Source organism: Cheilinus undulatus, linkage group 14 (assembly GCF_018320785.1).
Source record: "Cheilinus undulatus linkage group 14, ASM1832078v1, whole genome shotgun sequence".
NCBI lineage: Eukaryota > Metazoa > Chordata > Actinopteri > Labriformes > Labridae > Cheilinus > Cheilinus undulatus.
Window position 1 is genome coordinate 48,294,050 of NC_054878.1, and position 60,948 is coordinate 48,354,997.

General features: G+C 41.5%; 1 protein-coding gene across 1 annotated transcript; it reads left to right on the forward strand.

Moving 5' to 3' along the window:
• Positions 1–30,989: 30,989 nt before the first annotated feature.
• nt5e (5'-nucleotidase, ecto (CD73)) lies at positions 30,990–55,931 on the forward strand. Its single transcript, XM_041805708.1, has 9 exons — positions 30,990–31,472; positions 48,371–48,593; positions 48,896–49,084; positions 51,023–51,220; positions 51,385–51,539; positions 52,239–52,347; positions 53,747–53,896; positions 54,969–55,169; positions 55,249–55,931. Exons 1-9 carry the CDS (start codon positions 31,122–31,124, stop codon positions 55,422–55,424), a joined length of 1,752 nt encoding a protein of 583 aa, XP_041661642.1. The 5' UTR covers positions 30,990–31,121; the 3' UTR covers positions 55,425–55,931.
• The last annotated feature ends 5,017 nt before the right edge of the window (positions 55,932–60,948 follow it).

Here is a 60,948-nt window from a genome sequence, read left to right on the forward strand (position 1 = left end):
CAGTTCATACCAGTTAATACCTGTTTACACCAGTTAACACCAGTTCATACCAGTTAATACCTGTTTACACCAGTTAACACCAGTTCATACCAGTTAACACCTGTTTACACCAGTTAACACCAGTTCATACCAGTTAACACCTGTTTACACCAGTTAACACTAGTTAATACCAGTTAGTACCAGTTAACACCAGTTCATACCAGTTAACACCTGTTTACACCAGTTAACACCAGTTCATACCAGTTAATACCTGTTTACACCAGTTAACACCAGTTCATACCAGTTAGTACCAGTTAACACCAGTTCATACCAGTTAGTACCAGTTAACACCAGTTCATACCAGTTAATACCTGTTTACACCAGTTAACACCAGTTCATACCAGTTAGTACCAGTTAACACCAGTTCATACCAGTTAATACCTGTTTACACCAGTTAACACCAGTTCATACCAGTTAGTACCAGTTAACACCAGTTCATACCAGTTAATACCTGTTTACACCAGTTAACACCAGTTCATACCAGTTAGTACCAGTTCATACCAGTTAATACCTGTTTACACCAGTTAACACCAGTTCATACCAGTTAATACCTGTTTACACCAGTTAACACCAGTTCATACCAGTTAATACCTGTTTACACCAGTTAACACCAGTTCATACCAGTTAGTACCACTTAACACCAGTTCATACCAGTTAATACCTGTTTACACCAGTTAACACCAGTTCATACCAGTTAATACCTGTTTACACCAGTTAACACCAGTTCATACCAGTTAGTACCAGTTAACACCAGTTCATACCAGTTAGTACCAGTTAACACCAGTTCATACCAGTTAATACCTGTTTACACCAGTTAACACCAGTTCATACCAGTTAATACCTGTTTACACCAGTTAACACCAGTTCATACCAGTTAACACCTGTTTACACCAGTTAACACCAGTTCATACCAGTTAACACCTGTTTACACCAGTTAACACTAGTTAATACCAGTTAGTACCAGTTAACACCAGTTCATACCAGTTAACACCTGTTTACACCAGTTAACACCAGTTCATACCAGTTAACACCTGTTTACACCAGTTAACACTAGTTAATACCAGTTAGTACCAGTTAACACCAGTTCATACCAGTTAACACCTGTTTACACCAGTTAACACCAGTTCATACCAGTTAATACCTGTTTACACCAGTTAACACCAGTTCATACCAGTTAACACCTGTTTACACCAGTTAACACCAGTTCATACCAGTTAACACCTGTTTACACCAGTTAACACCAGTTCATACCAGTTAATACCTGTTTACACCAGTTAACACCAGTTCATACCAGTTAGTACCAGTTAACACCAGTTCATACCAGTTAGTACCAGTTAACACCAGTTCATACCAGTTAACACCTGTTTACACCAGTTAACACCAGTTCATACCAGTTAACACCTGTTTACACCAGTTAACACCAGTTCATACCAGTTAATACCTGTTTACACCAGTTAACACCAGTTCATACCAGTTAACACCTGTTTACACCAGTTAACACCAGTTCATACCAGTTAACACCTGTTTACACCAGTTAACACCAGTTCATACCAGTTAATACCTGTTTACACCAGTTAACACCAGTTCATACCAGTTAGTACCAGTTAACACCAGTTCATACCAGTTAGTACCAGTTAACACCAGTTCATACCAGTTAATACCTGTTTACACCAGTTAACACCAGTTCATACCAGTTAGTACCAGTTAACACCAGTTCATACCAGTTAATACCTGTTTACACCAGTTAACACCAGTTCATACCAGTTAGTACCAGTTAACACCAGTTCATACCAGTTAATACCTGTTTACACCAGTTAACACCAGTTCATACCAGTTAGTACCAGTTCATACCAGTTAATACCTGTTTACACCAGTTAACACCAGTTCATACCAGTTAATACCTGTTTACACCAGTTAACACCAGTTCATACCAGTTAATACCTGTTTACACCAGTTAACACCAGTTCATACCAGTTAGTACCACTTAACACCAGTTCATACCAGTTAATACCTGTTTACACCAGTTAACACCAGTTCATACCAGTTAGTACCAGTTAACACCAGTTCATACCAGTTAGTACCAGTTAACACCAGTTCATACCAGTTAGTACCAGTTAACACCAGTTCATACCAGTTAATACCTGTTTACACCAGTTAACACCAGTTCATACCAGTTAACACCTGTTTACACCAGTTAACACCAGTTCATACCAGTTAGTACCAGTTAACACCAGTTCATACCAGTTAACACCTGTTTACACCAGTTAACACCAGTTCATACCAGTTAGTACCAGTTAACACCAGTTCATACCAGTTAACACCTGTTTACACCAGTTAACACCAGTTCATACCAGTTAGTACCAGTTAACACCAGTTCATACCAGTTAGTACCAGTTAACACCAGTTCATACCAGTTAATACCTGTTTACACCAGTTAACACCAGTTCATACCAGTTAGTACCAGTTAACACCAGTTCATACCAGTTCATACCAGTTAGTACCAGTTAACACCAGTTCATACCAGTTAATACCTGTTTACACCAGTTAACACCAGTTCATACCAGTTAATACCTGTTTACACCAGTTAACACCAGTTCATACCAGTTAGTACCAGTTAACACCAGTTCATACCAGTTAATACCTGTTTACACCAGTTAACACCAGTTCATACCAGTTAGTACCAGTTCATACCAGTTAATACCTGTTTACACCAGTTAACACCAGTTCATACCAGTTAATACCTGTTTACACCAGTTAACACCAGTTCATACCAGTTAGTACCACTTAACACCAGTTCATACCAGTTAATACCTGTTTACACCAGTTAACACCAGTTCATACCAGTTAATACCTGTTTACACCAGTTAACACCAGTTCATACCAGTTAGTACCAGTTAACACCAGTTCATACCAGTTAGTACCAGTTAACACCAGTTCATACCAGTTAGTACCACTTAACACCAGTTCATACCAGTTAATACCTGTTTACACCAGTTAACACCAGTTCATACCAGTTAATACCTGTTTACACCAGTTCATACCAGTTCATACCAGTTAGTACCAGTTAACACCAGTTCATACCAGTTAATACCTGTTTACACCAGTTAACACCAGTTCATACCAGTTAATACCTGTTTACACCAGTTAACATGCTCATCAGTTGAAAGCCCCATACTTAGCCCATTAGCCCACTATACTTGGATGTTACCCAGTTCAGCAGAGTCCACGTCAGGTGTTGAGGAACCTGATGGCCTGTAGGTACTGGAGCTAGACATTTATGGAGTCAGAGCACTCAGGGCTGTAAGCCTGCTAACCATGCTAACCATGCTAACCATGGGACAACATCTGAGACCTGAGTCCAGAAGAACATAGTCTTAGAGACAGGTAAGATACTGGACCCTCCAGGTCCTAGTCCTCTGGTAGAAGACCCGAGCTTGAAGGAGACACAAGATGGCACCAAACATCAAGTGTCTGATAAAAGAGTCATTTTATGTTTAATGAGATTTTCCTGCTAATACCACTCACAGTAAATAACTGACCCACACATCAGACTCTAGGCAGTGACTTTCTCCTTCACTACTGTCACTGGAAACTCAAACCTGAGATTTTTAGAGGCTGTGTATTAATTATCACAGTGGTTAAATATTGTTTTTGTTTACTCACCAAGAGATTGATGGACTTGTTGACTTTCAGCTCTCCATGAATCTGTGTGTGAGAGTTTGTGTAACACTGTCTGTGTGACTGTGCAGCAGTGTGTGTCTAATAGTCTCCCTGCATGTTAATGCTGTCATGAATATGTATGACGGTGACATTTATCACTGGGACTGTACGTCTGTTAGGAGTCAGCCAGGCTCTGAACACGTCTCTGTTTTTACACTGAAACTTAGGTTTTTATTTCCAAGCTGCCAACAGAGAACCAAGCTGGAGTTTTTACTAGAGACAGTAAAAGCTGCACCTTTATCTAAAAAGATGTCTGTAGTATAATCCCAACATTCTGTCACATAACAGATCATCTCAGTCCATTTCCAAGCCCTAAAACTCCACCTCAGTTCCTCCTACAGACTTCACTTTGGCCTTAAATTTAGAAATTATTCAGCTAATTATGCTAGGTTTCTTTTTTTTTTTTTTTTTTGTTATATTTTACAGATTTCTAATAATTACTGTTGAAGTTTGATGATGATTTTTGCCTTGTAGACTTTTACTGTGTGTGTATGTGATAGAATGTTGGGGAGATGTCTCCTGGAGATCAGCATAGCAACAACAGGAAGAGCTGATTGGTCCACCCTCTACCTGTTTCCTATTGGTTCGTTCATCAAAAAGAACAGGCAGAGAAAGTTTCGTACGCCAGCACAGAGAAAAATTGGAGGGTGGTAGTTCCATGTGGTCGATTTCATGAAACAAAGACGTGGCAGATGTGAAGCCTGATGTGGTAGTTTTGGAGGAAACTCTCAAACAAAGAACGTTTAAAACCAAGAGACGGGGCAAACAAATCAGGGGCGTGGCTAACTCCCCACATGACATCATGAGGGGAAAATCTGAGAACAGCTTGTTTCTGCACACATTTTCTGTAAAGGGGGTGTTGGTACTTGAGGGGATTATGTACAGCCCAGTTGCACATAATTTTGTTAGAAAAGCCTGAAAAGTGATTGTTGCATCAAATTTCCCTTTAATGTAATTCTCGGTTGGCCTCCTGCGTGCTAAAACAGTCAGTGAGTGTGCGGGTGTGTCTTTGTGTTTAGCTCCTTAATTACACCTCAAACCGAGCAGTGGGGCTGCTGTGAGCCTTCCCGCTCACCGTACAATAAGCTTAGCAATCACTGCTGAGCTAGCGAGGGGTAACCAGGGAGCTAATTAGCCCTGCATGTGGCTTCCTCCGGCATGTCGAGAAAGTTTACTTATTGATTGTAGGAAAAGAGACGCTGTAAATATTTGGTTAAAGGATTCAGCGATGTGATCTGTTTAAGGAGGATGTGTCCTAAAGTTTGACGTGAGATGTTTTAATCTATTTGATATTCGAGTCATGAACGCTGTCTGTCCTCAGAGACTCTTCAGACTTCACAGCGGGGAAGAAATGGCTGAAAAGTTTGAGGAAACAAACAGCTCTCACCTCAGTAATGACAGAGCAGGAGTCTCATTTTCAGCAAATGGGACGCTTGTGTAAGCAATTCTCACTCTGAGGACAAGAATGGAGGAAGTGTTGATTTGTGCACAAAATTAAGAGGATGCAATTCTTTTTATTGCACGTCAATAAGAAGTACAGTAGGGACCCAAATCTCAAAATACCTGTGCTGGAAATAACACTGAGAATCAGAGCATCACGTTGAAATGAGGGGAATGTCTGCAAAGAGAAAGTCTGGGATCTCATTTAGAAAACATTGAAGAGAAGTCACACTAAAAATGTACATATGCCAAGAAGACTAAATTGGAGTGCACTAAAAGTGATTCAGATTGATGAAAATGTTTGCACACAGACATCGATGTGATGTTCTTTTAAGAATGCATGTCCATGTAGAAATGTGCACACGCACGGCAGATCAGCCTCCAACTCTGCTCCTTCCATGTCCACATTCACCCAGAAACAGTCGAAACAGACTGAAAATGCATCGAAGGGAGCGGTCTGTATGTGGGCCGTGTCTCCTGGCTGTCAAATCCTCGTCTTCCTTGATAAGTTTGACCTCAATAAATCTTCCTACTAGTGACTTGATTCAGTGTATAGAGCAGTGGTGTCAAACTCAAGGCCCGGGGGCCAAATCCGGCCCACGGAACAGTGAAATCCGGCCCGCAGGATGATCTCATATTTCTGTTCTAACTGGTCCATCAGTCTGAGGTCTGCAGATTTCCTCAAGTATAAAAATGTGAACTTATCCTTGATGATTTAAGATATCCTTGTTAAGTCACAAAATCTGGAAAAGTGAGGAGTAAAAATACTTTTTAAAAGTCAGGAATGTGGGAAAAGAAATTAATTTGTGTTTTAATTTCACATTTTCAATTTTGTATCTCACATTTGGGACTCAAATTTAGGGTTTTGACTTTTAATTTCATACTTTGAGCATTTCAACTCATAATTTTGACTTCTCATATTTGCCCTGTACATGGCAATGTCTGTGTCTGAGTATGTCTGTCGGTAAGTAACTGAGTGAGTGATGCTTAAGCCATATACTACAGAGTTGTGTTTGCTTGGACTGAATGCTGGCAGTGATGGCTGCCTCCACTGTGTTAACTAGGCTCTAGTTAACATCATGTATGGCTCATACAGACAGAGTTGCTCTACAGGCGGGGTTTAATTGTGCTGAAAGCCCTCTAATGGCTGCCCCACACTGCTCTAAATACTCAGATATAGCTTTAGCCTCTCTTCAACCAGAACTGGGCCATATTTCTGTATGACGAAGAATAAAACAACCCTATAAGCTTTTCATGTTGGGAAAGATGTTCTTTTTTTTGTTTTTTACTCCTCTGCTAAGCTGCTTTGGCATGGCAATGTGATAGTTACGGGAGACGGCTTAGTTGTTTTATACAGCGAATGAGTTTTTGTGTCCCAGCTAAGGACTAGCAGGCCTGTTCTTTCCTGGGACTGAGCCGCAGCGGCTCTTCTGTCTGAACCAGACATCGTGTCTAAATCCAAACAAGCGCAGAAAGCAACACTGAAAGCTTTCTGTGACAGAAAAAAATGTTTTCCACTTCCAGTCTGTTTCAGCATGTTTTTCCGATCATTTGAGATTTGAGATTGAGATTTTTTTTTTTTTTTAAAAATGGGACAATATGCATTAATGGACATTTACATGTAAATACATGGGATTATAGCCTGATGGCTAATTTCCATCCCCAGTCCCATTAGCAGGTTCATGTGAACACAGAGAACAAAAATAGACATCAGTAATAGGAATAAAACACCAGGAACTTGCCAGGAACTTTTCAAAATAAAAAAACTCCATTCAAACAAAGGGAATTTCTTACAGCATACCCCCTGTGAAGTATTGTGGTAGCAGCATCATGCTGGGGGAATGCTTCTTAGGCCTTGTCCACATGGAGCCGCAGCGGCTCTTCTGTCTGAACCAGACATCGTGTCTAAATCCAAACAAGCGCAGAAAGCAACACTGAAAGCTCTCTGGTAGGGACGACAACTTTATATTTCCACTTCTTTTGTCCCATTAACACGGGATAGTTTCAGGAAATGTCTGAAACCGCTGAAAGCGACTGAAAACGCTCTAGTGTATATGCCAAGCCTGTAAGTGGCGCTGCAATGCTGCCATTGACAGGAGAGATCTAAGAACATCTGGGTGTGCTGTCCTCGGTGGTGGTAAAGGAGCATCAGATTTTGCTGTAAACGCCATAATAAGCTCAGCAGCTTCTGCAGCACGAACACAATCCTGTAATCCACCATTGTTGTTTTGGTTTGACCTGTGCATGCAGCTTAAGTGGGCTGTGCTATGTATGACATAATCACTTCTAGAAAGATGTGGTTGGCTGTCCTCACAGATGCGAAACGGTAGGCGTTTGCAGATTTGTTCACTCTGGGATCGGATACAAAACGTAGCGTTTATGACGTCCCAAAACGCTGTTTCCATGTGGATGAAACGCTGAGACAATGAAAAAAAACTTTTGCTTATACTCCTGAGTTTGTCCTCATGTGGGCGGGGCTTCAGAAGGCATGTATGGTAGAGGGTAAACTGAAAATGAATAAACCCATCATTTTATCCTCAGGTAGATGAGGTGAGTCTACCTCGGGTGTTTATGACAATAAGGCTAATAATCAAATCAAGACCACACTGCTGAGCTCCATGAACCTTAAAACTCCCCTCCTCCTTAGTTCCTTTAGAAAAATACCAACAAAACTGATCCAGCAGACAAAAACTATGCATAATCCTCCTCCTTTTAGAATAAAAACTAAGATGGATATCATTAATTCAACAGATTTAAGATAATTGAACCCAAACGTTCATTAGTCAGATCTGATTGGTTTATATTAACTCCATGTTAACGCGTTTGTTCCTCCTGCAGAGTCACTGGAATAAAAACCTCACTAGTTTTTCACAAGTCGGAGCTGCTCAGATCACTCTGACATTGAACCGAGTTTTTATTATTATTAAAAAGAAGTAGTTTTACAGCAGGGCTGTTTTTGGTGCCTCCTCCACAAAGCTGTTGCTAGGCAACCAGATAAACACAGGCTCTGTTCAGAGACGTTCAAACCGAGCAGCTTCAAACAAAAATCTCCCCTTCTGCTTCCTTCTCTTCCTGTTTTTATCTGGTCTGAAAATAAATGTGACGCTGCAGGACTGGAGACGGACTGAGAACTGGGTTTCTGGTTTTACAGTCTGATTTACATGAACAATGTCGACTTTATTCAGATTAACTGGAGAGAAATTCAATTATCCAGATGAGTTAGAATCAGAGTGCCTGTTCTTCACAACAACTGACAACCGATCGATCGCTCACAGAGGTACTGTTAGAATTATGCAACCTGATCAATACTCAACTGAGGATTCTTTTATTTATGATTCTGAGAAAATAGAAAAATTAGCTTTCTGTGGAGGGAGACACAATTCAAACATGAACATACGTGGGGGAATCTTGAGCTCGGTTCCTTTTCAGACCAAAGAAAAAGAGCTCAGATCCTCCAGTGGTTCTAAAGATGATCATGACAGATTTTCCTGTGGTGTGAGGTGGGCTTGGAGCGTTTTCACCCTCTCTGTAGATTATCAGAGCTGCTACAATTTTAAATATTAAACAATATTAAACACTCAATATTTGCAGTCAGAAATCCTGTTTTGTGGGCAGAACACCAAGGACAGCCTAGCAGGGTTGTCATGTTTGATGTAATGATAGCCAATCAGGAAGCAGGCTGGCCAAACTGAAGGAGGAAGCACAACAAAAACAGCCATAGCAATAATGATAAAGATGACTCTTAAAATAAAGATGTCAGAAATAGGGGGAAACTTGTTGGTTTGTGGCAGAAACACGAGTGTTCATACATGTTCTGTTAAAAGAAACCACATTCCAGCTGAAAAGGAGAGGGGCTAGACTGAAATCACTACAACAGTGGATGTAGCTGAGAGCTAACAGCTAGCCACATTTAGCTAGTTTGCTCTGAGTATCATATGTGAGAGAGAGAGAAGTCTGGCTGCAGACCACAGCTCTCAGACACCCCTCCTGCAGACCACAGCTCTCAGACGCCCCCTCCTGCAGACAAAAGCTCTCAGACACCCCTCCTGCAGACCACAGCTCTCAGACAACCCCTCCTGCAGACCACAGCTCTCAGACGCCCCCTCCTGCAGACCACAGCTCTCAGACACCCCTCCTGCAGACCACAGCTCTCAGACGCCCCCTCCTGCAGACAAAAGCTCTCAGACACCCCTCCTGCAGACCACAGCTCTCAGACACCCCTCCTGCAGACCACAGCTCTCAGACACCCCTCCTGCAGACCACAGCTCTCAGACACCCCTCCTGCAGACCACAGCTCTCAGACGCCCCCTCCTGCAGACAAAAGCTCTCAGACACCCCTCCTGCAGACCACAGCTCTCAGACGCCCCCTCCTGCAGACAAAAGCTCTCAGACACCCCTCCTGCAGACCACAGCTCTCAGACGCCCCCTCCTGCAGACAAAAGCTCTCAGACACCCCTCCTGCAGACCACAGCTCTCAGACACCCCCTCCTGCAGACCACAGCTCACAGATGCCCCCTCCTGCAGACAAAAGCTCTCAGACACCCCTCCTGCAGACCACAGCTCTCAGACACCCTTCCTGCAGACCTCCACTCTCAGACACCCCTTCCTGCAGACCTCCACTCTCAGACACCCCTCCTGCAGACCACAGCTCTCAGGCACCCTTCCTGCAGGCCCTAGCTCTCAGTACTTCCTACAGCAGTATGCAGTTTGGGACACACTATTTGTTAGCCAATAGAGCTATGTTAGCTTATGTTGCTTTTGCTAGCTATGTCGGCTCCATAGGTAACATCACAGTTTAGCTTACAGTGCTAAGTTAGCTATAGTTTCCCTCCTGATTTGACCAACCTAGCACATCCATAAACACACTAACGCTGAGAGCTTTACCCCCCTCCTCCTTCAGGCTGATTGTTGCTTTCAGAGCTACTAAAGCTCATTTTTACCATCGCTCATTAAATATTCAGAGCTAAACATGCTTCAGTCTGACTGATGGTTATATAAGGAGACAAAAAAACTTCCCCTGGTGTTATTTACTCAGAGAAATCTGCCTCAGATGGAGCGCTTGGATGTGCAGGATTGATGCAACACTTCAACATGAAAAGCTCCAGCTCAGATTGAGATGTCATAAGAAAAATAAATAAAATTTAACTTCTGCAGAAGACATGATGCTCATGTACGAGTCGGAACAACAAGCTAGACGGGGAGCATGTGTTCAGGGACTTTTTAAAGTAGGTCAAGGTTGTCTTCACTTATTAAACTAAAACAAAATTTAAGAATATGATGACTGGGATCAAGAATAGGACCCTTAAATATACTTATTATCAGACAGTTTTGGACCTGGATGTATCAGACATGAAACATGTCTTCACTTATTCCCCTGCCAGCAGGATCTCAGTCCTAACTATGGGATCCTCTGATAGTCCAGTCCTCATTCCTGTAGACAAGACTAACTGGACTGGACTAGACATACCTTCTGTACTTGACTCTTAATGCAAATAAAACTGACTTCAATTACAGAGCCCACTTTCTAAGTCTTCATTCAGAAGGAATTGGTCTACAACCTCACTTCCATAAAAGCTGGGGCGCTGTGTAAAATGTAAATGGCAGCAACACATCTCAACAAAGTAGGGACAGGGGCAACAAAAGGCTAGAAAAGTAAGCATTACTGCTGCTGGAGGAGCATTTTACAGCTGATAAGTAAACTGTCACCTGATCAGTAATATGACTGAGTATAAAAGGAGAATTTTAGAGAGGCAGAGTCTCTCAGAAGTAAGAAGGAAGGAAGTAAAAGTGTCAAGATTTTATATCCCACTATCTACAGGAGAAAATCATCACAGATTCAGAGCCTCTGTGAAATCTCCAGAAACACCGCCGTCTTCTCTGGACCAAAGCTCATTTAACATGGACTGAGGAAACATGGAAAACTGTTCTGTGGTCAGAGGAAACCACAGACGCCGTGTCCTGTGGACTAAAGCCTGATTTATGCTTCTGTGTCGTGTCAACAGTGTAGATTCAAAGTTCTGCGTGGAGGGAACACATCACTCTGCAATTCACCACCATGCCGCTAGGGGGGTGTGGCTGTGTGTAGGTGTGTGTCTGTGTGTGTGTGTGTGTGTATGTGGGTGTGTGGGGGTGTGTGTGTGTGTGGTTTCAGAGGTGTCACATCCGAATCCTTGTTTATCTTCCGGTCTTGGCGACCGAGGTGGAGCAGGTGTGTTTGGAGTTGGACCTCATCGATATCGACAAACAAATTCTTTTGTTGCAAATGTTGAAGCACAGGCGGCAGGGAAGATGTTTGTGGAGGTGGTCTGTATGACCACTAAACGAGTCGAGGCTGAGAACGGGTGAATTTACCACACTGGTTTGCCCACTGAGGGACCTGGATGGAGAAATGACGTTTTGAGCGAACCAATCACAGCCCTTGCGGTCCGTGTCGCCGCGACGCGTAGTTAGGATGTTTTTGGAGGTGCGAGTCAGGCTACGGCGTAGGGGTCTGCGTCGACGCAGAGGGCTACGCGACGCTATGCCATCGACGTGACGCAGAAGCATAAATCAGGCTTCAAGAGGAGAGGGAGCATCCAGCTTGTTCTCCTGGCTCAGTTCTAAAGCCTGCATCTCTGATGGGATGGGGTTGCATTAGTGCAGTGATAAAACTCAATGCTGAAAAGTAGAGAGAGTTTTTAGAGCAACATATTCTCCCATCCAGACGTCTATGTCAGCAAGACGATGCTTAACCACAGACCACATCAATCCCCACAGCATGGCTTCACGGGAGAAGAGTCTGGGTCCTGAACTGGTCTGCCTGCAGTCCAGACCTTTCACCAACAGAAAACATTTGGAGCATCAGAAAAGGAAAAATCCAGCAAAGAAGACTCAGGGCGCATTCACACCAGAGCTGTTTGTTCCGCTTTAAACCAACTCTGGTCCGTTTTCCTGGATAGTCCGGTTTGTTTGGAGTGGTATGAAAGCTCACACGAACTCTGGCACGGACCAAACAAGCGGATTCTGGTCCACTTGAAAACAGGGGGTCTCGGCCCCCTTCCCTGGTGCGGTCCGTTGGAGGTGTGAAAGCAAAGCAGACCAACTTGTGAACCAAAGACAGGAAGTGGCATAAAGTGTAATGATACAAGGATTTATATGTGATTTACTACACTCAAATACATGTCGGTACCTTGCTTGGCGTCTGTGTAGCCATGGCAACACATCATAGTCCGTGCTTATTTATTCGTCTCGTGTAAAGAACGACGTGTTGGACAGCTCACCGCCTCACTGACTGCTCCTTATGCCCTATTGCAAGCGCAGAAACCCAAAGACAGCATGAATTCTGTTTTTTTTTTTCATTGTTTATGTGGAAAAAAGACTGGTGGAAGGAGCTGAATTTCCCCGCTTCGTCTTCTTCTACGCCGGCTTTTCTTCTTGGTCGCCGTTTGTTTGTGGCGACAGCGCCCCTGGCGGGCAGATGATGTAGGTGTTCAGACGGTTTGGTTCGTTTAACAAAGAGAAGTATGAATGCAAACCAAACCAAAGGAAAGTGCAACATTGTTGCAATTTCCATTCCAAAACAGACCGAGTCCCCAGCTTGAATCCTACATCAGACAAGAATGGGACAACATTCCTCTCCCATCAACTGGTCTCCTCACTTCCCAGATGTTTACAGTAAATCAGTTTGATTTATTTCAGTTCATAAAAATGTTTAAAAAAAACTCTAATTATTGTCATTTATCTGATGGATGTGAAAGTTTGAAGGCTTTCCTGTAATAGAAAAGTAAAGTAGTTCAAATAAAAACACAAACTGTAGAGAGTAAAGAGGAAAGATGTGTGGAAATGGATCAGAGTAAACATGAGGGTCTGGTTAGAGATAATAGAAAGCAAATGAAGTGAAGCATCCATTTGTTTAGGCCGGCCCTTCATCAGTCATACAGCAACAAAAACAGTTTTCTCCTCTTGGATTATTAATTTTCAGAGCATCTTTCTGGTTATAAATGCAGAAGAACATCCTACACAAAGTTTGATAGATGATGTGTGATGTTCTGTTTCAATACAAACAGAATTAAAATAAATTCTTTTTTTTAAAGAACTCTTGATCTTGTTGTTTGTCATCCAGCTGTAATATTCTGTCACATCTTCAGTCCAGCACTTTCAGGTTTCTGTTGAATGGAATCGTTTGATTTTGTCTAAATATTTCATCCATATTTGTCTGACGGCTGTGATTTGTCTTTACTTTAACTCCTCTGCAGCAGCCCTCAGGCTTGAATATAAAAACATGATGTTCTGATATTGCTGGTTTAATTTCTAACAACGATCGTTGAAACTTTGCTTTTCAATACATCATGTCCTGCTGGCTGTCTGCTCTGCCTTTTTCAAGTCTAGTTAAGGAGTTTGAAATTACTTTCATTTCATTGTGATTATTTCTAGAGGGAAAAGGTTTCACTGCAGATCACTGAAGGCGGAATCTCCCGCCTGCATGGCAGGCAACACCTGGAACCTTGAACACAGACGGAGTCATGCTGTTAGTTTCCTGTGTCCATACTGTGATGATGCCACCTTTGCAGTAAGACGCCTGGTGAACTTTCATCCCAGCTGGACATTCTTTAGTCGACTGTCAGTGATATTATTAGAAAGTGGAAGAGTTTAGGAGCAACAGGAACTCAGCCTCAAAGCAGAAGACCAGGTAAAACCCAAGACTGGGATCAACGATAATAATAATAATATAATGATAATATCTTGAATTTATATAGCGCCTTTCATAATGGGTAAAGGTCTCCAAGTCTCTGCTGACTCCATAGCTGAAGAGTTCTGAACTTCCACTGGCATTAATGTAAACACTGAAACTGCAGCAGGAGAGAATATGGGGAACGACAGGCAGGGAAGGAGCCACATGTTGATCAGGCTCCCTCTCAGTCCACAGCTCTCAGACACCCCTCCCTGCAGATCTCCACTCTCAGACGCCTCCTCCTGCAGACCACAGCTCTCAGACACCCCTCCCTGCAGATCTCCACTATCAGACGCCTCCTCCTGCAGAGCACCACTCTCAGACACACTCTTCCTGCAGACCACAGCTCTCAGACGCCCCCCATGCAGACCACAGCTCTCAGACACCCCTCCTGCAGAGCACAGCTCTCAGACGCCCCCCATGCAGACCACAGCTCTCAGACACTCCTCCTGCAAACCGAGTTTTCTGATTTTACAGTCAGCTTTAAAGATTTTCTGCTCAGGCTAAAAAGGTTTTTCTTGAACCCTCTCCATGTCGCCTTCAGACCTTCCTGACTTGGTACTCCCTGGCGGTTCTCAGTGGTGTCAGAACTCCCAGCATGCACACTGTCATTATTATTCCTGCACTTATGCCACCAACACAAATCCATCCGTGTTCTTTGTAGTCTGTAATTAAACTGATTCAGATGCAGAAACTGCACTTCCCCCTTCCATCTCCTATAATTATATTTGAAGCCTATTTTAAGTGCAGGGTTATTAATCATGTCATGGTTGAAGTGCCCCTGGGCCTCTAAGCATGCTGGGAGATATTTTCTATCATGAGCAGCAGGCTTGTGTTCATATCCAGTCATCTCTGAATCACGTCACGCAAAGTTAACCATCTGCCTTTTGTTGTGTCGACTGAGGGGAGATCACATCTTCACAACAAGCCTTTGTCATCGTTTGGATGAAAATTTATTCTGAGGACAAAATCGATTTGAAGCGAAGTGTTCGGGGAATAGTTTTACCTCTTTTTTCCTTTTTCTGTGTTTCTTTGAAGAAAAAACAATTTTCAAATGCAAAACTTTAACTCAAAAGAACATAATAAAGAGAAAAGAGCCATCTTTCATTGCAGTATTTCTATTTTAGAACAAAACAAAGTGAAACTTTCGCATTTAAAACAGACGTCTACTGCAGAGAAGTGAAGAAGCTCTAATGATCAGCCGTCTGTTCGTTCATAATTTAACCTTAATTCATTTATTTTATTTATAGAGCGCTTTCAAGAACTCACTTGAACCTTGATTTGTCCAACAACTTATTTCTTTGAAGCTTTTCTGGGTCATGTAATTTTCCTGCTCCAAGATCTGTGCTGGTGATCCATCATGCTTTAATACTATAGGTGATTAAATTATGCATGGTTATTCATTCCCTCTCTTTGTGTTAGAAAGGTCATCAAATGTCGTTTCCACATGTTTCGTACCATGCTCAGGTCCTGTACGGCCTCTCCTCTGTCTTCTCTGGTCTGCTTTCACATCAGTAAGCCATGCCTGAGCACACCTGCATGTCACACCTACACCATCTGATACAGCAGATGGCGCTATGCAAGGATATGGTTAGTAAATTTGCAAAGAAGAAGGAAGACTAAGTCTGAACCTGACAAAGTACCCTCTTTGTTGCTCTCTAAGTGGACTAAATCTGACAAAGTGCCCTCTGTGGTGCCCTCCCACTGGGAGAATTTGCGTATTTGCCTTCTTCACCCATTCTTTTTTTCTAGCATCTACACTGCTGATCAATTTCACAGACTTTGAAGGTTCATCAGTGCAGCTCTGGGTCTTTTAGTCTTGTCTAGGCCCTTTGATGAAAACTAATCTTACTTTTCTTTACAGTTTAATCAACAAAGATCTTCTAATATTGAGATAGACTTGTCTACCTCATGTAGAAGAAATCCTCTGGCGGTTCTGAGTGGCTGACTTAACTAGAATATTTGTGGGACAGCAGGATGAAGCAGAAGAACCCATAGAGAACCATGCAAACTCCACAGAAACAGCCTGTCTTACTGGGATTGTGACATTCTTGTAGTGAGATGGCAGACCTAACCACTGCCCACCATGCAGCCCAACTTTAGAAACACTAACGTCTTTTTATTGGAACTCAAAAGAGATTAATGAAATCAGACAGAGAAGAAAGAGAGCAAACATGAGAGGTCTGATCAGTGGTGGGTTTGATCTCAGTCTCTTCTTTCTGTCCTACTTTGTTTCCCATTAAATCTGTCTGATTTATGATTTAAAGCCTCCGTTATTTGCTCAATCTTTTCCTCAGATTGTCTCCCTCTTCTTCTTCGGCTCTGATCTGTAACATAAAAATAAAAGCTGCTCTTTTTTTCTGCAGGAACACTGAGCCTCTTTGTCTCTTTGTGAAACATATTGATTCTAAAGTGCTGCGACTACAAAAAAAAAGGACATTTCTTTATGAGGAGAGCCACCAACTCCACAAGAACAGAGATGTTTTGGAGAGAAACCTCCTCCTGGTGTTTTTTTTATCACGTCCTCTCTCCTCGTCTGCGTGGCTGACGGGTTGAGATGAGGATGACGGCTTTAATTGAAGCTGAAGTTCTGACGCTCTGACAGGCCGCGCTGGCCTTCAGACGGATGGATCACGCCTCTTCATCAGACCTCTTCCTCGGTGTGTTCACTGTGGGATTCTCACACTGGCAGATGATGAGCTCTGACGGTCAGAGAGCGGATCGATGACGCAGATAACGACGCGTGGGTGGACATGTGGTGACCTTAAAGAGCTTAAGGTTCATGAAAGGAAACGACACATTCACTGACATTAAAGAAGGTTTTTTATCATATTGATCATGATTGATTTATAGAATTAATAAAAAGGTAAAATATCCAAGGGGGTGAAAACTTTTGATATGTACTCTAGCTGTGCGGTTAGCTTAAATGTAAAAACACATAGGAAAAACGACATTTCAAGGTCATGACAAAACTCAAACTCACAGGAAGTAAGTCATAAAAGTCATGAAGCACATCAGAGCCACTGTGGGAATCATGTCCCATCCCCTCCCTCCTGATGAGTCCTTGAGGAAGACCCTGAATCCTCCAGCAGCTCCTCTAATGCCACTGTGTGGGCGACCGCGACCTCTGACCTCCACCGCCTACACGGCGATCGTCCTCCTTTGGGAAGCAGAGGAGCCGTTCAGACATGAATCGAGCGGACACTGAGACTTTATCGGTGTAAGATCATGTCAGCGCTTCTCCACTGATCACCTCATTATCATCAGGATCCTTGGAAGGTCGACACCCAGAGGAAGAATTTTTATCGACTGGTGACGGTGTCAGGCACGCCATGTGTCATGTAGCGGTTCAAAGACGAAGGGTTTAAAACACAAAGTCAGCTGTCCTCTTCATCACCACCTGCTGACAGGAAGCTCAGGAGCAGAGGAGTGACCTTCAGAGTGAGCAGAGGAGCAGGATGTAGATGTCTCTGCCGAAACAGCTGATTAGCAAAAACAATTAACAGGAAATTAATCAGATATAGTTTGATGATTGATTCATCCTTTAGACACCAACAGAAAGGAGGAATATTACCACCAGGCAGCGAGTTTTCTTTTCCAATGAAATAAGAATCCAGTTTTTAAAAAAAAGTTGGAACATGGTGAACAGCAAATCCTTTTCTGCTGGATAGGCACAAAGATGAGATATCTAATGTAAAAACAATAAATGTTTTATTTAAATTTACATATAAGTTGAATTTAATAACAGACTTATTGAGAAATTTAAAGTGGAATTATTCCCATTCTTTCTTGGCATACATGTGAAGCTTTTTAACAGTGTAAGGTTTCTCTTGTATTTTCTGCTTCACCATGACCCCTTCATTTTCAATGGGAGACAGGTCTGGGCTGCGGTCTAGGCCCTGCCCTATGTGACCTATGCCATGTGCACTAACTCACCATCATAGCTGTGCTGGTGACCTATGCCATGTGCACTAACTCACCATCATAGCTGTGCTGGTGACCTATGCCATATGTACTAACACACTGTCATAGCTGTGCTGGTGACCTATGCCATATGTACTAACACACTGTCATAGTGTGCTAATGACCTATGCCATGTGCACCAACTCACTATCATAGATGTGCTAGGAAGCTATGCCATGTGCACTAACTCACCGTCATAGGTGTGCTGGTGACCTATGCCATGTGCACTAACTCACCATCAAAGTGTGCTAGTGACCTATGCCATGTGCACTAATTCACCATCATAGGTGTGCTGGTGACCTATGCCATGTGCACTAACTCACCATCAAAGTGTGCTAGTGACCTATGCCATGTGCACTAACTCACCATCATAGGTGTGCTGGTGACCTATGCCATGTGCACTAACTCACCATCAAAGTGTGCTAGTGACATATGCCATGTGCACTAACTCACCATCATAGGTGTGCTGGTGACCTATGCCATGTGCACTAACTCACCATCATAGCTGTGCTGGTGACCTATGCCATGTGCACTAACTCACCATCATAGGTGTGCTGGTGACCTATGCCATGTGCACTAATTCACCATCAAAGTGTGCTGGTGACCTATGCCATGTGCACTAACTCACCATCATAGGTGTGCTAGTGACCTATGCCATGTGCACTAACTCACTGTCATAGCTGTGCTGGTGACCTATGCCATGTGCACTAACTCACCATCATAGCTGTGCTAATGACTTATGCCATGTGCACTAACTCACCATCATAGGTGTGCTAATGACCTATGCCATGTGCACTAACTCACTATCATAGCTGTGCTGGTGACCTATGCCATGTGCACTAACTCACCATCAAAGTGTGCTAGTGACCTATGCCATGTGCACTAACTCACTATCATAGCTGTGCTGGTGACCTATGCCATGTGCACTAACTCACCATCAAAGTGTGCTAGTGACCTATGCCATGTGCACTAATTCACCATCATAGCTGTGCTGGTGACCTATGCCATGTGCACTAATTCACCATCATAGGTGTGCTAGTGACCTATGCCATGTGTACTAACTCACTATCATAGCTGTGCTAATGACTTATGCCATGTGCACTAACTCACCGTCATAGATGTGCTAGGGAGCTATGCCATGTGCACTTAGTCACAGTCATACATGTGCTAGTGATCTACAGACCAATCCCATGGCTGATTAGTAGGCGCCGCCATCTTGAGCAGCCAGTAATGGCGGCTAGTCCACTTCCGGTGTTTCCTCAGATTGGTCTATCCCATGGGCACTAACACACGCCTACTGATGTTCAGACTATGACATGGGCCTATGTCCATGGATGGATGGATGGATGGATGGATGGAGTTCACTCCTCCATAACTGATTGCCACCCCAGTTAAAGTTCTGGCTGCACCCCTGTTTACTGCAGCTTGTTTGGTTAAAGCTTGTTATATAAACGAATTTCTTCATGAATAAAAGCAGCTTTTTAAATTTTCTTCTTGCAGATTTTCACCAGGATTAAAAAGGGAAAAATCAGAGTATGAATTGAGGACATTTGAGTGTATAATCCATCATTTAAGAGGTTTATGATGCAGAAAAAAGGACAAAGCTCTTTTCAGGTTGTTCAAAAGTCTCCCACAGGTGTTGAGGTGGGTTCAAACATATTTGACATAATGTAATAAAACCTCTCGGAGCACCTTTAATCTGTATGGGAGCGTTTAACTCCTCTCTTTAGATCTGCACCCTCTAATTTGTCACCTGCTCTTTAATGCCATCGTACCTAAAGGTGGAATAAGCTCACAAAAACGACCCCAGGTGCTCCGTCAGCGCCACTGCGCAGAGGTGACAGATGAATCTGTCACTGTGAGGAGTATTAAAGCAGGACGGACAGGAAGAATGCCTGTAGGAGGAGCTTTATGGCTCACTGTACTCAAACTGACTCTCCTGAGATCTGTGCTGATCCATCAGCTGGGAAAAGGCTGCGTCACCGTTCTTCATCCATTCTCTGTTTTTATTCCACCCCAAAGCTGCTGTCAAAATAACCAAACAGCCCTCAGATAGCTAGCCACTCCTCTGCCTTTTCATTTCTCATATCAAACACACACAGAGTCACCGTGTGGAGAAATTCTGCCTGGACGGGTTATTGTTCAGAGAGAGAGAGATGCTGACACTGAGCAGAAAGTGAAGACGCCTCTCACGGTTGCTTTCTTGAACTCTACTGCCCTCTTCTGATTGGCTGTCATAAAATACAGAAAATCTGCTCATGAACACTGGGGCTGATGAAATGTTTATCCAATCACACACGAGGCTACTGCACTGACTTTACCTACACTGATTCTGCTGCGGTCAGTACGATCAGTTTTAATGAAAGCAGGCTTACTGCCAGTCTGTAAGACGTATAACTGTGGCTCCATTCCCTAAGATCTACTATGAAAAGTAAATGCATGTACTTTCCCAAGTACTGCACATTTGGTTGATGAGAGTTTTGCAGGTAATCATCTACAAAGAATACTCAACAGGTACAAACACTGCAGATCCTGCAAGCGACTTGCAAAATCCTTCATTTCGTGACATTCATCCATGAAACCAAAACATTAGGATTCTATTTTCAAATGGGTAATAGAGCCTAATTAAATACTTATTTCAAACAAAGTGAACAGCACATGTCCACTCGACTTGGAAATGTCTAGTGGGGTTGGGGAGTTGAGTCCCACATGACGGGGTTGACTTGAATTTTTAACCCCATATTGTGTCAGTCAGTCAGCACCAAACATGAATGAGATACAGCAACAGAACAGCAGCTTCCTGTAGCAGCTCATTCTTCGTCATGTGGTAGTCTTCCATGTTGCATCCAGCATTTCACTGGCAAATAGAACAAATGTCTGCTTCCTTCATGGCAGCAACCTTAAAATTCAACTCTTTCAAGGAAGGATTTCTCTGGCTTTTAAAACTGCTTGAAAATCCTGAATAAATAATTGAATATTTGATCGTCTTGATCAGGACTGAAGTTGACTGAAAGAAGAGGAATTTATATATCTGAAATATTTTTACAGCAGTTTTTGGAAGTTCAGGAACTTCAAGAACGCTTTTGACTCGGTGAGCAGAGGATTCTGGAGCTCCACAGGATCCCACATGTGCTGATCCAGCTGCTGTCTGCCTTGGATTCTGGTCCAGAGAGTGCTGGGAAGCTGTGCTTCTGTGGGTTTGGTAAGCTTTCCTTGGCCTGATCCAGCTGTTGGCTTAGGCCAGCCTCACACTACAGGATTTTAAGCCCGATTCGGAGCGAGATTTGCCTCCCCTGACGATCGTGGGAGTATCCCGAGAGGAGCCTCATCGCAAATGACTATTTGTCTGAATAATCCTCGTGTGTGGTGTCAACACGACTGCTCCAAATCTGTCGTAGCATCCAAAATCCCAAATCATAAATATCTAACAGGTTGATATCTACAATTCTAGGTTTTAGTGCTGCAGTAGCTGGCAGAGTACCCACAACAACCAATGAGAGCGAGCACACCAGGTAGCAGCACAGCCGGACCTGTAACGCATTCCTAAGTCACGTGATCATGCGAGGTCGTTGGCAGGTCGGCAGGTGTGTGGTCTCCAGTGATCTGACAGTCTGGCTGAGTCGTCTAAATAATGTTGAAAAAGACCGTGGACCCCCATGTCCTAAAGATTGGTTGTGGAATAGTCGAGCACAGCCATGCAAATTCAAGATTCACCATGTGCAGGATTTTGAAACATTGCTTTGACTTCTGCAAAAATCTAAACAAATGACCATGTTTTTATTTTTATTTCAACCATTTTAGGCGTGTATTTTCAAAGAAATGTGCAAAACACACAATTTCAAACCATTTAAAAATACTCTTTGCTTCTTGGAAGGCATCTTGTGACCCCCACTCAGTGCCCCGTGACCCCCCAGGGGGTCCCGACCCCCACTTTGGGAACCACTGGTCTAGTGTGTGTGTTCAGAGGGTTAAAGATGAAAAATCTTTGGAAATTGTCCTTAAGTCTGTGGTCTCTCACTGTTTTAAAATCATCTAGTGTGTGGCCGGCCGTACTGGGAGCCCGGGACCCAGGGGGTTGGACCAGACATCAGCTGGGAGGATACCTGGAGAGATGGGGCATGGGCAGGCCTGGAGGACGGCCATCAGGAGGACAGAGCGGTACAGGACCAAGGTAACCTTGCAAAGCAGATGGATACGCCCATTTCTGTGTTTCTCACTGGCGAATCCATCAGCGAAGCTCCCAAAGCTCGGTTAGAAAGTGACAGAACCAATCAGTGACGAGGGGCAGAATTGTGACGTAAGCAAGCAGCGACAAAAGGCCGGTGCAGTTATGGCGGAGGAGATTAGCGTGGATGCTGCTAAAGTGCCAGTTTTATCAGACCTTGGCAACATTTTTTCGTTAAAAGAAGAACAAAGCGCAGCAGTGAGTTGTTTTCTGTCCAAAAACAAAAAAAGTCATGTACTGACATGTCTGCAGTCGCCATGGTTCACGTTTTGCAGTTCTCTATGGAGTTTAGTCCTTAGTAGGGGTGCAGCTCGATAGCGGCTACGTCACATGTTTTGATGCTCTGACTGGCCCGTAAAGATGTGACAGAACGTTCATCCGTGGTTTTTTGTTCAAAGGCTCTGCTCTTTCCCAAACACTGTCTATGAGCGGGTTACCAGATGGATGTGTGAAACAAATCCACCTGGCGTGCCAGGTTAGGACCAGGGTTGATCGGCATATAATCCCATACCTGACCTGACCTTTTTTTTACCATGAGTGAGGTAACAGCCAACAATCATCTAAATCAAGCTTTCTGCCTATTTTTTTTTACAAATCCAGGACTAGGCTTAAAAAATCCCCCTTCCTCCTGGCATGTGATTTTTTTACAGAAATAATGATTTTGAGATTTTAAATGAAATCAACAGTGACCTCTTGTGGTCAGGACTGAAGTTTATGAAGATATTTTGTTAAAAAGAAGGAAAATATTCAAATGTAATAATTTAATGACTGTTTTTCATAGTGGACATTTTTGTCCTGAATGGGCTATCAGGGTGTAAAATTTGAATGATACTAAAGGGTTAATGTCACAGCTGTGGCCGTATTGTGTTGGGTTATTGTATTACTGTGTTTTGTGTTTTGTATTGTTCCTCTGTGTGAGAGTGAGTGCTCTGTTGTTGTGTGGATCTTTGTCTCGTTTCGCGTGAGAGTGAGTCATCTGTTCGTCCAGTGTGTTTGTGAGTGAGTGTGTGGTCTGTCGTGTGAGTGGATCTTTGATGTCTCCGGGTAGAGAGGCAAGGAGACGCGCCGCGGCGCCGGTTGGCTCTCTACCTCTTTAAAATACGGCGGCCTGCAGTTGACGGGGGTAACCTCACTGACAGCAGCACCTGTTTGTTTGCTCCCAGACTCCAAAATTATAGTGACAACTGTGTTTTCTTAGTATTTTCGTATAGTGGAAAAGTAGCTTTGATTTTGTTTTATGGTCCTAGTTAGTCCTTTTCTGGTAATTGTGTGTTGTTGTTTTTTTTTATAAATTTTACTTTTGAGAGCTAGATCGCCTCCTTAGTTTGAATTTATTGGAGTGTTTAAATTATTGTAAATAAACTTTGTTGAACTTCGTCCAAGATCCTGCCTGTTAGTTTGGGGACTGGGAAAAATCATTCATTTTTCTAAAAATATTATGTTGGGTACCTTCCCCCTAGACGTGTGCATGACAGTTAATTATTGTAGATATTATAGGAATTATAAATATTACACCAACGAAGTATTATAAGACCAACTTTGTGATTGGACCAGTCTGTAAGGATCTGTATTTCCTCTGTTAAAAGCTGTCTGTTAATATGAGACCCAATGGAGATTCATCAACGTTACAGCCAGCCCCTAGTGGACACTCGGGGAACTGTGGTTTTCCTGAGCGGAGGCTGCTGTTTGGTCTTAGACTAATAAAAGATTGGTGACTAAAGATGATGAAATAAACCACAGAAGAAAAAAGACATTGTGCTGAGGTTGAGGACAGTAGAGTTGATCTTTAACCCTCATTTATTCTTCTGCACATGCTCAGTTAAAGCCTCAGTGGCTGTTGTCTTATTCTGAACTATTAAACATGTTTGAACTGCTCTTAACTGTTTTCTCAGGTACCAGCCTCCATGTCCTCATGAGTTCAGGTCATTTCCTGCCCTCTGCTGCCCTCTAGTGGTATAAGCCGGCCTGTAAAGCTGCCTGATTTGATTCATGTACTCTAATAAAGAGGTTCAGGAGGGACTTTGCCTCAGACTCGTGCTCCAGTCTCTCCTGAAGCTGATGGATGAGTCCGGTCTGCAGACTCTGTGGTGGGAGGAAATGCAGTTTAACATCAGAGGTGAAGTCTGTGTGGGGTTAGCTAAATCTTCTGTGTTCATTAGTCCACTCATTAAAGCTCTTCATGTCTTCACTCAGTCATCCTGAGTGTGAGTATAAGTGAGTATAGAGGCAGCCATCCCTGCCAAAATAAAACTCACAGGAGCTCAGAAATAAAGGCATGAAAACCAATCATCAGTAGGGCTGCACCATTTGCAGAAATAATCTAATTGCAATTTTTTTCCTGCAATATTGCGATTGCAATTTGAGATGTGATTATTTAGGTTCCTCAGTTTTTCTGTTGTTCAACAAACATAAGCAAAAGCAAATTTGATATCAGTCGCTTTATTGAAGGGGAAGAGCATTTCTCATATTCTTCTCATTTTGATGAAGAAAAGTAAATGCATGAGCAAGAAAAGTACGATTTTTTTCAAAGCTAAAATAAAATACAAAGATACTAGAAGGTTTTAATAGTGTATAAAGCAGTAAAACTCAGCGTGTGGCTCTTTGACGTCTTCATTTTAAATATTATTCTCCCAGAAAAACTTAAAAAGGGGAAACTTTTTTGCACCTTTTCACCCATTCAAGCTATCTTTTGCCATTTAATACCACTTTTTCCCTACTTTTTTTGCCCATTTTGACACTTGTTTGCAACTTTTTCCCATTCTTATCCCATTTTTGTCCCTTTTCACCCTTTTTTTCTGCATTTTCACCCATTTAAGCTACTTATTGTCATTAAATACCACTTTTTCCAAGTTTTTGCCCATTTTAGCCCATCTTGACTGCTTGTTGCTCATTTTAGTCACTTTTCACTCATTTTTTTCATGGTTTTGACACTTTTGTACCATTTTATGCCAGCAGTAACTCATTTTTTGACACTTCTCACCAATTTTTGCTACTTACTGACCATTTTTTCCCTTTTCCTCCCCATTTTTGCCCCTTTTCACCCATTTTTGTTGCTTTTTGACCATTTTTGCCACCTTTAACTTATTGTTATTGCTACTTCAAGCCGTTTTTGACACTTTACACCTCTTAGATTGTGGCTCTTGCAAAGTTATTTTTCAACAAATTGGGTCTTTGGTTGAGTGGGTTTGAGTAACACTGGTATAAAACAGAAAACAGAAAAAAAGAATTTATTATACTGATATTTTTACACATTCAAGGTTAAAGAAATATTGCACTGTCTGCGATTTGAAAATTGCAGCATGCCATATTGCGATTTAATCTAATTTGCGATTAATTGCCCAGCCCTAGTTTCTATGATAAAAAAGGCTGAAATTATGAGATAAATAAATTTTAGTGGTGTAAAGGCTGGGTCCACGTCTGTGCTGTAGTCCAGTGGTTCTGTTAAGGCATCAGGACCAACCACCTCCATCTTAAGAGAATTTGAAGAAAAAAAATTTGGTTTATTTCACAAATGTTGGTGAATCAGTTGTCACTGCTGAACCTGTATTCCTGGCTACCATTACACCATGAGGACAAAAGAACACTCCAAAAAATGTTGATGTTTGGACCCTAAATATAAAAACGTAGTGAGCAAAGAGGCAGGACAAAACAAAAATACTGAAATTTATTCACAATCATAGGAAAACCTAAAAAAAAAAATGTGTGAAATTACTGTATGTCAACTTTGGGCCTCTGTAGATGAGTTGTTGTCACTTTTTTTCCCCCTTAGCGACCCGCAAGAAAGAGATTCGCGACCCAATTTTTGGTCCTGACCCACCAGTTGAGAACCCCTGCTGTAGCTCATCATGTCTCTACCTCTCTCTGTTTCTCTATCCTCCTCCTCTCTAAAAGTAAAAACACCTAAAAATAAAGATTTTAAAAAGTCAAATGAATTATGCAACATTGACATTTAATTCTTATTTTAATGGAAAAGTCCAAGGAAAGAAGTTAAATGAAGGGGAACTCAAAACTACAAAGAGACAGAAATGTTAAAAATCATCAGAATGATGAAGAACATCTGGTACAGATGTTCTAAAAGGGACTCATATGGGCTGATCCATAGACGCTGTTCACCTGGGCAATCACAGGTGAGACCACCATGGAAGGACAAACCCACACAGGACCCGTACTGTGGGGCCCACATGGACCCGCGGTTGGAGTTTGATCACATAAAATATGACTGGTTAGCTCGGCTCTGTGTACAAGTCGTAAATATCAAATATTAAATATCAAACATTAAATATTAACTTCATACAAGAGACAACGGTGCAGTTGTGAGCAGAGCAGAGGATGCTGAAACTAACATGATAAGTTATGTAAGGTTTGGGTCCAGCTGTCCCTTCAGTCTGCAGATAGATGTGGTTTGACTATGAGGACATCAACTGTCATCATAGATGAACAACCCCAGGTCCCAAAAAGATAGAGCACTGTGAAAAATGTCAATAAAATCAAAACACAAGTCTCATAAACCCCAATTTTATTCACAATAGAACAGGAAAGAACATGTCAGATGTTGAAACTGAGACATTTTAGTTCATAATATCATCAAAAGATCCAGAGAATCTGGAGAAATCTCTGTGAGAAAGGCAGAAGGGGCCCTCAGGGGCCACTGCAATAAAAACAGGCATGATTCTGGACTGAAATCCCTGCATGGGCTCAGGAACATTCCAGAAATCATCGTCTGTCAACACAGTCGGCCGTGCCATCCACCAATGACAGTTAAAGCTGATCATGGAGAGAATGAGCCATATGTGAACAGGATCCAGAACCACCGTGGTCCGTCTTCTCTGGACCAAAGCTCATTTAACATGGACTGAGGAAACATGGAAAACTGTTCTGTGGTCAGAGGAAACATGGAAAACTGTTCTGTGGTCAGAGGAAACATGGAAAACTGTTCTGTGGTCAGAGGAAACCACAGACGCCGTGTCCTGAGGACTAAAGAGGATCTGGAGCATCCAGCTTGTTCTCCTGGCTCAGGTCTAAAGCCTGCATCTCTGATGGTATGGGGTTGCATTAGTGCCTATGGCGTGGGCAGCTCTAACATCTGGAAAGGAACCATCAATGCTGGACAGTAGAGAGAGCTTTAAGAGCAGTGATACTAAACGTGGCTCTTTTATCTCTTAATTCAAACCATTATTCCCCCAGAAAACCTTTAAAAAAGGAAAACTTTGACCTCATAAATTACTGACTGCAAGTCACAATAATCAGTTTGTTTCCCACACGTCTTTCCCCTTTTCTGCCGCTTTCTATTTTAAATATTTTTCCTTTTTTTTTTACCATTTTTTGCCCATATAAGCTGCCTTTTGCCATTAAATGCCAAATTTTCTCCCATTTTTGCTACTCTTTGCCAAATTTCCCCCCTTTTGTTGTTTTTTCCCAGCTTAGTCACTTTTCACTCATTTTTGGCATTTTTTTAGCCACATTTTGGCCATGTTTGTCACCTTTAACTTATTTTTACTGCCACTTTAACCCTTTTTGTCACTTTTATTCAATTTTTCACTGCTTTTAGCACATTTTTGCCACTTTAATCCTGCTTTTTGCCATTTTTTGCCCACGTAAGCTGGCTTTTGCCATTAAATACCGCTTTTTTCCCCAAATCTTCCTACCTTTTTGTTGCTTTTTGCCCATTTTAGTCACTTTTCACTCATTTTTTGCTACATTTTTGGCGCTTTTTGAAAAATTTGGCATTTTAGGCCTATTTTACCACTTTATGACCATGTTTGCCACCTTCAACTTATTTTTCTGCCACTTTTATTCAATTTTTGCTGCTTTTAGCACATTTTTGCCATTTTAATCCTACTTTTTGCCATTTTTTCCACATATAAGCTGTCTTTTGCCCCTTTTTTCCCATTGTGTCCAATTTCTGCTACTCTTGGTGGGTTTTTTTCCAAATCTCTTCGCCTTTTTGCCCAGTTTGGTCACTTTTCACTCATTTTGCCTTTTTTTTTTTTGCTACTTTTGCCATTATAAGCCTGTTTTGCCACTTTTCACTCCTTTTTGCCAGTTTTTGACCATCTTTGCCACTTTTAACTTATTTTTACTGCCACTTTACCCATTTTTGCCACTTTTCACTTCTTAGATTGTGGCTCTTGCAAATTTATTTTCCACTAGTTTGTCTCTTTGGTTGAGTAACACTGTTTTAGAGCAGCATATGCTCTCATCCAGACAACGTCTGGCATTGACTATTTCAGCAGGATGATGTTAAACCACAGACCACATCCATCACAACAGCATGGCTTCACAGGAGGAGAGTCCTGAGATGGTCTGATTGCAGTCCAGACATTTCTTCAACAGAAAACATTTGGAGCACCAGGAGCTAGAATCCTACATCAGACCTGAATGGGACAACATTCCTCTCCCATCAGCTGGTCTCCTCACTTCAGACTGTCGTTAAAAGACGACCTCTGTACTTCCCCGTCTCTTTGGAGTAAAACCACGAGGCCGTAGCTCTAGTTCTCTCTTTCATTCTTTCTCTTCAGGCTTTTAGTGATTAAAGTGAAGAGTAGAGAGTGTTTCTCTGTCTAAACAAGTAAAAACCCTGTGGTTTACTGCATAAATAAATGTGACTGCGCTAGACTGAGCAGGCGTATGATTGAAGGCGTTTCAGAAACCACAAGAAGCTCTCAGTGAGTTTCCATGATGGCGTTCAGGCCTGTGTGGTTTAGTGTGGGAGTGACTGAGCTCTCTGCAGCCGTGTCAGGCTCTAAATGTCACTAACAGCCATTTAACACTGGGATATCAACTCAAAAACACTCAAAGTCAGGAGTTTATTACTGAACATGTTCAAAGTAGAGATCCTCAGACTAAAGCTAACATCCTCAACCAGCCACACTCACACCTACGGGCAATTAGGGGTCACCACTTACCCTACCAAGGGTGTCTTAAGACCGTGGGGTACCAGCAGAGAGCTGCAGACTACAACCAGGGTTTGAACCTACAGTCTTCCTGCAGTGAGGTGGCAGTACTAACCACTGCCCCACTGTGCAGCCCAGCTAAATCTCCATAAATGAACGTTTTGTCTACACAAACCACGCTTTTGTTCACCTAACTGAATATCTGACTGAAAAACCTGACTCATGCTTAAACTGTCAACAAAAACAAACAGAATCTAGATTGTCAATAAAATGTATGAAAACTGAAACAAAGATGACAACTAACATCATAAAAACAGGGACTTATGGGAACTGTGTTATACCAAACTCTTATTCCTCTGGGGATGCTTTCACATCCCTCCCCACCCAGCTACTTCTTTTTTCACTTCTCTCTCTCTCTCTCTCTGGGAATGTAGAAACCCTCCTAGAGTCCTGATCTCTCACTTCCTCATGGCGTACCATATCTAGTTTGATCCAGTAGATCGTTCGTGTCCTAAACCCAGTCAGCCTCAACCACAAACATCACTTTGTATGTCAGATTTTTAATTTCTCCTGACAGCATGCCAGCAACCACTGCTGAAAAGCACCCCCACAGCATGATGCTGCCACCACCATGCTTCACTGTTGGGATGGTATTGGGTAGGTGATGAGCGGTGCAGACAAAATGTTCAGAATTGAGGCCAAACCACTGAATCTTGGTTCATCAGACCAGATAATCTGGTTTCTCACAGTCTCAGAGTCCTTCAGGTTTGTTTTTCGTTGGTTTTTGCAAACTCTACCAGGCTTTCATGTGTTTTTCTCTGAGGAGAGTCTTCATCTCTCCTCTCCTCCATAAAGCCCAGATCAGTGGAGGGCAGCAGTGATGGTTGTCCTTCTAGAACGTTGTCCCATCTCCACACAGGATCTCTGGAGCTCAGTCAGAGTGACCATCAGGTTCTTGGTCTCCTTCTCCCCCTGATGGTGACCAGCTCTGGAAGAGTCCTGGTTGATCCAGACTTCTTCCATGTGAGAATTCTGGAGGCCACTGTTCTCTTGGGAACCGTCAGAGCAGCAGAAATGTTTCTGTAGTCTTCCCCAGATCTGTGCCTGTCAACAATCCTGTCTCTGAGCTCTGCAGCTCCTCGGACCTCATGGCCTAGTCTCTGCTCTGATATCAGGAGTTTTATTTCCATTAGCCTTAGAAATGTGCACAATCTAAACAGCACAATAAAAAAACTGGTAGTGAGAACATCTGAAATTTGAAAACCTTTTCACTAAAATGTTTTTATGCTCTTTAAAGTGTAACTTCCAAGTGAGACATGGAGTCAAAAAGTCTAAATGATAGGAAAGTCACCTGACATTATTCTCATCCTCATTCCATCCATTCCTTCTTTCAAGCATCCATCATCCATCCATCCAAGCATCCATCCATCCATCATCCATCCATCTTTGTTTTTTAACCCCCTGATTGTTTTTCATGGTTGTTGATGTTAAATTTGTATTTGAATGTGATTCTTCAAATTATTTTAAACTTTAAAGACGTTTTTATAAAAAAAAAAAACACTTTTCTGTATTTATTACCAGCTGTGGTGAGGGTACACTGGCAGTTTATTTCTACTGTTACTCATTTTTAAACTATGCCTTTTTTGAGTCTTTATTGCAAAGTGCTACAGCTTCATGCTGAACAACAATAAGGTCCCTAACTCTAACCCTATATTTGTCCGTAGATCCTTTAATGTCTGAGATAAAGCTCTTCAGATGCCCTTATTGGAAACAGCAGCTACAGTGTGTGCGCAAAACCCCTCCACACAGAGCGCAGACTCCATCCGTCATGTGACAGCAGAGAAGTTAATAAATGGGTGAAAAAGTCAAAGCTGGGGGAGGCATGAGAAGAAACAGCCTCAGAGACATCCTCCTCATTCATTTGCTCCTCCTGCCTAACACTCTCTCTCTCTCTCTCTCTCTCTCTCTCAGTTCTGCTCACCACGAGGACTAAGCCTGTCCCATTTATTGACCAGACCTCCTCCACAGTGAGCGGGGGCAGCAGAGGAGGAGGGGTAAATCTTCTGGTGGGAAATGTGAGAAACAGAAACCACCCTCTTCATTTCTGGGTGTTTTTACGCGCGGTGGAGAGATGGAGCCCGTGCGCCGGGAGCAGAGCGCTCTGCCGCTGCTCTTCCTCTCCCTCCTCCTGGGCTTCTCCGTGTCTTCCTCCGCGGCCTGGGACCTGGTTCTCCTCCACACCAACGACGTGCATGCCCGGATAGAGGAGACCAGCAAACACTCGGGGAAATGTGGAGCCAGCAGCGGCGAGTGTTTCGCCGGAGTGGCGCGCAGAGCCACGATGGTCAAAAAGATCCGGAGCTCCGAGAGCAACGTGCTGCTGCTGGACGCCGGAGACCAGTTCCAGGGGACAGTTTGGTTTAATTATTACGAAGGAGCCGAGGCTGCGCACTTCATGAACAAACTCCAGTATGATGCCATGGTGAGAAATACGCACAGACACGCTCCAGTAATGTCTGGATCCATTAGATGTGTTTCTGAAGAGAGAGTTGGCTCTGATGGATAGAAAATGCTGCTTTTGGCAGCTGCTCAGTAGGTTTTTGTCGAGGTTCGGTCCAGGTTTAGTGAATGAAAGCCCTTAAATTTGAGTCATTTCTTTAGTCAGAGCGTTCCGTCTCTTTAAAACCAGTTAGAAAGAAGAAATCTTCTTAGTTAATCTTCATGTCACACATCTGAGAGTCAGAGCTTCTCCAGCAGAGATCTAGACAGGAGGACCCAACATCAGAGAGGCTTCATGTCCGAGCTGCTGTTAGAGGCAGTGCGCGGAACATCAGCCATGACGCCATGGTCGATTCTTCAAGTCTCAAGGCACACCGTATTCCTCTCAATACAAAATAGACATTTGAATAATGTTACAGTCAAGGTGGTCTGTAAGGGGAGATAAAGGGGAGAACTTTGGGGGGCACAGCCAACTGGGGGATCATGGAGATGACAAAAGTGGGCAAGAGGTAGCAAAAATGCGTTATCAGTGATGAGAAACATGGCAACATTGGAAAAGATTGGTAAAAAACAAAAAGAAGGTGCCAAATAATGGGTCAGAACTGGCAATAACTTGTTGAATGTGTCAAAACATGGCAGAATTGGGTTAGAAGTGGTCTGAAAGGGTTAAATGTTGTAAAAAGGAGGTTAAAATGGGTTACAAGTGATTTTAAAAAAAGGGCAAAATTGGGAAAAAGTGGCAAAACAAAGTCAGAATTGGGTGAAAAATGGACAATAGTGGCCAAACAGTGGGTTGAAATCGGCAAAAACTTACTGAAGGGGTCAAAATAGGGGCAAAAATGAGTTACAGGTGGCCTAAAAAAGTTAATTGTTATGAAAAAAAACCACGGTAAAAATGGGTTAAAAGTGATTTTAAAAAAGGGCAAAAGTGGACAAAAATGGTATAGAGGTGGCAAAATAGATCACAAGTGGCAGAAAAGTTGCAAAAAGGGTTAAAGTTGCTAAAATATGGTAAACAAGGGGTTTAAAATGAAAATGGCAAAAAAAAAAACAATTGCCAAACAACAGAAAAAAAAGGGAAAAAAGTGGCAAAACAAAGTCAGAAATGGATGAACATTAGTTAGAAAAAAAGTGGCCAAACATTGGGTTGAAATTGGCAAAAACTTGTTGAAAGTGTTGAAATAGTGGCAAAAATGGGTTACAAGTGGTCTAAAAGGGTTAAATGTTCTTTTAAAAAGTGGTAAAAATTGTTTTAAAGGGATTTTTAAAAAATGGTGTGAAAAAATGGGCAAAAAATGCAAAAAGCAGGAAAAAAGTGTCAAAACATGGGGAGAAAAATGTGTCAATAAGGGCAGAAACCTGCAAAAAATAACTTAAAGGTGGCAAAAAAATTGTTAAGAAGTAGCAAAAATCTGAATAACGGTGGAAAAAATTGCCAAAAAGTGACAATTGCAAAAGGCAGCTTAAATGGTTGAGAAGTGGCAGAAGTAGGCAAAAAAACAGCAAACACTGAGGGAAAAGTGGCAAAAATGGTCCAAACGTGACAAAACACTAAGAGAAAAGTGACTCAAATGGGCAAAAATCAAAGAAAACTACAAAAGGCAGATTAAATGGGTGAGAAGTGGCAAAAAGGAGCAAAAAACATGCAAAAAGCAGGATAAAATGTCAAAAAGTGGCGATAATGGGCAGAAAGCTGCAAAACTGGGTGAGATGTGGTAAAAAAATGAGTTACAGGTGGCAAAAATGGGTTAAAAGTGGCAAAAAAATGAGTGAAAATCAGCAAAAAAGGTGGGAAAATGAGCAAAACGCATCAGAGTGTTAGGCAGGACTGGTGTGGAACCCAAATGCTAGGCACAGAGGCTGAGGCAGGGAGACGTTGCAAACAATGATTTATTTCTTGCAGTGGAGCTGAGAGGATCTTGTATCAGGAATTGTCTTAAGTTTAGAGCTGTGGCAGAGCTGCTTGAGTGCAAAGATATCTTCAGACCAGAGGAAAACCAGAGTTTACAGGAGTGGAAGCTCAGGCAGGAGTTGAACCAGGAACTCTGTGGACAGAGGAAAACCAGGGTAAGAAATCTGGGTTCAAAAATGGGCAGAAATACAATTAGATGGCTGGAACTAGACTGACTGAGTGAACAGAGGCTACGATCTGGCAGAGTGGTGGAGTAGCAGCCCAGTATTTGTAGTGGAGGTGATTGTAGATGGATAGCAGCTGCAGCCCAACTCCTGCACACCAGAGTCCACTCCTGCAATCAAGCAGAAACACACACCCCCAGCCTACTGGGAAGAAGAGAGCATGACACAAAGAGTGGCAAAATGGGAAATAGGTGGCATTTAATTGCAAAAGACAGCTTAAATGGGAAAAAAGGCATCACGTCTCTCAAACTTTGTTTAATTCTGGGTAATGGCTGAAGGCGTGCCGTAGTTCTCAGTGATATCAAGAGTTCAATCCAAACAAAGAGGAAGAACCACTTAAACATTCAGAGTAACAGGAAAAGCAGAAACATGCAGTTTAAACAGACTTGACTGTGGAAAGCTGGAGCTGATTTATTGATCCAGGCCTGAGGACTTCAGTTGGTTTTAATCAGCTTAAAAGCAGACAGTTGCTTTAATTGATCGTCTCTCTGAGTGTTTAGATCTTTGCAGCAGAATCACACAAATCTAATCAGACTCACTTCAACAGCTGATAGAGAGAAATGACTGCACTCCTAGCTCCAACCTTGTATGACTTTGAATTATGCATGTGAAAAATGTGACTGCTGACTTCTGGCAAGGGAATATCAACATACAGCAGCTGAATGAAGAATAGAGTTTACAACCCTCAGTCCATGTTTGTAAAACAGAGAAATAACCGCCGGGTGTGGCAGTACATCTTGACAAATAAACGCCTGTTCCAAATAAACGCCTGTGATTTATTTAAAGGTCCGACATGTGACTGAGATGAGAACCATATAGAATCAGCCCCCCCTCCATTCCTGTTCTTCTCCCTGTTTGAGCTCCGTAGCTCCGCCCCTCTCTTTACGTGCCTCCTCACGGTTGAAAATGTCCGCTGAATTGAATACTGACGGTGGCAAAGCGCTCGTGCAGTGATTCTGCTCTGCTTTTCCTCTGAAATCAACGGCCGAATCACAGGCAAAAAAAACCCACTTCACCTCATCATGAACAAATCCTACACAGGACCGAGCACCGCCGTGATTCTGCCATTGGATCAACTTCTTACTGAGCTGAGATACGGAAGCTACAGCGGCCAATAGGAACGCTCCCTCTGACCTGAGGCTGATTGGCTGCGAGTACTAGCCTCCTCATTGGCTGGGGCACCCCCGTCCCTTGCTGGTTTTCTTAAGTGAGATAGCAGCGCCATGCCCCGGTGCAGCCAAAAAATAAAAAGTACGACATTAACTAAACTGTCCCTCGTCAACTTTGTGTTTGTTAAGTTCCTTACCAGGATTTAAAGTTTTTAGAGAGCGTTGAGTTGACAGAAGAAGACCAAACTATACCTATGGTACTGTAATCTTGTCTTAATAATGTAAAAATGATATTCATACTGGTGTAAATAAATAGTTTGAATAAATTACCATATTTTTCAAATTTTTGCTAAGCAAGATTTTTTTGAGAAAGGAATCGAATGCCTGTTCCAAATAGCCGCCTGGTCCCAAATAAAGGCCTGGTCTGCTCCGTGATTGAGACAAATAAACGCCCCGGCTATTATTTGGTATTTTACAGTAGATACTCTAATGCAGTGTTACTAAACCCTGCTCAACCAAAGAGCCAAACTGTTGAAAAAATATCTTTGCAAGGGCCACAATCTAAGCGGTAAAATGTGGCAAAAAGGGTTTAAGCGGGTTAAAAAAGTTAAATTTGGCAAAAATGGTCAAAAAGTGATATTAAGGTGGCAAAAATGGGTGAAAAGTGACAAAGTGGCAAAAATGGCTCAAAAGAGACATTAAAGTGGCAAAAATGAGTCAAAAGAGACATTAAAGTGGCAAAAATGAGTCAAAAGAGACATTAAAGTGGCAAAAATGAGTCAAAAGAGACATTAAAAAGGAAAAAATGAGTCAAAAGAGACATTAAAGTGGCAAAAATGGGTCAAAAGAGACGTTAAAGTGGCAAAAATGAGTCAAAAGAGACATGTGAGTGGCAAAAATGAGTCAAAAGAGACATTAAAGTGGCAAAAATGAGTCAAAAGTGACATTAAAGTGGCAAAAATGGGTCAATAGAGACATTGAAGTGGCAAAAATGGGTCAAAAGAGACATTAAAGTGGCAAAAATGAGTCAAAAGTGACATTAAAGTGGCAAAAATGGGTCAAAAGAGACATTAAAGTGGCAAAAATGGGTCAAAAGTGACATTAAAGTTGCAAAAATGAGTCAAAAGAGACATTAAAGTGGCAAAAATGGGTCAAAAGAGACATTAAAGTGGCAAAAATGAGTCAAAAGAGACATTAAAGTGGCAAAAATGAGTCAAAAGAGACATTAAAGTGGCAAAAATGAGTCAAAAGAGACATTAAAGTGGCAAAAATGAGTCAAAAGAGACATTAAAGTGGCAAAAATGAGTCAAAAGAGACATTAAAGTGGCAAAAATGAGTCAAAAGAGACATTAAAGTGGCAAAAATGAGTCAAAAGAGACATTAAAAAGGAAAAAATGAGTCAAAAGAGACATTAAAGTGGCAAAAATGGGTCAAAAGAGACGTTAAAGTGGCAAAAATGAGTCAAAAGAGACATTAAAAAGGAAAAAATGAGTCAAAAGAGACATTAAAGTGGCAAAAATGAGTCAAAAGAGACATTAAAGTGGCAAAAATGGGTCAAAAGTGACATTAAAGTGGCAAAAATGAGTCAAAAGAGACATTAAAGTGGCAAAAATGAGTCAAAAGAGACATTAAAGTGGCAAAAATGAGTCAAAAGAGACATTAAAGTGGCAAAAATGGGTCAAAAGAGACATTAAAGTGGCAAAAATGAGTCAAAAGTGACATTAAAGTGGCAAAAATGGGTCAAAAGAGACATTAAAGTGGCAAAAATGGGTCAAAAGTGACATTAAAGTTGCAAAAATGAGTCAAAAGAGACATTAAAGTGGCAAAAATGAGTCAAAAGTGACATTAAAGTGGCAAAAATGAGTCAAAAGAGACATTAAAGTGGCAAAAATGAGTCAAAAGAGACATTAAAAAGGAAAAAATGAGTCAAAAGTGACATTAAAGTGGCAAAAATGAGTCAAAAGAGACATTGAAGTGGCAAAAATGGGTCAAAAGAGACATTGAAGTGGCAAAAATGGGTCAAAAGAGACACTGAAGTGGCAAAAATGGGTCAAAAGAGACACTGAAGTGGCAAAAATGGCTCAAAAGTGACATTAAAGTGGCAAAAATGAGTCAAAAGTGACATTAAAGTGGCAAAAATGGGTCAAAAGAGACATTAAAGTGGCAAAAATGGGTCAAAAGTGACATTAAAGTTGCAAAAATGAGTCAAAAGAGACATTAAAGTGGCAAAAATGAGTCAAAAGTGACATTAAAGTGGCAAAAATGAGTCAAAAGAGACATTAAAGTGGCAAAAATGAGTCAAAAGAGACATTAAAGTGGCAAAAATGAGTCAAAAGAGACATTAAAGTGGCAAAAATGAGTCAAAAGTGACATTAAAGTGGCAAAAATGAGTCAAAAGAGACATTGAAGTGGCAAAAATGGGTCAAAAGAGACACTGAAGTGGCAAAAATGGCTCAAAAGTGACATTAAAGTGGCAAAAATGAGTCAAAAGTGACATTAAAGTGGCAAAAATGGGTCAAAAGAGACATTAAAGTGGCAAAAATGGGTCAAAAGAGACATTAAAGTGGCAAAAATGAGTCAAAAGTGACATTAAAGTGGCAAAAATGGGTCAAAAGAGACATTAAAGTGGCAAAAATGAGTCAAAAGAGACATTAAAGTGGCAAAAATGAGTCAAAAGAGACATTAAAGTGGCAAAAATGAGTCAAAAGAGACATTAAAAAGGAAAAAATGAGTCAAAAGTGACATTAAAGTGGCAAAAATGAGTCAAAAGTGACAGTAAAGTGGCAAAAATGAGTCCAAAGTGACATTAAAGTGGCAAAATGAGTCAAAGAGACATTAAAGTGGCAAAATGGGTCAAAGAGACATTAAAGTGGCAAAAATGAGTCAAAAGAGACATTAAAGTGGCAAAAATGAGTAAAGAGACATTAAAGTGGCAAAATGAGTTCAAAGAGACATTAAAGTGGCAAAAATGAGTCAAAAGAGACATTGAAGTGGCAAAAATGAGTCAAAAGAGACATTAAAGTGGCAAAAATGAGTCAAAAGAGACATTAAAGTGGCAAAAATGAGTAAAAAGAGACATTAAAGTGGCAAAAATGAGTCAAAAGAGACATTAAAGTGGCAAAAATGGGTCAAAAGAGACATTAAAGTGGCAAAAATGAGTCAAAAGAGACATTAAAGTGGCAAAAATGGGTCAAAAGAGACATTAAAGTGGCAAAAATGAGTCAAAAGTGACATTAAAGTGGCAAAAATGGGTCAAAAGTGACATTAAAGTGGCAAAAATGGGTCAAAAGAGACGTTAAAGTGGCAAAAATGAGTCAAAAGAGACATTAAAAAGGAAAAAATGAGTCAAAAGAGACATTAAAGTGGCAAAAATGGGTCAAAAGAGACACTGAAGTGGCAAAAATGGCTCAAAAGTGACATTAAAGTGGCAAAAATGAGACAAAAGAGACATTAAAGTGGCAAAAATGAGACAAAAGAGACATTTGAGTGGCAAAAATGAGTCAAAAGAGACATTAAAGTGGCAAAAATGAGTCAAAAGTGACATTAAAGTGGCAAAAATGGGTCAAAAGAGACATTAAAGTGGCAAAAATGGGTCAAAAGAGACATTAAAGTGGCAAAAATGAGTCAAAAGAGACATTAAAGTGGCAAAAATGAGTCAAAAGTGACATTAAAGTGGCAAAAATGAGTCAAAAGAGACATTAAAGTGGCAAAAATGAGTCAAAAGAGACATTAAAAAGGAAAAAATGAGTCAAAAGTGACATTAAAGTGGCAAAAATGAGTCAAAAGAGACATTGAAGTGGCAAAAATGGGTCAAAAGAGACACTGAAGTGGCAAAAATGGGTCAAAAGAGACATTAAAGTGGCAAAAATGAGTCAAAAGTGACATTAAAGTGGCAAAAATGGGTCAAAAGAGACATTAAAGTGGCAAAAATGGGTCAAAAGAGACATTAAAGTGGCAAAAATGGGTCAAAAGAGACATTAAAGTGGCAAAAATGGGTCAAAAGAGACATTAAAGTGGCAAAAATGGGTCAAAAGAGACATTAAAGTGGCAAAAATGAGTCAAAAGAGACATTAAAGTGGCAAAAATGGGTCAAAAGAGACACTGAAGTGGCAAAAATGGCTCAAAAGTGACATTAAAGTGGCAAAAATGGGTCAAAAGAGACATTAAAGTGGCAAAAATGGGTCAAAAGAGACATTAAAGTGGCAAAAATGAGTTAAAAGAGACATTAAAGTGGCAAAAATGGGTCAAAAGAGACATTAAAGTGGCAAAAATGAGTCAAATGTGACATTAAAGTGGCAAAAATGGGTCAAAAGAGACATTAACGTGGCAAAAATGAGTCAAAAGAGACATTAAAGTGGCAAAAATGGGTCAAAAGAGACATTAAAGTGGCAAAAATGAGTCAAAAGTGACATTAAAGTGGCAAAAATGAGTCAAAAGAGACATTAAAGTGGCAAAAATGAGTCAAAAGAGACATTAAAGTGGCAAAAATGAGTCAAAAGAGACATTGAAGTGGCAAAAATGAGTCAAAAGAGACATTAAAGTGGCAAAAATGAGTCAAAAGAGACATTAAAGTGGCAAAAATGAGTAAAAAGAGACATTAAAGTGGCAAAAATGAGTCAAAAGAGACATAAAAGTGGCAAAAATGGGTCAAAAGAGACATTAAAGTGGCAAAAATGAGTCAAAAGTGACATTAAAGTGGCAAAAATGGCTCAAAAGTGACATTAAAGTGGCAAAAATGGGTCAAAAGAGACGTTAAAGTGGCAAAAATGAGTCAAAAGAGACATTAAAAAGGAAAAAATGAGTCAAAAGAGACATTAAAGTGGCAAAAATGGGTCAAAAGAGATACTGAAGTGGCAAAAATGGCTCAAAAGTGACATTAAAGTGGCAAAAATGAGACAAAAGAGACATTAAAGTGGCAAAAATGAGACAAAAGAGACATTTGAGTGGCAAAAATGAGTCAAAAGAGACATTAAAGTGGCAAAAATGGGTCAAAAGAGACATTAAAGTGGCAAAAATGGGTCAAAAGAGACATTAAAGTGGCAAAAATGAGTCAAAAGAGACATTAAAGTGGCAAAAATGAGTCAAAAGAGACATTAAAAAGGAAAAAATGAGTCAAAAGTGACATTAAAGTGGCAAAAATGAGTCAAAAGAGACATTGAAGTGGCAAAAATGGGTCAAAAGAGACACTGAAGTGGCAAAAATGGCTCAAAAGTGACATTAAAGTGGCAAAAATGAGTCAAAAGTGACATTAAAGTGGCAAAAATGAGTCAAAAGTGACATTAAAGTGGCAAAAATGGGTCAAAAGAGACATTAAAGTGGCAAAAATGAGTAAAAAGTGACATTAAAGTGGCAAAAATGGGTCAAAAGAGACATTAAAGTGGCAAAAATGGGTCAAAAGAGACATTAAAGTGGCAAAAATGAGTAAAAAGAGACATTAAAGTGGCAAAAATGGGTCAAAAGAGACATTAAAGTGGCAAAAATGAGTCAAAAGAGACATTAAAGTGGCAAAAATGGGTCAAAAGAGACATTAAAGTGGCAAAAATGAGTCAAAAGAGACATTAAAGTGGCAAAAATGAGTAAAAAGTGACATTAAAGTGGCAAAAATGAGTAAAAAGAGACATTAAAGTGGCAAAAATGAGTCAAAAGAGACATTAAAGTGGCAAAAATGGGTCAAAAGAGACATTAAAGTGGCAAAAATGAGTCAAAAGAGACATTAAAGTGGCAAAAATGAGTAAAAAGTGACATTAAAGTGGCAAAAATGAGTCAAAAGAGACATTAAAGTGGCAAAAATGGCTCAAAAGTGACATTAAAGTGGCAAAAATGAGTCAAAAGAGACATTAAAGTGGCAAAAATGGGTCAAAAGAGACATTAAAGTGGCAAAAATGGCTCAAAAGTGACATTAAAGTGGCAAAAATGGCTCTGTCAGTTACAGTTCTGGCTCAGTATAGATCAGAAAAGGGCCCAACATAAAAGTCACTGCAGCAGTAATGGTTCAGAGGATTTCTTGGTCCTAATAGTCTTCTGGAGTTTAGTGTGTTTTGCCTCCCAAAGGGCACTTTAACACGCGTTTTTCAACAATTGGGCAATTAGGAGGGGCGACTGCTCCCACCCCCCACCGTGCACACCACTGCCGTGCAGGAAAGTTCAGTAACGATTAAATCCTCACCAGTAAACCTGATATTGAACGTCTTTTTATCCATTTTAATCCGTTATTCCCGCTAGCTTGAATGCTAACTGCCATATTGTTTACCTTTATGAGGGTTTGTCGGCCAATGGCAGTGAATATTTAGCAGTAAAACGATATCGGAACATCCCTAATTATTATTTATATCATATCATATTTGACCTGTTTATCGTGCTGCATGCTAACTACAGCGGCACAGGTGGGTCAGTTACCTGGCTGCTCGTAATGCTAGAGTGAAGCGTGCTGATGACTAGACTCACTCTGAGCGACTGTCTGTCGCACGCCACATAACAGTGGTACCAGTTATGTGAGCTCCAGCACGGCTCATGCATCTAAACCATGTGTTGAAGAAGTTCTCATTCTTTGCATCTGACCAAGATCCGACCGACACCAGAGCCACAATCTGCTCACCTCTCCAACACCAACACACAATTTCTAGAGGCACCGACCTTAACATCTTCATGATCAGAATCCTCCAACCAAAGAAATGCAGCACCGTGCAAATCCAGGAAAAGATGCAACACAAACACATCACATCTAAGAGATTCATCGATTGATTTGAATCCGACCCAACTTTATTTATAAAGCACAAAAAATGCTGTCTAACCCACTAAAACTACATCCAGTCTTCACTTTAGTGAAACAGCATTTCAAAATAAAAGCATAAAAGAAAAACCTGACTAGATTTGACTTAGACTACAACATTTAACAGGATTGAAGTTTTCACAGTGTAGTGAAGTGTTTCAGACTCTCAGCGAGTTCTCTCCCAGTGTTGACCTTCCTTTGCACGGATAGGACACCTGGCTTTTCTGTCCTGCTCTTTGAGCTCTGTTTAATTTTCACGCTGTCTGTTTACAGCAGACAGGAGCTCCATGAATCCAGGCCTTGTCTTTCTACTGTTTAAACTGTTCTGCTCTGCTGTAGGAGCCTGGAACACGGTCTGATTTTATCAGCAACCATCTTCCTCTTTCTGTAAATGTTTAGACGGCTGTTTCCAGTTACTGGGCTGGATTTACTTTCTTGTTCTCCAATGAGCCTCAGCAGTGTTTCATAGATGGCCAGGATGGTTGGAGTTTTCACAGTAAGACGCTCTAGAGCAGAGATACTCAACGTGTGGCTCTTTCTTGTCTTAATTTGAAAGATTTATCCCCCAGAAAACCTTGAAAAGGAAATGCTGGCCTCAGAAATTATCCTTTGCAAGTAAAATTGTCAGTTTGTTTTCCACTCTTAAACAGTCGGCTTTAATTTTCAACCTTTATTTTTTGTCTCTGTTTCCATTGCCCTTATGTGCAATTTTGCTACTTTACTTCAATTTTTACTGCTTTTAGCCCATTTTTGACACTTTTATCCTGCGTTTTGCAATTATTTTGCCTCTTTTTGCCACTTCTCCAATTATGCAGCCTTTAGCAATAGATGCCAATTATTGCCCATTTTCCCACCTTTTTGCTGCTTTTTCACATTTTTTCCCACCTTTTTGTTGATTTTGGCCCATTCTATTCAATTTTCACATATTTTTGGCCATGTTTTAGCGATTTTTAGACCATTTTTGCCACGTGTAATTCATTTTTGGTCACTTCTTGCCCCTTTTTTGCCACTTCTCTCCCAGTGTTTGCTGCTTTCAGCCCATTTTAGTCATTTTTCACCCATTTTTGCCACATTTAAACCATGTTTGCCACCTCTAACTCATTTTTTGGTCACTTTTCACCAACGTTTGCCCCTTTTCTCTCAGCGTTTGCTGCTTTTAGCCCATTTTTCCCACCTTTTTGCCATGTTTTTGCCCATTTTAGTCACATTTCACCCACTTTTGCCTTGTTTTTGCCACATTTGAACCATGTTTGCCACCTTTTACTCATATTTTGGTCACTTTTCACCAACGTTTGCCACTTTTCCCCCAGTGTTTGCTGCTTTTAGCCCATTTTTCCCACCTTTTTGCTGAGTTTTTCCCCTTTTAGTCACATTTCACCCACTTTTGCCATGTTTTTGCCACATTTGATCCATAATTGCTAGAGCCCTGCACTGGAGCCCTAGGCCCGAGGGGCCCGACAGCCCGAGGCCCGGGCTTCAGGCCAATGATCATATCATTACCTCGGACACAGGCCAGGCTCGGGCTCTTTTGTTTTAAACCTGCCAATTAGAGCAATGTGTCGTGTTTGTTTTTAACCAATTTAAATGGCAACACTTGAAAGCAGCAGCCGCTCTGCCCCCTCCCTTCCTGCTCTACGTGCCCCAGCCAGCGGTAGCAGCAGCGAGTGTGCTTTCAGCACAGCTGTAAGAGTGATGGAAGAAAGGAGGACTGGACTTGCCCCTGAAACTGTGGATGCTATTCTTTTTCTGCATGATGCCAAGTAAACAGACTGTTCTTCTTGTGGTGTTTGAAGAACAGAGTTTGCCATGTTAAGCAGCTCACTGTTGTTGAATTGGACGTCGCCATGTTCAGAATTGATTAATAGTTCTACTATAGAATATTAGTGTTTATATGTTAATAGGCCTACAATTGCTGCGATATGCAGGCCAGCTGTTGCTGTGCGCTGCTGCATCGCGCGCGCGAAATAAACAAAACAAAGTCGGGCTTGATACGTGTTCATTCAACCTTTATTTAATCTCGAAGAAATCATTGAGGGTGTTCCCTCATTTTCAATGATGTCAAGAGTACAACCAATGAAATGCATCAAAAAGTGATACAAAGAATATCAACAAAACAATTAAAAACAGTTACATTCAAAAGCAGAGTAGTTCACAATCATAGTTTTAAACTGACCAATAGGGACAAGCGCTTGCAGTTTAATTGTTTGTTGTAAAGCATTCCAGGTGAACGCAGCAGAGAAGCTGAAAGCGGTTCTTCCAAATACAGTGTTTGCTCGAGGAACATCAAGCATCAGGAAGTTACTGGATCTGGTTGAGTACTGATTGTGAGACTGATTTAACAGAGATGTGATATATGATGGCATATTACCAAGTAGGGCTTTGTAAATGAATAAGTACCAATGCCTGTCACGTCTTACAGACAGCCCAGCCCACCTTTTCATATAGAGTGCAATAATGAGTGGAGTAGCCTTGACCAGAGATGAATCTGAGGGCTGAGTGATAAATGGAGTCCAGGGGTTTAAGAGTAGAGGCAGAGGCGTTCCTATAAACAACATCCCCATAATCTCAAACAGATAAAAAGACAGCTTCAATGATACGTTTCCTACTTAACAATGGGAAGTTAGTTTTATTCCTGTAAAAAAATCCAATTTTTTGTCTTAACTTGCTGGCCAGGGAGTCCATATGAAATTTGAAGGTGAGTTTTTGATCTAACCAAATACCCAGATATTTATACTCAGATACTCTTTCAATGCTGTGTCCTGTTAAAGTGGTGATGTGAACATTATTGTCGTTGATGTCTGTGGCTTTGGAGAAAAGCATGAATTTGGTCTTACTAGGATTGAGAACCAGTCTTAAATCAAACAGAGCGTGTTGTAATTGATTGAAGTTTTGCTGGAGGGTTTGAATGGCTGAATGTGCGGTATTGGCAAAACAATATAAAATTGTATCATCAGCGTAAAGGTTGGTGTTACAATCTATTATAGAGGATGTGATATTGTTGATATATATTGTAAATAATAAAGGACCCAGTATTGAACCTTGCGGTACACCTTTTGAAAGAGGCAAGTACACAAAGCGACAGTTATCAACAACAACACATTGATCCCTCTGTGAAAGGTAGTCCTGGAACCATTTACAGGCTAGAGAGTCAAAACCAATTTCTCTTAACCTTTCAAGGAGCAGGGAATGGTCAACAGTATCAAAAGCTTTAGTTAAGTCTACAAATAAAGCAGCACAGTATTTCCTCTGCTCTAACTGAGAAATGATATCATTTGTGACAGAAGTGACTGCAGTGATGGTACTGTGTTCTAAAACCTGATTGGTGTGGATTTAATACATGATTATTGGAAAGGAAGGATTTGATTTGCTTGTTGACTAATGATTCTAAGATTTTCGCTAGACAGGACAGTTTGGAGATGGGCCGATAGTTATTGAGGTCAGTTTTATCCCCACCCTTGTGTAGTGGGAGTACATGTGCAGTCTTCCAGACCTGGGGGAAAACCCCAGTGGAAATAGATTTAACAAATGTGCAACTTGCTCTGCAATAATTGGTGCACAGAGTTTTATGAAAAAAGGATCAATTTTATCTTGGCCAGTTGTTTTCCTGCAGTCTAGGAGCATGTTCATCAGTGATAGTAAGCAAGGTGTTTGAGAAATACTTAAAAGCCTCTTCCATATTCAGTATTTCTGTTGTCTGATTTATGTTGCTGTTTATAATGTCTTGTAGAAAAGCCTGCTCATTGAAATTTTTAAAATTTCTTTTAAAAACAATCTTTGTGCTTGACTTGTTGATTTTGGCACCCCTAACACAGACTATAGGACAGTGATCACTTAACCCAAGACCAAAAGCGTCAGAGGCAGAAATTTTGTCAGGTCTGTTACACAAAATTAAATCAATTAGCGTTGACCTGGAGGAGTCCTTTAAATTAGGTCTGGTTGGTTCATTGACAATCTGTACCAGCTGTAGATCATCACATTTTTCTTTAAGGTGATCTGAGTCATTTGATAACCAGTTGAGGTTAAAATCACCTAAAACTATTAACTCAGACTTGTTGAGCTCTGAAAGTAATTCAGCTATATCAGAGACTGACATAGAAGTGGCTGAGGGTGGTCTGTAGACACCAACAACACTGACTGGGCTATTGTTTGAAATGATCATTTTCAGAGCAATAAATTCAAAGGAATTGGGTACAGAAACAGCTTTTAAAGGAGTAACAGACAGGCATGACTTCACATACACAGCCACACCACCTCTGTCTATTCTGTACAGGTTATAATTTTGTAGATTGAACTCAGAGTCGGGTATACTCTGCTTAAGCCAGGTCTCAGTTAAAACCAGGATGTCAGGATCTGTCTGTGAAAGGAGAATTTTTAACTGGTCTAATTCAAGCTCACTGCGCAAACTTCTGATATTTAAGTGCATCAGACCGAGTCCCTTCCTAGATTTAAAAGCAGACTGATTAAAGGGTGGTGGTCCTGAGTTGTGTATAGTTGTGGAAGTAGAGCTTGCTTGAGGAATGGGTTTTATAGTGATTAGATTTTCTGAATTATAACCTGTACAGTAATTAGACTTATGGTGTTTATAAAGGCTATTAGTGATTATGACTGGAATGCTATAAACAGGAGGAGTGACATTAAACAGAGGATGAGGTGTGTGTTGGCTGCCATACCTTCATACATTGAGAGATTTACAGGAGTGCAGCGAGATCCTGAGAGGTTTGGGTGAAGACCATCATGTTTGAAGAGGTCTGGTCTGTGATAGAAGGTCATGAACTTGTCCACATAGGGGATGTTCTTAGAGCTGCAGTAGCCCTTAAGCCAGATGTGCAGCTGCCTTAAACGGCTGAACTTGACATCTCCAAAGCGGGGGGAGGGTAGTGGACCTGAGATGATGCATTTTTTATTTGTTTGCTTAATGTTGTTGATGAGGGTGAGGAAATCCTCCTTGAGTTTCTCAGACTGTTGCAGCCTGAGGTCGTTGGTGCCAGCGTGAATTACAACAGTGGAGAGAGATGGGTGATGACGTAGCAGCCGGTGGGCGGAGTTGTTTATGTCACTGACGAGAGCACCTGGATAGCACGATGTGGTGCACCTGCTGATGCGCACGTGCCTGACCATGGAGGATCCAACAACAAGTACAGATGAAGGGCAGGAATTGTTGTCCACCAAAGCTGCCCGCTGGGATGTTTTCCGGTTTGTAGAAGCAGGAAGAGATGGTCCACAGTGAGGCTCGGGCCGCGTACGGGGGTTAGCCGCAGCGGAGATGTCGGCGCCGAATCGTCTCCTAGAGCGGTTGGCAGCCTGGCCGTGCGCGAGCTGCGGAGGGGAGGCTGGTGCCGGGAACTGGATACGCTGACCCAGCGGTGGAAACTCCTGCTCATCTCGGATGTCTATCTTGGGCTCCAGGGCTCGAAACTTGTTCTCCAGGTGGAGAGGCTCCAGTGCCGGGCAGGGAGGTGTGCGTTTGCTCCGCAGCTTACCTCCTTTTACCAGCGACCATGGCTCAGGTGTTGAGCAGGTCTGGGATTCGGGCTTTGCACCGAGGCTCAGCCAGATGTCTTCCCTTGCCGCACACGGGTCGTTAGATGGAGCCGATAGACCCGTTCCAGGGTAGCGTGGTGTCGCAGTCTGGTGGTGCTATGGAGGACAGCCTGGAGAGCGAGATGTGTTTAGCCTGGGCAGTAGCGATCGTGGTGAGACAGAGGAATTGGTCGTCTTTCATTCTCAATTCCTGACGAAGGCGGCAGATGTCTTCGGTGATCTCTGAATATGCAGGGAGGCAATCTTTACACACACCCATAGTTCAAGTCACAGCCCGACAACACCTTCAGCGAGTGTATATATCCAACCAGTCCCTTTAGTGGAAATCCACGACTGGATGGAAATAAAGATCGAGGCTGTCGGATGTGTCCAAAGTTTCTGTGCACAGAATCAAGTTCCGGAGTAGAATTATAGTTGAAAGCTGCTAACTAGCCTAGCCGCCGGGGCTAAAAACAGACCCCTGTAGGCTAGTAGCAGCCGGGAGTTGGGGCTGGTTTACAAACTTTGTAAGTCCATAGTCTGGTGCGGCAAGCGTTCAGGACAAGATATGGTAGAGGTAAACCATGGGATATTAACTCATAAAAGCATCAGATTATCCCACAGAAAGCGATTAAAAATGAGTGTTTACTCTGTGACCACCGGAACCGGAAGTATGAATGGGCCTGATAATTCTGAAAACCTGTCGGGCCAGGCCGGGCTGGGGCTCCACCCCCTCGCGCCAGGGCCGGATTTGGGCCCAGATAATAGGCCCATGCAGGGCACTAATAATTGCCACCTGTAACTTGTTTTCTGGTCACATTTTTCACCACCACTTTTCTCCCAGTGTTTGCTGCTTTTTGACCATTTTTGCCCCCTTTGATGTATTTTAATTGGCACCTTTCACCACTTAGATTTGGCTCTTTGGTTAAGCAGGGTTGAGTGACACTGCTCTAGAGTTAGAGAAAACTCGGACTAACATGGGGTCAGAGAGAAACAGCTGACAACAATCCATTTATTCTGTCACATTTCCCATAAGGTTTTAATGAAATGCACCAAAACTTTGATATTAACTCCATCCATCCTCGCCTGTCGTTCTCTCCTTGAAATGCTAAAGAGTGAGAAAGTCCTCCTTGGTTGTAGAATCCTGGAAAGTCATTCCAACAAATACTGCATGCTGGGTTGTGTCCACTATATCCAGGTTTCTGAAATCCTGAAGAACGGTCTCTGCAGTCATGGCCATGGCTTCTCTAAATAAATCCCCATCCTTAAAAGGCTTCTTGGTCTTAGCTAACAGGTGGCTAATACGGAGAGAAGTCACATTAATATGCTTGTGTCTGTGATTTTCAGGTTTTTGGGAATCACGAGTTTGACAACGGCGTGGAGGGACTCATGAAGCCGTTCATGGAGGAGATCAGGTGTCCTGTTCTCAGCGCGAACATCAAAACAGATCAAACTCTGGACCCCACATTTGGAAACTCATACCTGCCTTTTAAGATCCTCACAGTGGGCGGGGAGAAAGTGGGCGTGGTCGGGTACACGTCACGGGAAACTCCAGCTCTGTCCAGACCTGGTGAGTGGTCTAAACACAATAAACATCCTCTGTTTTTAGTTGTATTTATATGGCCTTAAGCCTTGTTAAAACTCTTCTGTCAAGTCACCAAATGCCATGAATAAAGGCTTTTTTGGTGCATTTAAAGGAAAACATGTCAAGTAAAAGCTTGTAGAAAAAGGCTGATTATGTGCACATCCTGCAGGTCATAATAGTGTAGGTCATCATAATGTCCCGAAAAACCTGCCAACCAACCTAGAACGATTCTTCACAGACTGTTACACTCAAGCAGAGCCGCTCTCAGCTGTCCGTGTCAATTTTAGGACCTCACCTGAAGTTTGAGGACGAGGTTCCTGCCCTGCAGCTGCAGGTGGACAAACTTCAGACGCTGGGAGTGAATAAGATCATCGCTCTGGGTCACTCAGGGTTCACCATGGATCAGGAGATCGCCAAGAAGGTCAGAGGGGTCGATGTGGTCATCGGAGGACATACCAACACTTTCCTCTACTCAGGTGACTATGCTTTTCTTATCTAAGGCTATTCTAAAAGTGGTGTACCATGTCTGAACCAGCTCTCTGTTTCCCTGACTAAACTATCTGCAAGAAACTGTTTGGACATGGTTTCAGCTTCTCTGTAGCTCTCTTTGTGTTCCATTTTCACTTAGCTGTGTTTTTTTTCTCATGGGTTGCAGGAAACTTTGACACTGGTGGGTGGCCTTGACATAAATCTACTACGTACACGGCTGTGGCCTCCATAAATAAGCATACAGAGTTTTATAGAAACAGCAGTGCAGAGTCACTGAGCAGGCAGACGAAGTGAGTGGGTGGTTAAGACCTCAGGTCACAAACAGTAGAGGAAAATACCAATGGTTCTCTGTTTTTAAGGTCGGCAGTTTGTCAGTCAGTAAATCAGGACAGCTAACCGTCCTAGTCTTGGCACAGAGAGAGAGAGTAAGTTGTTAAAGCTGACAGTGGTGAGTCAAGATCTCAAGAATAGAAAAGTGGCCAAAACCACTCAAAATAAGGGGGCAATCCAACCAGCTAAATGTTCGCATTTTCACTACTCAATTTAGGAATAAATGGTGTGGGATTTGGCCTATGTATGCTGACATTTACTGCCTATGTATGCTGACATTTACTGCCTATGTATGCTGACATTTACTGCCTATGTATGCTGACATTTACTGCCTATGTATGCTGACATTTACTGCCTATGTATGCTGACATTTACTGCCTATGTATGCTGACATTTACTGCCTATGTATGCTGACATTTACTGCCTATGTAGGTTGATATTTACTGCCTATGCAGGCTGATATTTACAGCCTATGTGGGCCAATATTTACAGCCTATGTAGGCCAATATTTACAGATTATGTGGGGCGATATTTACAGCCTATGTAGAGTGATATTTACTGCCTTTGTAGGCCAATATTTACAGACTATGTAGACAGATATTTACAGCCCTTGTAGGCTGATATTCAAAGCCTATGTAGGCCTATATTTACAGCCTATGCAGGCTGATATTTATGGCCTATTTGGGCTGATATGTACAGCCTATGTAGGTTGATATTTACTGCCAATGTAGGCAGATATTTACAGCCCAGCTCCTGTGATTAAAAAGCAAAAAAATACATAAAAGAATTTAATTTAAATGTTTTCCAAACAAATTTATTTGAACTACTACTAAAACATAAATATCAACATTATCCAATATATGGGCTTGAAATCCCTGTCTATACTGTCTTTAATGAACCTCTCGCCACTGGAGGCCGCTGTAGCTTCAGTTAATGGCCGCAGCCTTCCTCTCCGACCTTTCACTGGATGTAAACAAAGAGAAGCTTGGCGGTGGCTAAGCTGTTAGCGTATAGTAGGAAGACCACAGTATGACAGTTTTCCAAAGTAGTAAATGGAAATAAAGTGGTATGTGGGCTGTTGAGGGTTAAGCTCACGTTTGACTTCTCACCTGAAGTGAAAAGAGGCCAAATATCAAAGCACAAAATTAATCTGTAAAGAGGAACGAAGAAGGGCGGTGCTAGCTTTTAATGCTAGCCATGCTGTAGAGAGTATTATCAGGCTAACATCACACCCACTCTTCTTTGTGTTCTCTCATCTTTAGACTAGGTTTGACTATTCTAAATATAGATTTACGTTTAATCTACTAGGTAATTTTATCGCTAAGAACATCCCAACTAATACTAGCTCAGTTACACACAGACTGTCTCGTGTTAGACTGCGGTGCATTCATGATCTCCCACAAACTGCAGGATGGGTTTGGATCAGTCACTTGGATCGGTGCCTTCAGTCAGATATCTGATCTATTAATTACGTCCATATCAGACTTGATACCAGTATTGGATTGGATCGGTCCCATCCCTAATTTTGGTTCTTTTTAGTCCAAAGAAACTTGATTTGATCGACAGAAATTCCTAAAATCCACTCTGATTTTCAGGACAGGCTCCTTCCTCTGAAGTCCCCGCTGGCCCTTATCCTTTCATGGTGAAATCAGATGATGGGCGCCATGTTCCCGTCGTGCAGGCCTACGCCTTTGGGAAGTACCTGGGATATCTCAAAGTGACCTTTGACGGTGTTGGAAATGTAGTGAAGTCCACAGGAAACCCCATACTACTGGACAGCAGCATCCAGCAAGGTAAAGACGACAAAGAAGCCCCCGTAGATCTGTAGGTCTTTGACAGGGCTTTGTTCCCTGTGGGACCTGAATCTGTTTTCATATTTGATATAAAATGATGCTTCATTGTTCAAAGAAATGGGGTTTTCTCTCAATACTTACTGTCCATTCATTATCTTTTCCAGATCCAGAATTTCTCATGGACGTCAAAGAGTGGAAGAAGAATCTGGCGAACTACTCGTCCCAGGAAGTGGGAAAGACCCTGGTGTTCCTGAACGGGACCACTGAAGAGTGTCGATTTAGAGAGTGCAACCTGGGAAACCTGATCTGTGATGCCATGGTGAGAGTTTAACGGCTGAACTTTAGCATTAGGGTTCAAATGCTTGACCCCTTTGGATGTTAGAAAAAGGTTTAAAAAAAATTTATCTTTGTTCAGATTGCAAGCAATTTTCAAATAAGTCTTCTAACATTTATGTAACGATATATCATCTTGCGTTTTACCAAAATTACACCAATGAATGACTAAAATAATAATATCTGGCTAAGACAATGGGTTGTCCAGATTCCATGTCTGTCACCAGCTGGTTCCATCTCACAAAACTTCAATGTGATATGCTTGGTCAAAGTCAGAGAATGACTGACCAATCAGAGAAGACAGAGGTGTTAGCTAAAGGTGCGGTTTAGTTGAAGTGACTGCAAATCTGTAAACAATGGTGGCTGGTGAAGAGATAAGCATGGATGCAGCTATAGCAGCAGAACTGAACTATATTTCTTTATCAAAAGATGAGCAAAGAACTACACTGGCTCCACTGACAGTGAACAATGAAAATGGCTGCTTAGCAAGCCTTTGGCAGGGCATATGACGGCTACCTAAAATGTCTGGTTGCTCTGATTGACCCGTGATGAATGTGACAGATGGAACATTTGTCCAGACTTCCTCCAGCCATTCCCAAATACTGTCTCTAGTCTGTTGCTCTGATAGATGTGGAAAGTCTGGTTCATCAGGTTCTGAAGAATTTTCTTCCCGTCTCCATTCCAGCTCGACAACAACATCAGATCCCCGGACAGCGTCCAGTGGAACCACGTCAGCGCCTGCATCTTAAACGGAGGAGGCATCCGCACATCCATAGACGAACAAACGAGAAATGGTGCGTCAGTCGTTTCTGAGTTTAAACCAGAAAGTACACTGTATTGCCAAAAGTATTCACTCACCCATCCAAATAATGTAAATCAGGTGTTCCGGTCACTTCCATGGCCACAAATGTATGAAATCATCACCTAGGCATGCAGACTGTTTCTACAAACATCTGTGAAAGAATGGCTCGCTCTCAGGAGCTCAGTGAATTCCAGCGTGGTACTGTGATAGGATGCCACCTGTGCGACAAGTCCAGCTGTGAAATTTCCTGGCTCCTAAATATTCCACAGTCAACTGTCAGTGGTATTATAACAAAGTGGAAGCCATTGGGAACGACAGCAACTCAGCCACCAAGTGGTAGGCCACGTAAAATGACGGAGCGGGATCAGTGGATGCTGAGCAACATAGTGCACAGAAGTCGCCAACTTTCTGCAGAGTCAATGGCCACAGAGCTCCAAACTTCATGTGGCCTTCAGATTAGCTGAAGAACAGTGGTAGAGAGCTTCATGAATGGGTTTCCATGGTAACAGCTGCATCCAAGCCATACGTCACCAAGTGCAATGCAAAGCGTGGGATGCAGTGGTGTAAGGCACGCCGCCACTGGACTCTAGAGCAGTGGAGACGCCTTCTCTGGAGTGACCAATCACACTTCTCCATCTGGAAATCTGATGGTCCAGTCTGGGTTTGGTGGTTTCCAGGAGAATGGTACTTGTCTGACTGCATTGTGCCAAGTGTAAAGTTTGGTGGAGGGGGGATTATGGTGTGGGCTTGTTTTTCAGGAGCAGGGCTTGGCCCCTTAGTTCCAGTGAAAGAAACTCTGAATGCTTCAGCATACCAAGAGATTCTGGACAATTCCATGCTCCCAGCTTTGTGGGAACAGTTTGGGGATGGCCCCTTACTGTTCCAACATGACTGTGCACCAGTGCAGAAAGCAAGGTCCATAAAGACATGGAGGAGAGAGTTTGGTGTGGATCAACTTGACTGGTCTGCACAGAGTCCTGACCTCAACCCCATAGAACACCTTTGGGATGAATTAGAGCGGAGACTGAGAGCCAGGCCTTCTTGTCCAACATCAGTGTGTGACCTCACAAACGCGCTTCTGGAAGAATGGTGAAAAATTCCCATAAACACACTCCTAAACCTTGGAAAGCCTTCCCAGAAGAGTTGAAGCTGTTATAGCTGCAAAGGGAGGACCGACGTCATATTAAACCCTATGGATTAAGAATGGGATGTCACTGAAGTTCATATGCAAATCAAGGCAGGTGAGCAAATACTTTTGGCAATATAGAGTATCTTCCATCCTGAGATGATCCTGGTTGTAGGAATGAGCAATGAGCCATTAAATAATAAGCTGTTAAATGCTGATGTAAGAATATTATAAGGAGCAGATGAAGCAGTGTTGATGTCTGTAGGCTCGATCACCATGGAGGACCTGATCTCCGTCCTACCTTTCGGGGGAACCTACGACCTGGTGCAGCTGAAGGGCTCGACCCTGAGGAAAGCCTTCGAACACTCAGTGAGACGATATGGCCAAAGCACCGGAGAGTTCCTCCAAGTCTCTGGTATCTTTTTACATCCTTTACCTCAGTGGTTCTCAACGTTGGGGTGGGGACCCCCATTGAGGTCGCGAGACACTGAGAGGGGGGTCGCAAGATGCCCTATAAGAACTAAGAATATTTCTTAAATTACAGTTTTTTTCCCATTTCAGACCATTTCCAACACTTTTGTCTGCCGCTTTTTACCACTTCTAAATCAAGTATTGCCACTTTACATCTATTGTTGCTTATGTTGACACATTATTGTCTCTTTTAACCACTTTCTACCATCTTTAACGCCCATTTCAACCACATTTCACTATCTGATATGCTCATTTTTGTCAGTTTAACCCATTTCTGCCCATTTTTCTGTCTTAGTTAACCCTTTTGCCAGTTTATATCAATTTTTATCCCATTTCTGCAAATTTTCCTCCAATTTTTGCCAATTTAAAGTCATTTCAGCCACTTTGAAATTCCTCTTATCACTAGATGGTAGATGGCTATCTACCATCTTCCATCTACCTACCATCTATCTAAATATGCCTGTTTTTGCCACTTTAAACAATTTTTGCCACTTTTTGCTTATTTTTTTGCCAATTTTTCAAATATTTGCCACTTGTAACCAATTTCTGCTACTTTTAAAATACAATTTTGTCACCTTTTTCAACATTTTTACCATTATTAACCTATTTTAGCCATTTTTTAACCATTTTATTTCTGTTTAAACAAAAAGAGATTTGAACCCATTTTTAAGAAGGCTATCTACCACACAAATGAATAAAAGTATACTTGCTTCTTCGGTAAGAGTGGTTATTTTTCAGGTTAAAGCTCTCCCCTTTATCCCCCCTGATGGGCGGCCTTGTCTGCACAAGATTCTAGATTGTGCATGGATGTGTTCAACCACCTTCAGGTACAGTGGGGGTCCCCAGTGTCTTGCACCTTTATTTTGGGGGTCCTGGGCTTAAAAGGTTGAGAACCCCTGCTTTTACTTATAGAGAGTAGTTGGTTCATGTTTAGAGACAAATCTGAGCAAACATACACAAGCTTGCTTGTACCAGGAGGGGTTGGTCTTCAGTAATGTCGTTTCTGTGATCAACAGGATTTCATGTCGAGTTCGACCTCTCCAAACCTCCAGGGAATCGCGTTAAGAGCCTCTACATCCTTTGCACAAAATGCCGGGTTCCTAAATACGAACCTGTGGAGGACGAGACGGTCTATAAAATCGTGCTGCCGTCCTACCTGATGAAGGGTGGAGATGGATTCTCCATGATCAGAAACGAGACGCTCAAACACAACAGCGGTGAGGTCTTTGTTCTTTGTTCTTTGGTGTGTTTCTCAGTGACTTTAACTTTTAATGATGTTTCCTTTTGCTTTTTTAGGGGATTTGGACATTACCGTCGTGTCCCGCTACATTGAGCTACGAAAGAAGGTTTATCCGTGTGTTGAAGGACGCATCAAGATCTACAACTCAGGTTTTGGACTACGAGGACAATCCGCTCCACTGGTTTTACTGGTTTCACTTGGACTTTTGTGGACACTGTTTGGTAATCTATGAGGCTAACTGAAGCCCAGGATTTCAGTGTTTTTAACTGAGCCACATGTGAACTTGAAAAGTTGAATGTCAGAAATCGGACTGACTTTACTCATAGTTTTTCTAGTATTGACCCTTTGTCAAGCTCCGCCCTCTTTGGTTACTGATAGTAGGTTAGAATCCAAAGACTTTTCATATTTTACCTTTGGCTCAGGAACCAGTATGAAAAATACTCCCAGGTAATGCTATAGATATGCTGAGTCACTATTTCAGACTCCCAAAAGACAGCTTTTAACCGTATTAAAGAAATTAAATTAAGGTCACAATTTCACAATAATGTACTGAAAGGTCTTGGCCTTGGCAGAAGTACAGAGCTGTGAAAAAGTATTCACCCCTTCCTGATTTTTCCTCATGGAATCATCTAACGTAGTGGTTTTCAAAGTGTGGGGCAGGCCCCCCCTGGGGGGCGCCACAGAACTTCAGGGGAAGCGCGTAACCACAAACCATAAAAAAAAAAGTGATTTGCTTTGCTAACTTCTGCTGTGCATGGAGCAAAATGAATAGACTTATCGTTACTTTAAGGCAGTGATACTCAACATGTGATTATTAGCTATTAATTATTATTATTGGCTCTTTGATGTCTTCATTTTAAATATTATTCTCCCCAAAAAACCTTAAAAATGGACATTTTTTGCCCCTTTATACCATTTTTTGAAACTTTTCATCCATTTAAGCATCCTCTTGTCATTAAATACCACTTTTTTCCTACTTTTTGCCCATTTTTGCCACTCTTGACTGCTTTTTTTACTCATTTTTTGCCTTGTTTCTGCCACCTTTGGACCATTTTTTGTCACTTCTCAACCATCTTTTTTTTTTTTTTTTTTAACTTTTTATCCCAATTTTTGCTGCTTTTTGACCATTTTTGCCATCTTTAACTTTTTTTATTGCTACTTTAAGCTTTTTTAGCCACTTTTCACCACTTAGATTGTGACTCTTGCAGAGGTATTTTTCAACAGTTTGGCTCTTTGGTTGAGTAACGCTGCTTTAAGGATTATCAGAGCGGAATAATCATGTAGAATTGGCAATAAATTAATTACTGAAACCAAATAACTGATTACCTGGTAAAGACGGATGTTTAAAAACATTTACAGACCAAAATATCAAAGATACAAAAATGTTTAAAATATTTAAAATTAGACATAAATGTTTGAAAATATGGTTGAGTTTTTTTTTTTAATCTGAATCTTTATGTGGGTGGGGGTCCACTGAATGAATAATTTTCTCTTAGGGGAGGCTCACTCTCACACACTTTGAAAACCCCTGATCTAAAGAAATTCAAGAACAGCTGAGAAACAAATGGAGAAAACTGTGAAGAGTGGTGAACCTTCCCAGTAGTGGCCAGACTACCAAAATGACTCCAAGAGCGCATGGACGACTCATCCAGGAGGTCCCAGAAGAACCCAGAACAACATCTAAAGACCTGCAGGCCTCACTGACTCAGTGAAGGTCAGAGGTCATGATTTAACAGTCAGGAAAGACTGGGCAACAATGGCATCATGGGAAAGTTCTAAGGCCAAAACCACCACCAGAAAGAACACAAAGGCTCGTCTCACATTTGACTAAAAACGTCCTGGTGACAGTCGAGACTTCTGGGAAAATACTCTGTGGACTGACGAGACAGAAGATGGACTTTCTGGAACCCTAACCCTCACTCCTCGACAGTTCCACAAACCTTTACAAAAGTTACCAACTACGGCCGACTGTTTGGCAAAAATGGAGGGAAAAAGCCTCAACATGGAACATTCCAACATCTTAGATCCAGCTCTAAAATGCTTTTTTTCTACAGTAGAAATAAACATGTTTACAGCCTGATACACAGCTTTTTATGTCTGAATGGCCCGTTTATGTGTTGGTAAAAACTGTGCTGGGACTGGTTCATTTTGAGGATATTCAGGCTGAGATTGGAGCGTAAATCTGCATAGTTAGGGGCGTGGTTGAGTCAGGTGAGCATTTAAGGTTTTGACTAGGAGGTTGTGTTTGGACTGAAGTTATGATGAAGACGACATGTCTAGCCTTCATGCCCTCTTTTAAAAAAACCACACTGTCCCTCTTAAAGCTCTTTAACCCTCGCATGGTTGAGGCCAGTATGTCCAGAAATCGGACATGCAGATAAGTGTCAATAAAATAATCTTTTTCTTTTTCTTTTTTTTTTTTAACTTTAGCTGACTCGAATCTCTTCAACAACTTCAACCCTGACCACTAAAAACAATAAAGAAAAAATTCAATGTTACACCCTTTTTATGCCAGTTATTGTACTTGTTATTGTTATTGTTATTTTTTATGGTAAAAAACACACAAACACCATATTTCCCATATAAAATTGTCTAGAAAGACAAACTTTTAAAAAAATAAATACAGTCTTGGCCATGTCAGTGATAAGTAGTAAAATTGATTTTGATGCATTGAAATTTTTTGTAGTGCCAAATGCCATATTTTAGCTCCATCTGTCCTTTTACGTCCATATTCTGTACATACAGAAAACTATTAATAAAACACTCTTTTTCATTTTTTTTTACTTTCAATAACTCAAATCTCTTCAACAACTTCAACCCTGACCACTAAAAAAAATAATTCAATATTACACCCTTTTTGCCAGTTGTTGTCCACTATGCCTCTGACTTAGATTCAGTGAGATAGCGTCCGTGCTAAACAGATGAGTCTATCAGAGCCAAAAACACACCAGTTTTACCATCCTTTTCTCCAGCCTCCTCCTCTACCAAATCATATGTGAGCGAATGCATTTGTTCATTTTAAGTTTATTTTATGTACAGGCATAAAAAATCAGAGGAAATATGTAGGATATGGATCACGAACACGCGCATTTCCACCTCTAACCAAAATGTGACCGCGATTAAGCTCATTATGCGCATATATAAATTTAGTGCATATCTGAGATATGATATATTCTCTCCTATTGATGGAAAGGACCCGTGCATCCTCATGCATGTCCATCCACTTGCTATGAAGTGAGGGCAAAGTTGAAATTGTCCAAAATGTCCCCCTTTCTTAGTCCCCGACTGCAGAACTCTATTAAGTAGTATTTGCGACTGTAAACACTCCACTTACGGCATGTCCGGTTGTAAACATAGATGCAGATTCACACCTGAGCACACACGTAGGAGCACACAAACTTTTCCTTACACATGTAGCCCACCTTCAGACATCCATATCTAGTGGCAGGAATCGTTTCATTTAATTCTGATGATGTTTAGTGGGTGAAATAGTGCTTCAAACACTCTGAGTCCATGGAAGAAGTCCTGCATGTGTGTTGCTGAAGGGGTTAAAATGGTGCGCAGGCACTATCTGCTGGATCACTGTGGAATGGTGAAATTTAGAGCCCTGGTGATCGAGTGACTGCATAGAAAAGGTTGCTGTATGTCGTTTTGGTGCCATAGACACACAGTCAAAAAAACCTGTTTTTAATAGAAGTCTGTTGTCCAGATTTTGGACAAACAAGGATGGATGGAGCTTTTTGGGGTCAGTAGAGTTCTATGGGCAACCCTTTTTTTTTTTTTTTTAATATGAAGAAAAATAATAACTGGCAAAATTTGATGCCTTAATCTATAAAAATGTGACTATCAACTCAAAATAATGATGATAAAAAATGATGAATGTCCTCAAAATGGACATAGTAGGATCTGAGGGTTAAGGACACTGGATATATTCAAAAGTATTAAAAATGAATGAATTTTTTTTTTTTTTTTTTAATTTTTGGTCCTTTACTCCAGTCCTAATCATGTGTAGCAAATGTGAATTAATTTCATAATTTTAACCCTATAAATGCCAGTTTATTTACATACTGCCACACTTTCTGACAAAAAAGTGAAATATTTTCAATTTGATAAATGCAAGGTGGATTCTTTTTGTGCAGGGATTATCAGTCTGGGAAATGTCAATGATTAGCACTAACACTGATTTTGACAAACTATTAAATTTTGTGTAATAACAAAAAATTAAAGAAAAATCCCAGTTCCCCTCTTTCCCTCACACTTTAGAAGTAGTCAAACAAGAGCGGGTCAGGAGAACTAAATGTGCGTAGTAAATAGGAAGACTATAGGAGGGTAGGATCAGTCTTTGTGCTGCAGGATCCTTAAGAGGAGGATTTTCCTTCCGGCACTGAGCAGGAAACACAGACGTGAGTATGAAGCTGTGCCTCCTCATTATAAAGCAGATCGTATCCGTGTCCGGCAGACTGCTCTGTGTGTTTTTACCCAGAGTTCCTCAGTGAACAAAGCCTCCTCTGTGTTCGGGGTCTCGGTGACGATGCTCGCTGCCTGATAATGGTCTGGATCTCCTTGTTAGTCCGTTCACAGGGCCAGTGTTAACACAGCTGGGCTCCGCTCAAGCTGCTGAGAAGGAAACCTTCTCAGGAGACGAGAATAAAGACATCAGTCCGGGTCATATTCAGGGCACGGATTTTTATTTGTTATTATGAAACCACACAGTTCATTTCAAGTAGTTTCATTTTTAGAGTCAGATTTCCACCCAGAAACTTTAATTAGATGTTAGTGATTAAAGATGAAAAATAATCAACATCTTATTTTACCTTTAGAGAGAAAAACTAAATCACTGTTGACCCTTTTCTGCTTTTTCCCCTCAGGACTGTTCTGAGGAAAGCTGGATAGAAAATCTGATTTTGTTCATTATGTAAGTTGTGTAATGTTGCAGTGATTTTCCATTTACTTTAGTTTCTCACAGAATCAGACTCATGGAGGGAGGATTCATGCTCTCAGAGCACATGCACACTTCCTATAAAACACTGATCATCAACTGGCGGCCCGGGGGCCAAATCAGGCCCCCAGAGCTCCCTGTCTGGCCCCCAGAAGATCAATAAATTCAGGAAAGCAGGAAAAGGAAATGTGGTTTTAGGAGTATCTTTTGGCTTTAACTGTCTGCTGCTGTTAAATCCAGCCCTAAAGGAAAAGGGGTTAGAGAGTGGCTAAAATGGGTGATAAGATCCAAATGGGTTGTGGAGTGGAACAAAAGGAACAAAAACTTGCAGGAGAAGTGGTGAGAAGAGTTTAAAATGTGGCAAACCATTAGTATTAAAGGATAAAAGGTGCAAAAAGTATATCAAAAAGTGATGAAAAATGGCAAAAATAGACAAAAAGGGGCAAAAATGGAAAAAGAAGGGATAAGAGAGGCAAGAGAAGTGGTTTAAAGGTGTTAAAGAATGGCAAAAATTTGGGTTAAAGAGGCAAAAAAGGTGAAAATGTATCAAAAATCGCTTAAAAGTGTCAAAAAGGTGCAAAAATAGCCAATGGCAAACTGCAGAAAAGTGGGTTAAAGAGTGATAAAACAGCAAAAATGGGTTAAACATGGCACAAAATGTTGTAGAAGTGGCAGAATGAAGCAGTGACATTGTGAAAGGTGTTAAACATGAGTTCATATTGGTGCTAAATCATATGGTAATTGTTGAGGGCCAATTCTCTGGGATTTTCAGGAGCCCAGCCAATTCTGTGGGCATGCCTTTCTCCTTCTTTTCTAC

What these genes read in the sequence shown, in the direction of transcription:
- nt5e (XM_041805708.1), top strand. Translation starts at nt 31,122, where the DNA reads ATGGAGCCCGTGCGCCGGGAGCAGAGCGCTCTGCCGCTGCTCTTCCTC. An exon ending in TCCAGCTCTGTCCAGACCTG is followed by an intron (nt 48,594 to 48,895) that starts GTGAGTGGTCTA and finishes TGTCAATTTTAG; the next exon opens with GACCTCACCTGAAGTTTGAG. An exon ending in GGACAGCAGCATCCAGCAAG is followed by an intron (nt 51,221 to 51,384) that starts GTAAAGACGACA and finishes TATCTTTTCCAG; the next exon opens with ATCCAGAATTTCTCATGGAC.